At 38.3% G+C, this 72,089-nt stretch overlaps 2 long non-coding RNA genes across 3 annotated transcripts; one reads left to right on the forward strand and one right to left on the reverse strand.

Moving 5' to 3' along the window:
• Positions 1-5,366: 5,366 nt before the first annotated feature.
• LOC103349075 (uncharacterized) lies at positions 5,367-58,887 on the forward strand. Of its 2 annotated transcripts, none has more exons than XR_011378766.1 (4): positions 5,367-5,478; positions 18,073-18,123; positions 33,156-33,278; positions 58,797-58,887. It is a non-coding gene; the product is annotated as an uncharacterized lncRNA (long non-coding RNA). The 2 variants fall into 2 exon arrangements; XR_011378765.1 differs by lacking the exon at positions 5,367-5,478 and adding an exon at positions 12,236-14,014.
• LOC138843783 (uncharacterized) lies at positions 13,218-18,238 on the reverse strand. The gene is made up of 2 exons (XR_011378767.1): positions 17,954-18,238; positions 13,218-15,753 (listed from the first exon to the last, which is right to left on the reverse strand). It is a non-coding gene; the product is annotated as an uncharacterized lncRNA (long non-coding RNA).
• Positions 58,888-72,089: the final 13,202 nt, after the last annotated feature.

A 72,089-nucleotide genomic window follows, 5' to 3' on the forward strand; every position in this document is an offset into this window, starting at 1 on the left:
TGCCTTTTTATCATTATGCTTTTGTATTACTTTATAATAAGTAAATTTTCTATGTTGCTTTCTTTATATACTTCTGAATATACAAAGCCAAATCTTTTGGAGAAAAAGACATAGCCAATACTTCATAAATGTTTGTTGAGTGAATATATCAGCTAACTCACTGAGAGAACTTAATCTACTTCATTGAAGGGACTTATTAAAATAATGATCTCCAAGAAACTCCACAAAAACAAAACCAACAACCCACTTAAGAGATGGGCCAAGGACTTCAATAGACATTTTTCAAAAGAGGAAATCCAAATGGCCAACAGGCACATGAAAAAATGTTCAAGGTCACTAGCAATCAGGGAAATGCAAATCAAAAGCACAATGAGGTTTCACCTCACCCCGGTTAGAATGGCTCACATACAGAAATCTACCAACAACAGATGCTGGCGAGGATGTGGGGAAAAAGGGACACTAACCCACTGTTGGTGGGAATGCAAACTGGTCAAGCCACTATGGAAATCAGTCTGGAGATTCCTCAGAAACCTGAATATAACCCTACCGTTCGACCCAGCCATCCCACCCCTTGGAATTTACCCAAAGGAGTTTAAATTGATAAAGAAAAAAGCGGTCTGCACCCTAATGTTTATTGCAGCACAATTCACAATAGCCAAGACCTGGAACCAACCTAAATGCCCATCAATGGTAGACTGGATAAAGAAATTATGGGATATGTATTCTTTAGAATACTATACCGCAGTAAGAAACAACGAAATCCAGTCATTTGCAACAAAATGGAGGAATCTGGAACACATCATGCTGAGTGAAGTAAGCCAGTCCCAAAGGGACAAATACCATATGTTCTCCCTGATCGGTGACAACTGACTGAACACCAAAAAGGAAACCTCCTGAAGTGAAATGGACACTATGAGAAATGGTGACTTGATCAGCATAGCCCTGACTGCTAATGGACAACTTAATACATTATCCCTCATAGTATTTTTTTTTTTTTGTCTGTTCTACTTAATATGACTGGTTTAATTCTGTAATTATCACACAGTTATTCTTAAGTGTTGAAAATTAACTGAAATGTGATTCCTGTTAAACATAAGAGTGGGAATAAGAGAGGGAAGAGATGTATAATTTGGGGCATGCTCGGGCTGACTTGCCCCAATTGGTAGAGTTGGAAACATACTAGGGGATTCCAATTCAATCCCATCAAGGTGGCATGTGCCAATGCCATCTCACTATTCCAAGTGATCAATTTCAGTTCACAATTGATCATAATGAAAGGACTAAGAGTCAAAGGGAGCACATAAACAAGTCTAGTATCTGCTAACACTAACCGATAGAATAAATAAAGGGGAGAGTGATCCAACATGGGAAGTGAGATACTCAGCAGACTCATAGAATGGCGGATGTCCTAAATAGCACTCTGGCCTCAGAATCAGCCCTAAAGGCACTCGGATCTGGCTGAAAAGCCCATGAGAGTATTTCAGGCATGGAAAGCCAAGACACTCTGGCAAAAAGATCTCTGTGAGTGAGATCCCAGTGGAAAGAACAGGTCTTCAAAGAGGGAGGTGCCTTTCTCTGAAGGGAGGAGAGAACCTCCACTTTGACTATGACCTTGTCTAAACAAGATAAGAGTCGGAGAACTCAAGGGGCTTCCATAGCCTTGGAAACTCATGACTGGTGCATAGGGAGATTACTGATGCCATAAACAGGAGTGTCAATTTGTAAAGTCAACAACAGGAGTCACTGTGCACTTACTCCTCATGTAGGATCTCTGTCCTTAATGTGCTGTACACTGAGGCTTAATGCTATAACGAGTACTCAAACAGTATATTTCACTTTGTGTTTCTATGGGGGTGCAAACGATTGAAATCTTTACTTAATGTACACTAAACTGATCTTCTGTTAAAAAAAAAAAAAAAAAAGAAACTATCAATTCCCAACTTGACTCTCACTGGGATTAAACATGACAATAAGTCTGATCTGATTTCATCATCATTTAAAAAAAATCATCTATTATTTTTCACTTTATGTTTCTGTGTGGGAACAAACTGTTGAAATCCTTACTTAAGGTATACTAAGCTGATCTTCTGTATACTAAGATAATCGAAAATGAATCTTGATGTGAATGGAAGGGGAGAGGGAGTGGGAAAGGGGAGGGTGGTGGGTGGGAGGGACGGTATGGGGGGGAAAGCCATTGTAACCCATGAGACGTACTTTGGAAATTTATATTCATTAAATAAAAGATAAAAAAAAATGTTAAAATAAAACTAACTATTAGAAAAAAAAAATAAAATAATGATCTCTCAGTGCAGTTAAAATGTTTTGTGATTTACAGATGGAAGTTAGTCCTGACTCATAAGTTAAGTATAAGACTATTACTTTGTTCATGTAACAACCCTCTGTAAAAATATCAGATGTTTTCTTTGCTTGTGGCAGAGATTTTGCCTTGTCAAACTGGATATTGGAATAAACCTCTGGGGTAAGAGGGGGAATGTGTGGTCAGTGGACTTAGATTTTGAATAAGAAAGTAGGATGTTGCATTCTAGACTAGTATTCTTGATCAGATTTCTTTGCTCCAACATGCTGTCCATGAATCAATGCCTCTTAGCATTGCCTTAGGGGAAAGAGTGGAGAAAAACTTCTAACAAATATAGATATGTGCTTTGAAAGTGTTTATATTTAGAAATCATGAGTATAAACAGGATAGATTCTTATATTAGAAAAATATTTCTGGATTTACTAAAAGGATCAGTGAAAGATTTATGTAAACAATAAAGTCTCAGTGAATAAAATACCATACATTAAAAAAATTCACAAAGCTTTTTAGAAACAGAAAGAAAAGATTAGAAGACACCTGTTCTTCAGCTCCAGAAAGAAGTCAATAGTCTTCCCTTACACATATCCAGTCAACTTGACTCTATTTTCCTCACTATTTTACATGAAAATGATTCAATTCTTATTAATGATTATATTGCTGTATGACTCTCTATATCCATTACCATGTGCTTTAAATGTTACCATTTTATGAGATGTATTATGTATTTGTATGTGTATCATGTATGCACACAAAGTAACAAGCCTTTTAAAATGTCATTTTTCTGAATATTTATGAGATGTCCTGTTAGTGTTGAAAACAATTTTAGGTAATAAATGTTCTCTGGCATATGCAATAATTGTTGAGTACATCATTTACTGTGTATTACTAAATAAAACTGTTGGAGTTTTTAGTATGTTTCATTATTGTTCAATCCTAATCAAAAACTTGGAAGTTTCATGATTATTTTCTTTGTCAAAAATCTCTCTCACTAAGAACTGAAAGACATCTATACAATCATAGATAATGTCATAAGGATGTCAAACTTGACTCAGGTGGATCAACAAGCCATTATTCCTCTCATTTGTACTCATTTTTAATGATCAGCCACTGAGCTTGACAGTGTTTTTGTGACACTTTCAATCTACAGGACTGAGAGAGATGCTGTTTATCCATATCTCACTGGAGACATTAGCATTAACAAGCTGACTCCTGAACTGCCTGGTGCCAACTGTGGGTCACATTGGCGTGAAGGCAGCTGCCTCTTGGGTTGGGCAATGCCATGTTGATTTCCTAGACAACAGCTGGCCGAGAGATCTCACACTATTAACAGCAATATGAACTGATTGCCGGTTACCTGCTAACAGTCTGAGGTCTAGGAAGGGAAACATGGTGTTGTTAACAGGGTCCACACACATTACCCACAAGAAGCAGAAGGAACTACATATGGCAGGTGAACAAAAGAATTCATTAGCCTTCCCCTTGTCCATATTCAGTCAACTGACACTATTGCCCTTGCTATTTTAAATCAAGATGATCAGATGCAGAGCTAACAACACACTGATTTTAGAATGACACTGTTTCCTAAGATTTATAGATGTCTTCTGCAAAATAACTAGAGTTGATTCATCAAAACAATTACTTTGATTTCCAATCATGTGCATTTTCTGAAATTCACTAATATTAATAATATTTTGTGCATCTGTGTTAAAGAGGGAGGAAAAGGAAATTACCATATTCTTTTCAACGTAAAAGTTCTCTCTGTTCTTGGTAGGGAAATTAAGCTCCAAGAGCAAATATGACCCCGAAGAGCTGTTCTTAACAGAAAAACATATTATTGCATTACTATTTATTGAAAAATTTTAAAAAGTACTTCTGATTGGCAGAGCTTTGCATAATAAATATTAGATTTTTTTCTTCCTATGAATTTCATGATTCTTTATACTTTCAGCTTTAGACAAGGATAAAATCTGTTGAATTTGTTAATGGTTGATGGTTCAGAATATCTTCCAGGCAGATTTCTTTCTGTTTTGAGCAAAGGATAAATGAATTTGGGAAAGAATATCATTATCCTTTAAATTTGTGTCAGTACAAAGGTGGGATAAACAATTGTGAGTGGAAAACTGGTTATCTTTCTTATTTTAGGTGAAAACAGGAAAATAATCAGTTTTTTAAATGAACTAAATTAGTTACTTACTGTGATACAAACTAAAGCTAGATTGGAAATATATCTTTTGAGGAGATAATATTCTTACTTCATACTTCAGAAAACCAGTTGCATATCCAATTTTTCCTGATGCAGATGAATAAATTCTTCCTGCTATTTTCATCATTTATAAAACAAAACCATCAGAACTACTTTTTTTACTTCCACAAAAACAGTAGTTTTATCATTAAATTCAGGAAATAGATAAATATTGAAATAGCACAAATGTGTTCCATTGTATATAAATAAGCCAGTTTAAAGTAATTTAGTAGAGGAATAGCTCTATGGCTTTTAATTTTTTTTTTCCTAAACACTTTGTTTTATTGTAACATGTACTTGGCCTACATGTTTTAATGTTCTGTTTTCTTTTTACATCCCCCTCTGGGGTTTCAGTACACTAAATTCCAAAATCATTGCCTTTCAAGAATTTATTGGTATTTAAAAGCAGATCCCAACATTTTACAAATTGCAGTTGTAGTCTGCGTAAGGTAATGGTCAATAAATAAGGAAGAATAAGAACACAAAACCTAGATTGTGAGAAAAAAAAGGACAATAAGCTTACCCCATTTTTCTAAACAAACAAAAAGGCATAATTGGAAAAATTCATTTTTATGTTTCCTTCCATTAGATGGGACCACTGAGTGAAACGTTCACTGATGAATTACTCCCGTAATCTGTGTAGGAAAAACAGCTACTGGCAAATTAAAGAGTCCTGGAATCGAGCCAAGAGAACTAAATGGCTAAAAATGAAAACAGGCAAACATTTGAGAGTATTCTACAGAATACAGATCTTTCAACACCTCCCCCTTTTCACTGGTTAATTCATCGTCATGGAAACAGAATTTATCAAAATGTTCTTGTTCACTCCTAGTGACCCAGTGAGTAGACTTAGAGAGCTGGCGAAAGGTAACTCAGGCTGAAGCGGTTTTACAAACGCTGTGCTGCAGCTCACAAATTGGTAAATTCTCAATGATGCCATTGTGTCAGTTGAACAGGTTTCCACATTTCAAAGGGTTTATTTTCTCTCTCTCTCTCTTTTTTTTTAAATTTGCCAGCAGAGAAACCAGAAACCTTTGCTAGTGAGTTTCATGGATGAGTAACCCCATAGAAGTAGCTGATTTTTGGTTTTACCTCACCTTTCCTCTCAATTTGATTTATCTACCTCTTTGTCTAAAGGATGTTCAAATGCAGAATTTGGTCGCACTTCCTAGGCTCATGCATCTGCCTCAGCACCTCTCTTTGCTGTTCTGTAGCTCAAAGGTATAAAAGTCCTTCACTCCTCATTGTTGCCATCTCTCCTCCTCTCTAGCAGGAGAGGGTTTGGCAATCAAAGCCTGACAGACCTGGACAGCTTTAAGCTGACACCTTTGCCAGACCAGAATTAACCCTATGGTGGAGTTGCTTTTTGGTGTCAGGAAGTGACTTGAGGTGATTCCCTAAGGAAAAATGCCATTTCTCTATTTTTTTTAATTAAACATCCTCCATGTAGCGGCCAAATTCAGGAAAGGTTGATTTTTTACTTTATTTTATGTTTGCAATTAGTGACTTGTTGTCATGGGAACCACGCTTCAGATGTTTCTTGAAATTAAATGGCTGAATGTGATCAGGCGAAAACCCTCCCCTTGTTGAGGCTCAGTAGTCAATGTCTCTCTCTTTGGTTATTCTGATAACAGAATCACAGAAAGCATCTATAAACATGCAAAATAATAGCATGGGGGCAACATCAATTAAAACTGAATATTCAATAATTCATTCCTTAATTAAGGCTCTTCCTTCTTTTCCTGAAGCTATAACCTTTCAAGTGTTAAAACAGACATCAGAACTAAATCATTTAGTAAAAGAAATCTTTTCTAATTAGCAATTTATAATATCCTCATGAAGAAAAACAAGATTTGAAATTATCTTTTGGTTTTTAATGTTTTAATATGGGAAGCAAAATGAAAGGGCTTCATTAGGAAAGACTGATCAAGGTGAACTAACAGCAGTTTGAGTCTGTAGCATTTGGTGTGTGTGTTTCTTTTGCCTCTGAGGGAGGGAGTGCTGGGGTTTATCACGGAAACAGCATAGCCCGCTTGTGGTTCTTGGCAGCCAGCAATAATTGATCTATATTGAGACTCTAGGCAAAGTCCCTGTTTGCATTTGTGACGACTCTGTTGAAGCTGGGAAGTGAAAACCTCCAGCCATCAGAGCAGCTCATCTTTAAAAAGGAAAGAATCCAATATTCAGACACTCTGCACGCATGTGCTGACCTCCGAGTACAGATTCACTGCTCTTCAGAAATACTATTGTGCAGTATGTACATTAGGCACTCAGTCTGGGTGGAGTTTCTTTTATCCTTCGGATATGTGGAGTTCCCTCACCCAACCACTATATTAATGCCAAGTCATGGACAGGGGACCCTTAGGAAAGGAGACAAAGTCAGCCTGATCAGTTTATTTTTCTTTCTTAATTTAAGGAGAATTTTAGGATTTTTTTAATCATGAAAAATAAACGTATTTTGAATATTTTTTCAATTAAAACAGTATAAATTCACAACAAATTTCAAGTGAGATAAAAGCAAAGCTTGCATTTTCTTACATGATTATCTATCTACTTATCTATCATCTGTTTCTGTCTCTATATTCCATGTGTACTGAAGAATGGTAACATTTGTGGCTGTTGTGTGAAAATGTAAGTGAAATGATTTGGCTGGCAGTCCCTGAGGCTGACTTTTAAAAAATGAACCTCATTTTTGAACTATATTTCATTTTCTAGTTTAGATAAAAACTTTGTTTATTCATCTTTAAAGTGGAAAAGGTTTCTGACCATTTTAAGTTCCTAGGGACATGTATAAATATCACTTGAGTCTTCAGGCACACACTAAATTTTGGTAAGTGAATAAATCATAATATATGTGTATATATATCGCATTGAATGCTGACAGGCTTTTTTTTTTTTTTTTTGTAAGACAAAGGTGTTATGGAGGACAATGTTTCATGTTCCTTAAAAATCTATTTTAAGAAATAGCTTAGGTCGAATGCCTGTTTTTTTTTTTTTTTTGAGCAATGTAGCAATCATTTTATAAGGTATGTAGAACCGAGAAGATTGGTAAAATGGACATACTGTACTGCTACATGTTTTGTGTCTTCCTAAAGAGACTTCTAGGAGGAAACAGAAGATCTCATGATTGCTTACCATGAAACAGTATTAATATTGGACAAAGGTAATAGAAAATAGTGATCCATGAGGGCACAGTTTTTGATTCTGAGGCCAGAGGGAGTTAGTTAAATATGAACAGAGTTCTTACCTTCTATCTCATAACCCTTACTCAGAACCTTTTATGTGGAGGCAGAGCAAAGCACTCTATTCCTCTCTAGGAAGTGTCCAGAAAGGTCAAGGACAGCCAGGAATTATACTGACATAGGCTGTTGCCCTGGTGTGTTTCCTGTTCTATGCAAATGGAAGAAAACTGAGTTTCATGTGATCCTCTGAAAAACAGTGAAAAGGCAGAATATTTAAATTTAACTTGAAGCCAAGTGCAAAGTGAGCACTAAATAAGTTCTGTGCTTTCTTCCTATATTGATTTTACCTGCTGCAGACAATTAACAACCTAAATTGAAATCAGGTAGATGAAAAATACAATTTTTCAAACATATTGTGCTCTTGGCTGGAAAATTACACAGAGACACACACACACACATTCTAGTCTACCCTTTTCCTCTCTGCTTCTTCAGACCACATGTTTAGTAGATGCATAGTTGAAAATATTTGGGGACAGGTTACACAATGAAATAACTTGAGGGATAGTACCATCAAGGATATGCACAGCTGATGCTAGGGATGTAGGTGCTCTGGGTACTCTGGAGAGCCTGGCCCTGGTTCTGATGACTCTCGGAGGTTACCTAGTAGCTGTCATCAGCAGTGTTGTATTTCACACTGTCCTCCCACTGGTGATGGTACTTTCTTTCGGTGTATCCATCCCCACTGGTGGATACTATTGGTGGAGAATATCTAACATAATTCCAGTCAGAGTGTTTGTGAGCTGCAAATGGAGATCAAGGAGAAAAGAATATAATAATTCAAAGTTACTATTTTGGGGGGGGTACTTAATCACTTTTAACATCTACCACATGCTTGGGAATTCAAAAAAAATTCAAAACATACTTAAAGACCATCTTGCCAGTAGTCCTTTCCAAACATGAACCAGAATAGGTCATTGTAAAAATTATGAGAGGGAATACGAGAGGAAGGAGGAGGGAGGGTGGAAGCACAGGCAGGAGAGTAGCGTGGGAAGTATCACATTGTTCCTAAATTTGTATGTATGAAATACGTGAAATTTGTATATCCGAAATAAAAATTTAAAAATTAAAAATATTTTTTAAAGCTTTTATTTATTTATTTGAGAGTTAGAGTTACAGACAGTGAGAGGTAGAGACAGAGAGAAAGGTCTTCCTTCTATTGGTTCACTCCCCAAATGGCCACAATGGCTGCTTCTTCCAGGTCTCCCATGTGGGTGCATGGGCCCAAGCACTTGGGCCATCTTCCACTGCCTTCCCAGGCCACAGCAGAGAGCTGGATAGGAAGAGGAGCAGCCAGGACTAGAACCAGCGCCCATATGGGATGCTGGCGCCTCAGGCAGTGGATTAACCTAGTGTGCCATGGCACCGGCCCCAGAAAATAAAAAAAAATTATATTACATGATCTCTGCATTTTGATGGGAGATGATAGCATCAGAAATTAGAAACCAAGCCAAACAAAGTCATTGTCTAGATTGGCCATAAGTCTATCAATGATTTGATGATAGACTTTTATGTAGTGGGGACGCTAATGCTAGAGTGCTTATCATTTGCCGCAGCTGTAGATGTCAGAGTCTAAAATTTCTTCTGTGTTCCCTGTTTTTTGTCTTCTCTATTGTCTTTGGGTTTACTTACAGGCTCTTTTGTAAGTAGAGGCTGAGCTTTGTGGCTTTTTTTTTTTTTTTTTAGCTGTAATCTGTTATATTTTAGGAACCCTGATGATATGTTAATAAGATGCGCCTGAGCGAGGGGGGTCTAGGAATCATGCTATAGTTTTACAATTACATCTTATTCTTTCAGTGATCCTGTACCCCTGGGCTGTGACAAGAGTTTCTCAGCTTTGTTGTGTTGTGTTGTGTTGTGTTGTATTTACTATCCTAGATGCGACAGGAAATGTGGGAGGTGACTGGAGTTAGGTATTTTCCTTCTTCTGGGACCCTTAGGTCTGTAAAACCCAAGTTTATCAGGCTATGCTTTGGGCATTTTTCCAAAAAGTTGCTGTTCCCCTGTCCATACCAGAGCACAAGAATATTTTTCTCTAGTTTCTCAGTAAGAACCTTGTGAGGCTACTCCAGGTAACCCATGAAAATGTGGAGATACCACCAGGGCTTGACCTTCAAGAGATTTTCACTTCTTAAGCTATTTCATGCTCACTCTTCTGCAATTAGTCAACGACCCTTTAAGTGCTAGTGAGGTTTTTCCTGCAGGTGAGCTTTTGTGGAGGTCCTTCTGCAATGGTTCTCAACTCTCCATCTGCTGGTTTCTCAAGCACTGGGCATGGTGGTTCAACTTGCGATCTCAGTTTTCAAATGAATCCAGGAGAAGCTGTTGATTTACAGTTTGTTTATCTTGTGATGATGGGAGTCATGACTTCCATGTTCTTTAAATGTTGGATTAGAATCCGGAAGTGACCAAATTAACCTGAAGTAACCAAATTCCCCTGCCTTTTGAAGTATATAAAGGTCAAAAGAAAAGCAAGCGTTGCTTAAACCCAGGCTGAGGATAATTTTTGTTCTGTTTCATATATATATATATAATTTTTGTTCTGTTTCATATATATATATAATTTGAGAGGCAGAGTTAGAGAAAAATAGAAAGGTCTTCCATTTGCTGCTTCACTCCCCAAATGGCTGCAATGGCCAGAGCAGTGCTGATCCAAAGCCAGGAGCCAGGAGCTTCCTCTGGGTCTCCCATGCGGGTTCAGGAGCCCAAGCGCTGGGACATCCTCCATTGCATTCTCAGGCCATAAGCAGAAAGCTGGATCAGGAGTGGAGCTGCCGAGACTCAAATAGGGGCCTATATGGAATGCCGGGCAGGTGGAGGCTTAACATACTATGCCATAGTGCAGGCCCCTGTTTCTTTTTATTTTAAATTGGCCAAACATGATCTTTCTAACACATTTGAAATTTCTATTTTTATATGTTGAATATTTTATCATTATTCAGTATGAGTTAAGACAGTTATTTAACTTCGTTTCCTCTTACTTTCTTCATTATAAAAAGGAGGGGAGGGAGGGAGAAAAAAGGAAGAAGGAGGAAAGAAGAAGGAGACAGTTACCTAGTCAATAATCAGTTAGCACAGAAGAATACTGCCAGAAATGCATGCACGGATAATGTTTACAAATATGGAAATCTGAATGTTGTAAATCTGCATGCTTTTTAAGCTCTAGTTTAAAGCACCTGTGCAGACCTTTTTTCCTTCAAAATTATTATATTTCTTTTTATTGTGTTTGCAGGATAATTCAATACATGTGTACAATGTATAATAATCAAATCAGAATACTTAGCAATTCCATCTCAAATACTTATTATTTATTTGAATAAAGAACCTTTGAACTCTTCTAGTTCTCTGTAAAATACGTAGTGAATTATTGTAAACTGTAGCCACTCTAGTGTGCTGTAAGAATGTAGAATGCATTCTTCCTAACCTTTTTGTTACCTGGTATCTGATCTCCCTGTGTCCCCCTCCTACCCATCCTTCTAAAACATTTTGAGATGATATATTTTAGGATTATTCAATGGGATTTTCTTCCTTTCAGGTCCTCTCTCTTTTTCTTATTTTCAGAAGTGCTATTCTTTCAGGTAACTCTTCCATCTATATAATTTTATAGGAATAATATATGAACGAAAAGAATCCTTGGGAAAGTAATACTGAATTTTCAGATTTATCAATAATCTGTTGCATGAAGACAGTTTTTGAAATATAAGCTATAATATTAAGAATCATTTTAACAATTTAATTCATAGACTGTGAATGTATCTCAAAAAGTTTATGAAAAATGTGTAGTTTGAAAAATATATACATGGACTTCAATTTTTTTTTGCATCAACAGAAGGTCACATTTAGCTATGTTTTCCACAAGGTTTTGAAGTACTCATAAACAACAGAATTCCTTCACTTCTTCCACATTTTTGGTTTGTTTCATACCTTTTGCTGTCTGTACTGTATTAATACCTGTTGCTTGTTATTCATTTAATTGTCATGAATTTACCAAATTTTATCTCTCTGTGTATTAAAAATGCATTGGGTGAAGAGGATTAGCTCAACATTCAAGTTTATAAAGGGTGAAGCCTGAATTTATATGACCACTGATACTCAAAGAGAAAAAAAACTTTGTTTGAATGGCAATATTTTCACTTTTGTTTGATTTATTTAGCCACAAAATAGCCTTGAAAGATCTGTTGTTACACAACCTTGAAGACATTTTTCTGTTTATTTATTTAATATTTTAGGGGAATAAAGGATGTTTGAAAAGAATGATAATGAGGTGTGATAGGTTATTTCATAGTTTACTAACACAAATTTACCTTCTTCTAAGAGGGCCGCACGTGAGCACCTACCTTCCTCCTCTCGCGTGAGCCCCCAGTTTGTGAGACTGTCCTAAAGGTGTAGGATCTGGAGGCTGGCTGTAGAGGAGAGCGGTGCCACTTCTGCTCTCTTCTGACCGCTGTGAAGCTTTCCATGAACAATACAATGTTTTTGCTTGGTTGAGGATCTGTCTGTTGATGTGTTCGTCTCAGAGCCATCTCCCGAGGATCTGAGTACTTTGGGCAAGAATGTTTTTTCTTTCTCATTTAATGGTTGAGGAAACTAATGTACAGTGAAATGATGTGGCTAAGTCAACGCAATAAAATGGAGATCAGCCCTCACTATGCCCATGTTTGAACCCTGTTGTTTCACCATTACCTGCCTTGCTTGTGGTTCTCTTTATTTTGGAATTAATTCCTTCTTTTTCCAAACATCTGGTGCTCTCTATCCATCTCTCTTAAGGCACACAGCACTGTACAGAGTACATATTAGATATACTTGTGTATGTTTTATCTTTTCTACTCCTCTTGGGAACCTTGAACACAGAAGCTTATGCTTACTCTTGCATGGAAAATGCAACACCTGACAGTAGAGCTAGTAAGAAAAATAAGTCAGCTTTAATACAATGATTGTGTAGTTCAAGCAATTATTTACTGTATATCATAGGGGGAAGAATACCAAATTATATCCTACTAACTTCTTGGTTTTTAAAAATATTATTTATTTATTTGAAAGTCAATAGTTACAGAGAGAGAAAGAGACAGAAATATTTTCCACCTGCTGATTAAATCCATAAATGGTCACAATGGCCGAGGCTGGGCCAAATCAAAACCAGGATTCAGGAGCTTCATCTGGACTCTTACATGGACTGAAGGGACCCTAGCACTTGGGCCATCTTCTGCTGCTTTCCCAGGGAGTTTAACAGGGAGCTGGTTTGGAGGCAGAGCATCTGGGACTCGTGGTGTCCATATGGGATGCTGATGTTACAGGCAGTTGCTTAACCCAGTCATTTGACTTATGTATGTATGTATTTTTTAATTAAAAGCAAAATAAGACAATACTGAAATAATAGCAAAGGACATGGGTATGTTCATAGATCAAACTCATCTTTTCATTTTGTGAGAATGAAATTTATTGGGACAAGAAGAAATGACTATTTCAGAGTACAAACACTTCACAATATTTTCTTAAGCATTTAGAGGAGGACAGCCTAATCTCACAGTTTGTGGAGACTATCTAAATTTCAAATATGCATTTGCATAGCCTCCTATTTAGTCAACCCTTTCTAGCCACATCTGTCTCTAACAATCAGATAATCTGGCTCTCATCTGGTGATCCCATCCTGTGTCATAGTTTTTAGGTGACAAGCTGACAGATCACTGCTGTCATTCTCAGCCTTTCCTGTAATCCAGCATGTCAGCATTTGAACTCTCCTCTCTCTGATAGCCTGGTTGAGGGATTGAATGTTTAAACTATATTCTAACTGTATTTTTTGATGCTGGTAATAGAACAGATGAATTGAAAGGCAGATTGTGAATGGGAAACTGTGCTTCTCTGAAATTGTGAACCTACCTTTATACCCCAAAATCTAGTCTGAAAAATTACTTCTGCTCTCTTGGGGTAACTACAGCTCCTGACCATTTTCATTTTGCCTTTTGGATGTAATACCAGTGTGGAAGCAAAGCAGAATGACAGTGGTTCCTTACAGGATGTCTGCCCTTAGGAGTTAAGCCAAGATCTGTCCCAGATTAAAGTTACAATGCCCTTGCTAGTTGACTTTCAATTTCAGCTTTTCCATTTTAAAAATAACTCTTTTTGGTTACATTTATTTTGGTTATTATTACATCCTGTAAACTCTGCATATTTTATTTTAGCAGATAACAATGTGAATTAGATATCATAACACAGATGGTAAGTATACCATTGGTGTCATTAAAGCTTAGTGAGTACAGTATGTTTGAAATATGAAAATTGGAGGATACTTCTAATTCAGTAGAAACAGATTTTGCTTAGTGGGAAAAGTCACAGTGATATTTGCCAATATGATTTTTGTCTGCTCAGAAATCTAAGACCCTGAGTAGCATTTACAAGAGATCATTGGGGTATAAATGAAGGGAGAATGAATAGATGTAATTATGTGGAGATATACTAAACTCATATGGATTGCTATAAGAAATAAATTATTAATTTCTGACTTAAGTAAGTTTAACAGGTATAATATATAGAAAAAAGTATTTATAGATAAAGGGGAATTTCAAAAATTCGATAATGTATAATGAAACTCTACAAGTCTGATAGTACAACATCTAACAAGTTCTTTGCTTCAAAATATATCTCTAAGAGTAATTGAAAACAACTGGGAATAATAATTACTTTGTGCATGTATTTGAAATATATATATATATATATATAGCAAGAAGGGAGTTACATAGTTGTAGAGGACATGACCATATCACTCAAGGTATGCAATAACAAGGAAAAGAGCACTTAAGTATAGTCAGTCATACATGTCTCTGGATTCTGGAGAAGCAGATTTCCATATATTCAGAATGATTTCATGTCATCAAAATCTGAAAGGACAGCTATCTCAAGAGGAACAAGGTAATTGAAGGTTTATGATTTAAAACATGGATTGAAAATGCTGAATATGGCTCTGAAGCCCAGAACTAGAAGGAGTGGATGGAAGTGAGAAAAAAACAGATTTCAGCTCACTGTAAGAAGAACATTCTAACTTTCAGAACTGCCCAAAGATAAAATTGGGCTGGCGTGGGAAGTAGAGAGTTATTCATCACTTGATGTAACCAAGCATAAACTGGATGACTTCTTACTTAATATTCTAGGAAAGAATTGTACATTAGATGAGTAATTGGATTTGAGGTTTTGTGATTCTTTTCAAGATCAAAATGTGCCAATTATTGATAAAAACGCTTGCTGTGGTACAAGCTCTGTTATTTAACCCTGCAGTGGATAATAGTGCTCTCATAATAAGTATTTCTTTAAATATTTTCTCCTGCCATATTAATAATTTTAAAGCACTAAAGTAAAAACTCTAATTGCTATCTTTCTGCAAAGGACACATAATTAACTTCTACTGATTCAACTATACAGACACTTCATCTAATGACAGGACACTGAAATTGCATTTTCTACTGACCTGTCTGTAGTCACTTAAACAAAATAGAAATTTGTTATCCTGCCTCACAATTCAAAGCTGTAGATAGAAACTTCAGAGCTGTAATGGCAGCTCCAGAAAATCATGAGAGACCCAGTCTTCCAATATCTTTCTGTTATACCATTGTCAGCATCACAAAATGACTCTTGGAGCTTTTGCCATGTCTTCATTTCAAGAAGGAATAATAGGTGCCTTCACTGTGTTGTAGTGGGTAAAGCCACTGCCTGCAGCGCCAACATTCCCATAAGGGTTCCAGTTTAGATCTCAACTGCTCCACTTCCAATCCAGCTCCCTGCTGGTGTGCCTGGAAAAGCAGCAGATGATGGTCCAGGTGCTTGGGCTCTTGTGCCCATGTGGAAGTCCTGATGGAGGCTCCGGGATCCCAGCTGCAGATGACCCAGATCCAGCTGTAATGGCTGTTTGTGGAGTGAACCAGCAGGTGGAAGATCTCTCTCTGTCCTTCTCTTTCTCTGTAACTCTGACAGTCAAATAAATAAATAGGAATAATAAATCAAAGAATAAAAAGAGTTTCCTGAAGGACTCTTATCTCTCAATGTCCACCTCTATTTATAAACATGGTTAGGAAATACAGTTGTTTAGCTTGGCAGTGTTTTCTTATTAAGCATGAAGAAAGAAAAAAAGCAACTTCCAATCTTTGCTGCAGGCTACTTACTTGAATTTTCATAGTTGGGTAAGCAATGACTGATTTTCTTAGTACATATATAATTTTCAATGACATACAGCCAAGGTCTAGTGTATTTGTACATATCCATTCTGAGCAGGTTTATTATTGGATCGGCGTTTAAATTTAATTATTCTTTATTTGTTCAACAAGTATTTAGAGAAATACTGAATGCTTAGTGTGGAAAAGAAAAAGAAGAAGAACTGGTAGGACACCCAGGCTCCCTTCCATAGGCCTGAAAAAAATCAGTGTTTGCTCTTCTCAGAAAGAGAAGATGTGCAAGTAACAGCACATACTGTCCTTGTTAAGGAGCCAAGCTTTGAATTTATTAGTGACTCCATTTATCTGTTAATCCAAGTATCATGGAACAGTTACTATATACCAGGCAGTGTTTTTGGAATATAGAAATAACCACAATAGACAAAATTCCTCATCCTCATGGTATATACATATAACACCCTTCCTGAGAGTTATTCTGGGGAGCAGAAAGATAGTTGTCAAAACGGTGAGAGAAAAGATATGTCTAACCCTGGAATGATATAGGCAAAATTACAGATGACTGGAATTAGTAGAGAGGTAGGATTTAAATGGAGTAAATTTTAACATCAGAAAGGGTGATCTGAACTTAAAAGGTAGGAGGATGGGATGGCTGAAAGAACAAGAGTTAAAGAAATAGGACAACTTGGAATCTCTGTTTTTTTGACTTTACTAAGTAGTCAGTAGATCTAAAGTAGTAACTTATTATTCTGAGTATCATATATCCTGATATTTAAAGGCAAATAATAGTACCTACTTATTAGCCTTACTGTAAGGACAAGTGATAATATGCTTACTAATTTTTCATTTAATTTATCTTTGGTAAGGGCAAGGTAGCAGCACTTTTTTCCTAGACTTGAAAATCTCAGTTTGGCCTCCTAATTTGTAGATTATAAATGGTAAGTGTAGAAGGAAAGAGAGAAATAGAAACTCAATGTTAGACCAACATCACAGGAAATATTGTAGATAAGATCCACTGAGGGATGATAAAATCACTGGGTACAAGCTGGAGGAAAAACAGGGTTCATATAATTCTAAAGTGTTATCTTTAACATATATATTTATTACAAAGGACAAATAGTAACTTTACTATGGAGGGGCTTACTAGATATGACCCTCAAAAAGTTATCAAAGTTAACATCTCTTGGAATCAGATATCAATATTATGAACTCTTTAATGTGATACAGGGAGAAGAGCAAATAATTTCTGTGGTATTCTACAAACATGCATTGTTTCATTCTAGTTATGAACAGAAAAATCCAAACTGAGGAACATCCTACAAACCATTATCAGTCTTATTCAAAACAGTCAAACTTATGAAAGGCAAGGAAACACTGAGGAACTATCTCAGATTGGTATGAAGAAGAACTTAAAGTTTTTAAATAGAACATCAGACAACTAGTAAAATTCTAATAGGATCTATAAGGTAGTTAACATTGTACTGGTGCTATTACTTGATTCTGATAGTTACACGATAGTCATGTAAGGCACTATTTATTTATTTATTTATTTATTTGACAGGTAGAGTCATAGACAGTGAGAGAGAGAGAGACAGAGAGAAAGGTCTTCCCTCTGTTGGTTCACTCCCCAAATAGCCGCCACGGCCGGCACTGCGCTGATCCAAAGCCAGGAACCAGGCGCCTCCTCGCGGTCTCCCACGTGGGTGCAGGAGCCCAAACACCTGGGCCATCCTCCACTGCCCTCCCCAGCCACAGCAGAGAGCTGGAGTAAGGCACTATTTTTATTACTCTCACATAAGTCTAAAATTAATGTGAAACAAAAAAAAAACTTTGAAAAAAGTTTCCTAATGATTCTAATAGGAACCAAGATTGAGAATCTCTGACTTATAATGTAGTGAATCCTAAGCAAATGAGGCTATTACGAATCTGGCTACAAAGTCATGCAAGAACAATCCATTTTGCTGTTAGAAAAGCACTGTTCATTTTTTATTTTTCTTACCTGGGTGTGTCTTTCCAGGTGGTGAGAGTTGAACATATTCAAATATAATGTAGTCTTGAAAAATGCAAGTAGTCAAAAGATTTTTGCATAATTCAACTTTAGATTTCTGTTTTTTTCAGGTAACAAGAGAATTCTCGCCAGTTTCCTATCAAATTTTCTGCAACAGAAACGTAAGTGACCTTCACCCTTGCCTTAGAATCTGAAATCACTCAATGCTCCTTAATTTTGTGATTTTTCCCCCCAGGAATAGGAAGTGGTGCCTCTTGAAATCTAGTTTCTAATCTGGGATAAAACAATAGTATCTGGTAGTCACTGAGCATTTTCTAGGACAGAGCAATTATCTTGGTTGGATTAGTAAGGAAGGAAGGAAAAGGAATTTAGGAGGGGAAACTTCTGTTTATTTTCCAGGCCTGAATTTAGAAATTCAGATTGTTTCTCTTAAGTAGAAAGCGTTAAGTAAGGCATAAATATTTTCCTCAGCGTGTTAATATCCACAGGGAGTTTAGGAAGGAAGGGGACTACAGTTATTGTTTACCTGTTTGTACAGTCTTAATCATTAATTGAGCAGACAAGACTGTTATATTTGTGAACATAGATAATTTAGAATAATAATTTCACTCAGCTTCATAGCAGAGTTTGAAGGTCTTCTTCCCGAAAGATCAGCAATTAAAGCATGTTTGTTAAAGTGAAAGTGGGAAATTTGAAATATTGTTGTGGAAAATATTCAAAAATTTCCCCAAGGGATAATGACTTTTAATCTATAGAAACAAGGGTCTGTAAATTCAGTAATTCCAAAAGTGATACAGTTAACTCCCTGGATTGCTTAACTTCTTAGTATGCTTTTTCCTCATCTGCAAACGGGATAATAAAAGCAATTTCCTCACAGTATTGATGTAAGCAGCAGTGAAGTAATTGTTTTAAAAAGTGCCCAGCATAGTAGTTGACCTATGATTAAGTTTTTTCTTTTTTTTTTTTTTTTTTTTGATAGGCAGAGTGGACAGCAAAAGAGAAAGACAGAGAGAAAGGTCTTCCTTTTCCGTTGGTTCACCCCTCAATGGCTGCTGCGGCCGGTGCACTGCGGCCCGAGCGCTGTGGCCGGGGCAACGTGCTGATCCGAAGCCAGGAGCCAAGTGTTTCCCCTGGTCTCCCATGCGGGTGCAGGGCCCAAGCTCTTGGGCCATCCTCCACTGCACTCCTTGGCCATAGCAGAGAGCTGGCCTGGAAGAGGGGCAACTGGGACAGAATCCGGCGCTCCGACCGGGACTAGAACCCAGTTGGACTAGAACCCTATTGAGCTGCGGCGCCGGCCTGATTAAGTATTAAATACATGTTACCTGAGTTTTGTTTGTTTGTTGCAAGAACAATGAAAAGAAAAGAAAAGAAAAGATCTAAAGAAAAACATCTGCACAGAATCCCTAGATTGTGGTCAGCACCTCTATCTCCCTACTACTTACCTTGTTATTTATTTATTTATTTATTTATTTATTTATTTTGAGAGGCAGAGTTAGACAGTGAGAAAGAGACAGAGAAAAAGGTCTTCCTTTCCCTTGGTTCACTCTCCAAATGGCTGCTACGGCCGGCGCGCTGCGCTGATCTGAAGCCAGGAGCCAGGTGCTTCTCCTGGTCTCCCATGCAGGTGTAGGGCCCAAGCACTTGGGTCATCCTCCACTGCCTTCCCAGGCCACAGCAGAGAGCTGGACTGGAAGAGGAGCAACCGGGACAGAATCTGGCACCCCAATCTGGACTAGAACCCAGGGTGCCAGTGCCGCAGGCGGAGGATTAGCTTAGTGAGCTGCGGCGCTGGCCAGCTTGTTTTTTTTTTGACAAGATTTTCTCATATGACAATTGCTGCTGACTAAATCAAATCACACTTTTGCAAATGCTTTCTACTCCTGTAGTCCTCCATTCCTCCTCCATCTTGACCTGCCATAGCTCACATTTAGCTGAGTCCACAAAGCTTCTTCTCGGTTCTCCATGATCATCTGAATATTGCTGGGGAATTTTACTGGGTTGGAAAGATGGATTTCTTTTTTTAATTTTTTTCCCTTTTTATTAATTTTTTAAAAATCTTTTATTTTATTTATTTGAAAGAGTTACAGAGAGAGGTCGAGACAGAGAGAGGTCTTCCATCCACTGATTCACTCCCAGATGGCTGCAACGGCCGGAGCTGTGCTGACCCGAAGCCAGGAGCCAGGAGCTTCTTCTGGGTCTCTCACGCAGGTGCAGAGGCCCAAGGAATTGGGCCATCTTCCACTGCTTTCCCAGGCCCTAGCAGAGAGCTGGATTGGAAGAGGAGCAGCTAGGACTAGAACCGGCACCCATATGGGATGCCAGCATTTCATGCCAGTGCTTTAGCCTGCTGTGCCACAGCGCTGGCCCCTTCACTATTAATTTTAAATTTACAAAACAAAAATTTTGAGATAGTACTTCAGTGAGTTCCTACATATTCCTCACCCAATTTCCTCTATTAACATTTCATTTAAGTATATTTGTCACAATAAATGAACCACAATAGTTGACATTCTGTGTTCAGATTGAACTTCTTGTTTTAATCTTAGCTTCTATATATAAGGGAAAACTTTTATTTTTCTTTCTCTTTCTGGCTTATTACACTCATCATGATGTCTTCCAGTTGCAAACATTCTACTATAAATGATAGAATTTCATTCTTTTTTATAGCTGAATAATATTTCACATTTTCTTTATCCATTCATCTGATGATGGAGATAGTGGTTGACTCCATATTTTGGTTATTGTAAACAGTGTTGCTATAAAACATGGTTGAGCAGGTATTCAATACTGTTGTGGGCTATGTTGGGCCAAAATTAATATCCCAGTTTCTTGCCTTTTACTGAGAGAAGAATTCTACGTATAAGCACACACACGACATGCAGCATGATAAGGTTTATTCAGAAAGTGAGAATAATATACAGGCATGTGAGGGCTTCATTTAGGGTGAGTGGGCCAGGAAAAATAAAAAGAATTTCATACCCTGCTCTGCTACTCCTGGGTCCATGAGAGAAAGAGAGCCCCCTCCCCTTCTGTGGGGTTCTTATGAGCTTCAAAAAGGGGAGTGGTTACATAGTACTGCTCACAGGTTCCAGGTAAGGGGAGGTACACCTTGCTGAGGGATCATCTGACTGATGATAGGATTATATGTGGGTGGGGTAGTACATGGTAGTAGTGGTACATGTGACTTTTCCCACATCAGTACGAGTTCATATCTCTGGGGTATATGCCCAGTACTGGATCATATGGACATTCAGTTTCTAGTTTTTCAAGAAATCACAATACTGTTTTCAATAGTTGCTGTACTAGTTTACATTCCCACCAACAGTGTCCAAGTGTTCTCATTTCTCCACATCCTTGCTAGCATTTGTTGCTTTCTGCCTTTTGGATAATAGCCATTCTGACAGGGGTTATGTAATATCTTGTTAGGCTTTTGTCTTGCATTTTACTGATGGCTTGTGATACTGAGTATTTTTTTTCATATATTTGTTGACCATGTGTATTTCTTCTTTTGAGAACTGTCTTTTCAGAATATTCTTTGCTCATCTCTTAACTGGTTGTTCCTTTGATGTTGAGTATTTGAGTTGCTGATATATTCTGCTTACTAATACTTTGCATATAAGTAGTCTGCAAATATTTTCTCCTATTCTGTCAGATGTCTTTTCAATCTATTGTTTCCTTTGCTGTACAGAAGCTTCTGAATTTAAAATAATTCCATTTCTCTAGCTTTTCTTTTGTTGCCTGCTTTTTGGGAGTCTTATCCAAGAAGTTATCACCTACACCAATATCTTGAAGTGTTTCCCCTATAATTTCTTTGGGTAGTTTCATAGTTTCAGGTCTGAAATTTAGATATTTGATCCATCTTGAGTTTATTTTTGTGTATGGTGATGGTTAGGGATCCAATCTCAATATTCTACAGATATATATCAGTTTTGCCAGCACCATTTATTGAAAAGACTATCCCCTGGGTTTCAAGTTAATTATCACACACCTCAAATGGGCCTTCAGTACTACTCAGAAATGGTTTCCTCAGTAACTATGCTTCCCTACTGAGCAAGATTTTAATTTGAAGCTTTGTCTACTCTCACACCTCCCACCCTCTCATTCTTAGCTGAATACCTCACTTCATTTTTCATTCAGAAAATGGAAATACAGAATGAAAACTCCATCTGCCCATATCTAAATCTAGAAACCTAAGTTCATTTGCCCCCATCCATGTTATGTTCCACCTGTTACTATGAAGCCAATCTCTCCACTGTGCCCTGAATCCATCTGCTGACTCTAAAGGGACCAGCACCTTTTTTGATCAACATAATTTTCCTACATTCTCAGTCTTTCCTCCTCCCTTGATTTGTTCCATGAATATGTAAACAGATCCCACCACTTTCCCTAAAATATATTGTTCCATTGATCTGGCATCCCCTTTGGCTATGGCTACATTTCTCTACTCCTTTTCTGAGTTCAGCTGTGTAATAATTTAGTTTTTTTTTTCCATCTCCAGTTTTTCACTATCCATATGCTCTTTATCTCACTTTAATTTTATTTTCACCTTCATTCCATTTAGAGTTGTGAATTTGTAATTTGATAGGTTGGGTTGTCTAGGAGGTCATATCAGGAAGCCCTTAAATTCAAGTCACAGGCTCTAATTTAGATCCTTCATAAAATGATGTTTTGATTTCTAATTTAGGCTCTCCTTAAGAAATTGGGAAAGGAAGAAAGGCAGGTCATTTATTGATTGGTTGAAATCACAGTTTCTTTATGAGTTGTTTGGAAATATTGAAAAATAGACAAGGACTAGAAATTGGGACTCAATAGGAAGATACGGTTTTCTAAATCACTGTTTTTCATTTTGATTTTGACCTTAATGGGTTACAGTAGATAATGTGGCTACTATCTCGAAAGCAAGATCCCTTTGGTTAGATGAGGTCCTTGGTAAGCACAGGCTTTAGAACAGGCTGGGGAAACAGATGCTGACCTAAGTCAGGCAGGTGCAGCTTCTACTTAAATGGCATAGCCAATGGGTGGATTATATTATGTGGAAAATAATCTTTTCATCCTAATTAAGATTTGCCTCAAAACAAGCTGAGCTGTAACATATGGGATGAAAGTAATTGGAGTTGAGGAACTCAAGAAATTGACAGAGAATGTGTCAGATGGCAGACAAAAATGAAGAACAAGATCTTGAATCAAAATAACGATTTGCAATTTTGGTTGGCGTTTTCCATAGAAGAAGATCAAGAACGTTTTGTACGATTTTGAATGATTTCCATGAAAACACGATTTTTAGATAAAGAATTTTGGTGTTTAAAGAGCAAATGTCAGCTGTTTAGAAAACCTGCTTTGGTGAATACGCGAATCATTCCATTCTCTAATGGTTGTCTTGACTCAACCTCTAATCCATGTTTGGAACTCAGCCACTTCTTACCATTTTGACTGCTTCAATCACAGTCCCAGGTATCATCATCATCTTTTAACTAGGTTATTGCGATAGATTCCTTATCTTCCTCGTATTCTTGCCCCTCTAGAGTGTTCCTCTACACAGCAGCCAAAATGACCTTTTATAAATGTAAATCAAATCTTACTGCTCCTGCTTAAAATCCTACAGTGGTTCCCACAGCAATTAAGTTAAAATCCGCATTACTTACCATGACTTACAGGGACCCTAAATAATATGCCCCAACCATTCCTCATCATCTTTCTTCCTGACAATTATGTTCCAGCTAAATTCCAAATCATTGTGTTTTCAGAAACTTTGCAAGTTTCATTCCTTCCACCCTAAGACATGTCTTCTTTTTTCTCCCTCTCCCTTTAGACCTTAGTTCAAATGTCATTTTTCCAGGGGGTCATCTCCTGGCCTCATTATTTAAAGCAGTACCCAACTTCACCCTGTCATACTTTCTCCTTCTCTCTCTTCTTTACCTCTTCTTCATCTGCTTCACCTTTGTCTTATTTTAATTTTTTTTTTTTTTTTTTTTTTACTTTTTATGTTGGATAGCCATCATTTGCTCCAGTAGTCATCTAAAGTCATGAGTCTTGATTATTGAAAGTCATGAAGTGGTAAAAATACTTTCCTTTCCCAAAGTCATGCTCATGTCTTCCTCTCAACCCCATGGAAGAGGGTTGTGTGCAAGAATTTAACAAATGATGTAACCAATGATGTAAACATAGAGTTAATTTTGCTTCATCAAAGTAGTGGCATAACTGTTCCAGCAGGGTATCTCTAGAAGTAAGAAACCAAGGGTTATACACATTATACTTTGCCACCACTGTTCTTGGCTAAGGGCAATAAAAGGTTGTTATGAAATTATTCAGCTTACCTCTTTATTACACAACATCAAAAGAAAACCAAATTTCAATGGCTTTTTCTCTCTGAAGGACCAAGATATTCATTTACACCTCTCAGAATCCCAGCTTAGGGAAAATGCAAAAATGTAAACAAACAAACAAACAAGAAAATTCTTGATCTTTCTGCCAGGATACTGAGGTGGATGACCTTGAAATCTAGTTTCACCTGAAGTGTTCTTATCCAGTGATAAAACCGATTTCTTCTTTGAACAGTATTATCTTTATTGTTATTTGTATCACCTATTAGTGCATAGCACAAACCCTGCCATTGTGACAGTTTGTCTCCATGAGATCCTGGTGGAGCAACCAGTGACAGAAGTTAGATTTCTGGTAGAAGTGTCCTGGGGCCCCTTGCAATCAGTGCAAGTAGTATTCTGGTGCTCCAGGATCCATGTCTGCCCTGGCCTCATTTTGTTACCATCTAATCCACGATCTTGTTTTCCTCTTTCCATAACACTGACTCAGAAATCATCTAATTTTTTTAATGTATTTGCTTGTTATCCACTTTGTCTCACTAGAATGGAAGCTGTATGAGGACAGAAACTTTGTCTAGTTCATGGGTTTGCCCCTAATCTCTTATACCAAGCCTCAAATCCAATGAATATTTATGGTACCACTTATTAAGCTATTTGCCTCTCAGCAAGGTACTACCCTTTCTATAGACTGCTTTGTGAAGTGAGTTTGGAACCCTGAAAATGACATTCCTCTCTTACAGTTGGTTCTCTGTTAGGCTCTGCCAACTGTAGGGTGAGTAAAGAAAAACTGCAAGGCTAGGGATGGTAAAAACTTCCGCCTCCTTATTTTTCTGTTGCTCCTATCAGCATCAGTGCAGCAGCTATTTCACTGTGGTATGGATAGTTGATTTAGCAGCAACTGGTTCCAATTTTCAGATTTTTATACTGCCAGAACCAGCTTCATCATTCTCTCAGATACACCCACACCATCCTCCAGCATCCTTCTCAAAACTCTGAATCCAAGCTCTTCTGAGACTGTAAGCCAGCACTGTCTGGTAGAAGTAAAATGCAAGTCACATATGAAATTTTAAATTTTTTAGCAGTTACATTATACATGTAAAACATAAAGAAAAAAGAAATATACATTATCTGATCCAATCCTCAAAAATACTATTTTACATATAATCATTTAAAATTTCTAATGATGTATTTTATCTTCTTTTTCATACTAAGGTTTTGGAATCTGGTATACATTTTATGCTTTCAGCCACTGAAATTTGAATAATAACGTTTCAAGTTCTCCAAAGCCATGCACAAAGTCCCATACAGTGGTGCAGTGAGTTGAAGTGCTGGTTCTGTTTTTTTTTTTTTTTTTTTGACAGGCAGAGTTAGACAGTGAGAGAGAGAGAGACAGAGAGAAAGGTCTTTCTTCCATTGGTTCACCCCCAAATGGCTGCCACAGCCGTTGAGCTGCAAGCTGGCAAGGAGCCAGGTGCTTCTTCCTGGTCTCCCATGTGGGTGCGGCGCCCAAGCACTTGGGCCATCCTCTACTGCCTTCCTGGGCCACAGCAGAGAGCTGGACTGGAAGAGGAGCAACCAGGACAGGACTGGCGCCCCAACAGGGACCAGAACCTGGCGTTCCGGCACTGCAGGCAGAGGATTAGTCAAGTGAGCTGTGGCGCCAACCAAAGTGATGGTTCTAATCTCAGCTGCTCAGCTCCAGATCTGTCTTCCTGCCAATATGCTTGCAAAAGCAGTGGATGATGGTCCCAGCACTTGGGGACTTTCCAGTCATGTGGGAAACCAGATGTCATTCTTAGCTCCTGGTATTGGTCTGGCCCATCTCTGGCTCCTGCAACTACTTGGGAAATAAATCAGAGGATGGAGGATTTCTCTCTCTCTCTCTGTATCTCCCTCTCTTTCTGATATTCTTCCTTTAATAAAAAAAATCATTTTCAAAAAAACCACAAAGATATAGCTAATCGGTACCATCTTGGATAATGGAGCACTAAGATTATTATCCTCAACATCTCATCTTGTTCTCTAGTATCAAGGTGGGTAGTTACTACCTCTGTGATATCCCCATGGTTCTAGGAATACCTAATTAACGTTTCCTTGAGTTAATACTCTTTATTTTTTAAAATTTTTATTTATTTTTAATAGAAAACTTTAATAAATATAAATTTCAAAAGTACAATTTTTGGATTATAGCAGTTCTTCCCCCCATAACCACTCTCCCACCCTCAAACCATCCTATCTCCTATTCCCTCTCCCATCCCATTCTTCATTGATTCACTTTTAATTATCTTTATATATAGAAGATCAACTCTATACTGAGTAAAAATTTCAACAGTTTGCACCCAGACACACAAAGTATAAAGTACTGTTTGAAGATTAATTTTATCATTAATTCTCATAGTACAACACATTAAGTACAGACATCCTACAGTGACTCTTGTTGATTTAACAATTGACACTTTTATTTTTGATGGCAGTAATCACCTGAGGCTCTTGTCCTGAGCTGCCAATGCTATGGAAGCCTCTTGAGTCCACAAACTCTGACCTTATTTAGACAAGGCTACAATCAAAGTGGAAGTTCTCTCTTCCCTTCAGAGAAAGGTACCTCTTTCTTTGATGGCCTATTCTTTCCAATGGGATCTCACTCACAGAGATCTTTCATGTAGGTCATTTTTTTTTTTGCCACAGTGTCTTGGCTTTCTATGCTTGAGATACTCTCATAGGCTTTTTAGCCAGATCCAAATATCTTAAGGGCTGATTCTGAGGCCAGAGTGCTGTTTAGGGCAGTTTTCATTCTGAGTCTGCTGTGTATCCCACTTCCCATGTTGGATCATTGCCTCCTTTTTAATTCTATCAATTATTATTAGCAGACACTGGTCTTATTTATGTGACCCCTTTGACACTTAATCCTATCTTTATGATAATTATGAACTTAAACTGATCACTTTAACTAGTAAGGTGGCATTAGTACCGGCCAACTTAATGGGAATTGGAGTTCTATGGCAAGTTTTTAGCTCTACCCTTAGGGGTAAGTCTGAGGGAGCATGTGCCAAACTATACATCTCCCTCTCTTATTTCCATTCTTATTTTTAACAGGGATCAATTTTTAGTTGGGTTTAAACACCTAAGAATAATTTTGTGTTAATTAAAGAGTTCAACCAATGGTATTAAGTAGAAAATACTAAAAAGAATAAAATAGTGTCCACCTCACTCCAACAGGTTTCCCTCTTGGTGTTCAGTCAGTCGAAACCTGTTGGAGTGAGGTGGACACTATGGGAAACGGTGGCTTGATCAGCATAGCCCTGACTGTTAATGAACAACTTAATACATTATCCCTCTTAGTAGTTTTTTTTATCTGTTCTACTTAATATGACTGGTTTAGATCTGTAATTGATGCACAGTTATTCTTAAGTGTTGAAAATTAACTGAAATGTGATCCCTGTTGAACATGGTGGTGGGAATGGGAGAGGGAAGAGATGTATAATTTGGGACATGCTCAGGCTGACTTGCCCCAAGTGGTGGAGTTGGAAGCATACCAGGGGATTCCAATTCAATCCCATCGAGGTGGCATGTACCAATGCCATCTCACTGTTCCAGGTGATCAGTTTCAGTTCACAGTTGGTCATGGTGGAGGGACTGGGAGTCAAAGGGAGCACATAGAAAAGTCTAGTATCTGCTAACACTAACCGATGGAGTAAATAAAGGGGAGAGTGATCCAACATGGGAAGTGAGATACTCAGCAGACTCATAGAATGGCAGATGTCCTAAATAGCACTCTGGCCTCAGAATCAGCCCTAAAGGCATTCGGAGCTGGCTGAAAAGCTCATGAGAGTATTTCAGGCATGGAAAGCCAAGACACTCTGGCAAAAGATCTCTGCGAGTGAGATCCCAGTGGAAAGAACAGGTCATCAAAGAAGGAGGTACCTTTCTCTGAAGAGAGGAGAGAACCTCCACTTTGACTATGACCTTGTCTAAACAAGATAAGAGTCGGAGAACTCAGAGGGCTTCCATAGCCTTGGAAACTCATGACTGGAACATAGGGAGATTACTGATGCCATAGACAGGAGTGTCAATTGGTAAAGTCAACAACAGGAGTCACTGTGCACTTACTCCTCATGTAGGATCTCTGTCCTTAATGTGCTGTGCATTGAGATTTAATGCTATAACGAGTACTCAAACAATATATTTCACTTTGTGTTTCTGTGGGGGTGCAAACTGTTGAAATCCTTACTTAATGCATACTAAACTGATCCTCTGTAAAAAAAAAAAAAAAAAAAAAAAAAAGAAATTATCAATTCCCAACTTGACTCTCACTGGGATTAAACATGACAATAGGTCTGCTCTGATTTCATCATCATTTAAAAAAAATCATCTATTATTTTTCACTTTATGTTTCTGTGTGGGAGCAAACTGTTGAAATCCATACTTGATGTATACTAAGCTGATCTTCTGTATATTAAGATAATCAAAAATGAATCTTGATGTGAATGGAAGGGGAGAGGGAGTGGGAAAGGGGAGGGTTGTGGGTGGGAGGGACGGTATGGGGGGGAAGCCATTGTAATCCATAAGTCGTACTTTGGAAATTTATATTCATTAAGCAAAAGTTAAAAAAAAAAAAGAATAAAATAGTAAGCTATTCCTCAATAGTCAGGACAAGGAGTGATCAAGTCATTGCTTCTCATAGTATCAGTTTCACTTCTACAGGTTTCCTTTAAGGTGCTCAGCTAGTTGTCACAGATCCAGGAGAACATATGATATTTGTCTCTTTTGGACTGGCTTATTTTACTCAGCATGATGTTTTCCAGGTTCCTCCATTTTGTTGCAAATGACTGGATTTCATTTTTTTTTTTTACCTCTGTGAAGTATTCTATGGAGTACATATCCCATAATTTATTTACCCAGTCTTCTGCTGATGTGCATTTAGGTTGATTTCATGCCTTAGCTATTGTGAATTGAGATGCAATAAACATTGAGGTGCAGATAGCTCTTTTATTTGTCATTTTAATTTCCCTTGGGTAAATTCCCAGGAGTGGAATGGCTGGATCGTGTGGTAGGGCTGTTTCTCAACTATATGTTGTATTTGATACTTTTGTTCAATAATTGACTGATGACCCTAGAAAAATGAGATATTATATAAAAAATTCTCCTTGATGATATTGTATACTTACATATTTAGAATATATTCTGTAGTTTTCCTGAAGAAACAGATTGACAAAATCTACAGATCTCAGATCTGCTCACACGGTGCTGGGGAAAATTTTTCTTTTCTTTGGACAGTGAAACAGATTCCAATGAGGTCACATTCCCTGTCTCCTCCTTGTTTAACTTCACATCACCAAGAAAGATATAATTATTATCTGAGGGATTTTGACCAAGATTTTTACAAAAACATGAGATGGGTTTTGTAATTGTCTATATACAAAGCCACCTGGAGGCATATCTTTGCTCCTAACAATTTAAGTAAATTTTAAAATGTTTATCTTGTGTAGATTTCATTGTTAGCAACAACTTGTATTTGAAGTTGCAGTTATTTAGAGATAAAAATAATCTAATAAAAAAACCCTAACATTGATTTGATTATAGGTTTCTGGAAACCAATATAATTATGTTCAGTTTTTTGACTAAATTCTGCCAAATTACTTTTTTTTGTCTGCAAATAAAATATAGTCTTAGTGGTCAACATATTTTAATGTCAAGAAATCAGAATATGAGTAAATATTTGTTTTTGATGTATACCAGGATTATTAACCATATCTCCTTTAGATTTGATCAAATGATTTTTGTAGCAGAAAGGTAACAGGCTGAGCCAGCTCTGATTTCATAAAATCAGGCCACAACATTTGCACTTCAAATGAATAGGATAAAGATTTTTTTTTTCTGCTAGACCTTGTTAGAGAGCCTAGGAATTCCATTCTCTAGTGTTTATTTTCCCATTCTCTGTTTTCTTATCTTGTCTCTTACTCCATTTTCATCTTTGCTCTTCAGCCTCTTGTTCTTTCTCTCATTCTCTGGTATTCTGCTGCTTTTTTCTCTTCTCTTCAGTTTGAATCACAATTATCAGAATTCTTTTGTTGCCAAAAGTGTGTACTTCCCTTCTGGGTTTGAGGCGCTTACCCCAGCCAACACAGAAGGAGGAAAATCTAAAGTCTTTTTTTTTTTTTTTTTTGACAGCTTTTCCTATACCCTTACATTATATCTGATCTCTCCTCTTTCCCTGAGACCTGCATCAATTTACATTTCTCATTATAACTTTCTGTAATTTTCCACTCCTTTTGCCATTCTCATCTTCCCCCTCTGAGTAATATAAATTTTCAGCACTTAAATCAAGACTTTTCTCTTCAAGGCAGTATGTGAACTTTAGTTAATCCTCAGTGCACGTTCCTTTATTACCACTGCTGTGTGAGGTGGGGAGGAGACGGAGACTTTCCGAGCTCCCAGAGGGGTCAATTTGGTGTCTGAACCAGAAGTCAGATAGGCCTCATGCTCAGTTCTTTATTAAGACCGGGAGATAAAGGCTTTCTCTCTCTCATATAATAGTTTCCTGGATTTATGCAGTGCCCTTTTCTTGAGGATCTAAAAACATCCAAACACATTTTGCCCCTAGTCCCACAATGTCCAAGGAAATAAATACTTGCCAATATACCTGTTTGCTAAACAGAATCAGAATGGGTCAAATAGGATTGAGTCAGTGGAACTGAAACCAATGGACGTCTTCCTCTTCCTGCTTTCTTCCCTTTCTATTTGGATCTTCCAGGGAATCTGTGTGTATAACAGAACTATGCATGTGTATTTCCTGCAGTAGATGCTTGCTTCCTTGCCTTGTTGTGTGGTATGCAAATCAGTAGCTCTGGGAGATACAAATCTCACAGGCTGAATGGATTTTCTGTGGGCCAAAGGGCACTTGCACATTAATTGCAAAGCTACCCTGTGACACTTGTGAAGTAGGTTAGCAACTTGCCCAAAGTCACTTTTCTTATGAACACTGGGCCTGAGAGGAGTGTCTTGCTCTAAAAGCCTTCCTTTCACTCCACACTGGCCTCTGATTTCTCCCCACGAGTGAGTCATAGACCCTGACATGCTACCAAATTACTTGCAGTTGCAACTGGCTGCAGTAATTTGCATGGAAAGCAATGGTTAGGCTTAGTTGTTCTGATTCCACAGATGTGAGAATTTCCTCTGGTGTGTGAGTACTCAGGAGACTGGCTCCACCATCTTCAGTAGAAACAGTTATGGCTCTGCCTCTTTTATGTGGCTACAGTCCCAAAGCCCTGCACACATTGTGTAGAACAGCTGAGTAGCAATGAGGGTGATGAGCAATTTCTCCAGTCTCTCTTATAGTTCTGTATTAGTTTCCTGTGGCTGCTCTAACAAGTTACTATCAACTTGAGAAAGCTATGCTAATTCTGGGAGCCCGAAGCCCCAAATCAGTATCACTGGGCTGAAATCAAAGTGTGAGGAAAGACATAAGGCAATTCGTTTATTCGAGTCATAATGCTGGTGAATATTAGTCACAGGAATTTAATACACTCCTGGTGTTTGTTGCAGAGTTCTTTTGTAATAATTAGATAATTTTCTGGTTTGGCACTGTATTTGCTAGGCTATATCCAAGGGTTGTAATGTTAGGATATTGTTTTTGCCAGACCCAAACCCATCAGAATGCATTTACTGCATTTATACTTTTTGACCACCCAGGGAAGGAGCAGTGAAAGAAAAAAGTACTCTAGGGTATGTGTGGATTGGCTTGTTATGTAGGGCTTGGGGAAGATTTTTTCTTTATGAACAACTCTCTTGCCTCTTCTCCCTTCATGTTATATAGCTGATATTTTTAGTACACCTCAGCACTTATATCTTCTCAAAAGTGTGTTACTTTTATTTTTTAAAAAAGAAACTATCAGGGTGGTCTGTTTGGATTTTCACTGTTATTCCTCTCTGTTTGCTAAAGGCACAAACTCTTTTTTTTTTTTCAGTCTCATGGTTGATATAGTTAAAAAAATCCAAAAAACCAACAAAGACTGGATATTTGGAACATTTTGAAGTTGGCTTACAACCCTGTTGGTGAAGTCTCTTAATAGGGTATTATATGTACCCTATCAACTTCATGCAAATATAGAAAAGATTTTAGTCTATTGTCAGGTTTTTGGAGGCAAAAAACTTAAAGGAATAGGTTAGATTGAGGTTTGATAGAGTTCTAGGTATAAAGGGAGAGTCTTATAAATAATAGTCCTAGAAACTTCCTTTGATTTGAGCAAAACAGCAAAACTAAATTTAGAAACAAATCAGATTCACAGAGGCACTTTTGGCTGCTTTTCAACTTACTACTAACCTGCATGGAGATTAAGAAGCACAGACGTCAGCCATTGCTCGATTCTTTTCAGGTATTTTTCCTTTTCCTTTTTCCCTGGGACAGAATGTTGAACATTCCATTTTTCCTGCAACAATGCAAAGCATTCCTATTAACTGGACAGGAAGTCTCACTTCCCTGTATCACTATTCTTAGTCCACTGATACAAGTCCTGTTGCTGCTTCCTCTTTAATGCCATTCCAATTTATCTGCATCGTTCCAAACCATTACCGCACTCTTGGGTTAGGCTGTCATCACATCACATCTTACCGGAAGTATCAGAACAATCTTTTAACTGTCTCTAATTTTGTCTGTTTCCACACTAATAGCCTGTGGTCTTTGTAAAACCCAAATTGCCTGATTCCTTGCCTACAAGCTTTCAGGGCAACCCACAGTCCTCAGAATAAAATTAAAACTCCTTAACTCATTTATCTTTTCAGCCACATCTCTCATCCCTTCTTCCACCATAATATGCATTACAAAAAAACTGAAATGCTTATTAACCCTCATTGAAATGCTTTCCCTCCTTTTTCAGATACTGTTTCATCATGAGGAAATCCTCTCTGTTTTCTGATTCCTTCTGCCCATTCCTGTGCCAGCATTCCACGACCTCTACTTGCAATTCAGCAACGATCCTCACTAAAGTCCCCTGCCCTGCGTGAGATTATATTTTCTTTCTATCTGCTTCCTCAGTTTAGTGCTTATTTCACCTTGATCTGTTCTTTTTTTTTTTTTTTTTTTGACAGGCAGAGTGGACAGTGAGAGAGAGAGACAAAGACAGAGGTCTTCCTTTGCCGTTGGTTCACCCTCCAATGGCCGCCGCTGCAGCCGGCGCACCGCGCTGATCCGATGGCAGGAGCCAGGATCCAGGTGCTTTTCCTGGTCTCCCATGGGGTGCAGGGCCCAAGCCCCTGGGCCATCCTCCACTGCACTCCCTGGCCATAGCAGAGAGCTGGCCTGGAAGAGGGGCAACCGGGACAGAATCCGGCGCCCCAACCGGGACTAGAACCCGGTGTGCCGGTGCCGCAAGGTGGAGGATTAGCCTAGTGAGCCACGGCGCCGGCCAAGGGATGTGTTTTGTTAGCCACTGTGTTCACTTAACAGGGATGCAAGGAATCTTTATTAACTGAGAGAAGAACTCCAGTCGTAAGAGTTTGTCATGAAAATGAGAATAGACAAGGAAAAGACAAAATAGAAGCTGAATGGAAGTGTCAGCTATGTTTCATATTTGCTGTCACTGAGAGGAAGCTTAATTTTCTTTTTTCTGCTTTCTTCTCCAGAGAAGCAAAAGTGTTATCAGCAGCCCTTTGCAGACTAAAGCTTCTTGTTATCTTCAACTTTCTTATATGTAGTACTCTAAATTGGTCTTAGCAAGTGGTATCTGTTATCATCAAAAACCGTTTTTTCAGCTTTAACTCATGTAAATTAACTATAATGATTTTCTTTTTAAAAGTATTTCATGGTTTCTCATTTACTGCTGTAAAAAATTTTAAAGGGGCTTTTATTTTTATACTTTAACTTGCAAACTTACAAAAGACAATATTAAAACCAGTACTTCCATGTAGGACAACTCAGTGAAAATGGAACAGTGAGTGCACAGAATCTACTGTATGATGGACATACGACAAACACCATTTAGCTGCCATTAATAAGAAACTTACTTATTGAAAAAATCCAAATGCTGGCCTTACCAGAAAAATTTAACGGTGTTATTTATAACAGTTATAAAACTGAACTGTTGAAACTAACTCACTGAAAAGTTTTGACCTGCATTTACATTCACACCTAAATGAAAATGGAAGAACTGCCAATATCTGATTTCTGTCCTTTATTTTTCTTTATTCTTTTTTTAAAAAGATTTATTTATTTTACTTGAAAGTCAGAGTTACAGAGAGGCAGAGGCAAAGACAGAGGCAGAGAGAAAGAGAGAGAGAGAGAGAGAGAGAGAGAGAGAGAGAGATATGTCTTCCATTTGCTGGTCCATTCACCAAATGGCTGCAACAACCGGAGATGGGCAGGTCAGAAGCCAGGAGTCAGGACCTTCTTCCTGGTCTCCCAGGCAAGCGCAGGGGCCCAAGGACCTGGGCCATCTTCCACTGCTTTCTCAGGCTGTAGCAGAGAGCCGGATTGGAAGTGGTGCAGCCAGGACTTTAACTGGCACCCATATGGAATGCCAGCACTTCAGGTGAAGGCTTTACCTGCTACACCACAGTGCCAGCACCATCCTCTATTTTTCACCCATAATTATATGTTTAGTTTCTTTTTGACTCTGTGTGGAAAATATCTAAATGTTCATGACTGCCAATAGCAGGAAGAAGATAATTTTTTAAACTGAAATGTTTCCTATCATAGTAGATTCTTAGACAAATTCTCCAGGTATGTGGTATGTTAGCAGGATTTTTGGCATAATTATTATGGGTTGGCATCATCAGATGGGAGGACTTGCTTGCCTGCTCTAAAACATCCAGAGCTAAGCTCTAGAAGCACAGGTCTGTTTTGAAGTCTTGAGCAATTTCCTCACACCAGTTGCTGGAAGGGGAGTTTGGGAATCTGGAGTTCTATGGACTAGTGGTACCATCTGATTTCCCTGTGTGCCACAAAACTAGGACTGTAACAATGAGGTTTCTTTACCCTTCCAATAGAGCATTCTCTCTTGCTAGCAGCTCATGCAGTCCATGAATTCCGTATGTTTTACCATGAGTTGATTTGCAGGCTGTAGGTGCTGTGGTATAGATGGCTTTGCACTCACCCTGAACAGGGAGAACTAGAGGCAGTGCTGATGTTTGAGGCAGATGCTGAGAGATGGCAGTGCAGCAGTAGCTTTTAACACAAGTCAGACCTTTGTGTTTCAAAAAAAGCTACACTATAGTTTAGTATTTGCAATGCTGTATTTTGTGATTGTGAACACAGCTGTGAAACGCAGTTGTCTGGGGAGAAGGTGACAATCAAACAATGTACTGGAGTTAAACGGTTCTCGTCCAGTAGTGTGGAGAATTGCCGAGCACTTTCTAAGTGTAGTCGAATGTGCTCTTGCTTGCTCTGCATAGAGATGTGTTTTATAGAGGACTAGACCCTTTTCTGACTCTATAGACCTTAAGCCAAAGTGAAGAAAGTTAAGTATTTAATTTAAAAAAAGACGTTTCCTAAATGATTTGGTTTCATTCTGTCTCCTAATAACAAAATGCAATTTAGAGTGAATCCTCTAATTATTGAATTGGTTCTGAAAGGCTATTAATTCAAAGTAATCAGCATGGAGATAGAAACATAGATACTCAAACTTCTATCCAAACCAACTATAGATCTATTGAATAATTCTCAATTAATTCTCAATCAAAAACTTGCTATGTAAAGCACTGAGCCCCACTCCTGTCTCTCCCTTCTTTACTCTCCTCCTCTCCCTTACTTTCCTTCTGCTTTCATCCCTCCTTCAACATTTACTCAGTCTAAGTTTATATTATTTAGCCTTGCTTTCAGAGATGAATCCCAGTGAAGGATTTAATATCTATATGTAAAGAAGGAAGGCAAATAACCATTACAAAGCAGTTTGATAAATGCAATATTAGAAAAATGCTATTATGGGAAGAGCCTTCTACTCATCTGGGTCTGTTATTGTGATAAGAAGAAAGGCTTTGGATTAAGATTAAAAAAGGCTGTTCGAAGGAAGCAAGGCATATATTTTGAAATATGGGCAATATATCAGAAATATATCTAACTAGAAACTCGCAATAAAAAAGAGAGCTAAGGCAGTGTGCAAATGTGTGGAGAAACAGCAAAGACTACTCAGAATCCTGCTGGTAGTTTGGTAAACCTGAAATTAGAACTGGTATGAGAGTTAGGTGGAGATTGGTGTGGCTGTGACAGTATACAAAGTTGAAGAGATAGGCAGGGTCAGATGTGGAAATGCCTTGTACTCATCAAAATGAATTTTTGAAGACTTAGATGCATTGCTAGGCATTGGCAATACAAAAATGAATTAGAACAAAAGGACTGAAAATTTAGCAAAAGATAAAGACATGGCAACAAATAATTACAATAAACACAGTATTGATGTGTTTGGGTGTCATTCTGGAGATGCCTGGGAATGCCGGGAAGGCTTTAAGTGGGAGGAGAGTGTGATGCATTGCATTTTAGAATCCCTCAGCTTTAAAAAGAACAAAGTAGAAGGGTGTGAAGTAAGACACTAGATGTCATTTGGGAGATTCTGCTACATTGATGTAGAGAGAGAGGAGGAAAATATATAGTGGAGATAGGCAAGTGGAGACAGGGTTATGATTAATACAGAAGATATAATTGATAAGATGTAAGGATTGCTTGACTGTTGTGGGAGAAGCAAGTACTGGAATAGAAGGTGACTCCATTTTCTGACTTTGGAAATAAAGGCAGTAAATGTATTGTCCTTTTAATCCTATTGTACATTTGGCCAGTGCAGGGCAACTGAGAAAGAAGCTCTTGCCTCTCTCTTGTGAAGAGGATTATTTAATTGGCTTTATCAGAGTTTGGTACTTGCTGACCTTTGAGTAATAGGGATAATAGGGAGAAGTTGTTACTCTCAAAAAGCTAGAACCAGACACGGGAACTCCTTTTTCTTTGTGATTATGTGGAGAGGCCTTCCCTGTATCTTGCCTCTATCCATGTCCACAGAAAAGGCTTCTCTTCTTGGGGGATGTGCTTGTAATCCTTTTTCTCTCAGTTCCATAGGCATCTGGATGTGTAAAGCTGCTTCTTGATGCATTCAGGGCCTGCCATGCAGACACATCACCCTTTCCCCAAACACTTGATCTGATGCAAATAAGAGTACTCTTTGTTAGTCTCTAGCACCAAATCTCCCCTGATGTTGTTGTTCATCATTAGCCATTAATAAAGTGGTGTTTTTACCCTACTTGCCACTGATCTTTGCATGTGTACTGTAAAGGTAGAGGCATAGCTTCCAACTTTTAGTGAGTGATTGAATGTTATTCACTAAGGTAAAGGAATCCAGAGTTCTTTATCCCATATACATTAAAAAAATTGTGTGTGTTTTTTTCTTTTAATTTTTAATTTTTTAAAATTTTATTTAAGGTATACAAATTTCATGTATTTCGTATATACAGATTCAGCAACATAGTGATACTTCCCATATAATCCTGCCCATTCTCCCATACTGCCTCCTCCCTCCTCTCTTAATTTTTACAATGATCTATTTTCAGTTTACTTTATACTTATAAGATTAACCCTACACTACCTAAAGAGTTCAACAAATAGTGATAAGAAAAAAAAACACAGTTTCTCAACAGCAGAGACAATAACTATAAACAATAATTGAAGCTCAAAATGTCAATTTTACTCCTGTATATTACATTTTTGGTATGTTTTATTTATCAGGATCAGGGAAAACACATGATATTTGTCTTTTTGTGAGTGGCTTATTTCACTAAGTATAATGGTTTCCAGTTGCATCCATTTTGTTGCAAAAGACAAGATTTCGTTTTTTTTATATAGCTGAATAGTATTCTTTAGTGTATATGTACCATAAGTTCTTTATTTAGTCATCAGTTGATGGAAGTATGGGTTTATTTCATATCTTAGCTATTGTGACTTGAGCTACAATAAACATGGGGGGTACAGATAACTCTTTCATCTGCTGATTTCATTTCCCTTGGGTAAATTCCCAGGAGTGGGATGGCTGGGTCATATGGTATATCTATTTTCAGCTTTCTGAGGTATCACAATACTGTCTTCTACAATGGCTATACTAGTTTACTTTCCCACCAACAGTGGATTAGGGCACCCTTTCCCCCACATCCTCACCAGGATTTGTTTGTTGATTTCTGTATGAAAGTCATTCTTTTTTTATAGTTAGTATTTTGTTTTAAATTAATTTTTTAAGGAATGCAAATTTCATAAGTACAACTTCAGGAATATAGTTAATCTTCCCACCATATCAGCCCTCCCATCACACTCTAACCCCCTTTCCTCCTCCCTCTCCCCTTTCCAAGCTCATTCTCCATCAAGATTCATTTTCAATTAATTTAGTACACAGAAGACCAGTTCTATGCTAAATAAAGATTTCAGCAATTTGTACACACACACACACACATAAACATACCCCAAAACAACTGTTTGAGAACTGGTTTTACAGTCAAGTCTCATAATACAACTCATTGAGGACAGAAGTCCTGCATGAGGAGTTTGTGCACAGTGACTTTTGTTAACAATTAACATTCTTATCTGTGATGTCAATGACCACCAGCAGCTCTTGAAATGAGCTTCCTAGGTTATAGAAGCCTTTTGAGTTCACAAACTCCGTCAGTATTTGGACAAGGCCATAAGCAAAGTAGTTCTCTCCTCCCTTCTTTGATGGCTACTTCTTTCCACTAAGGTCTCACTCACAGTGATCCTTCTTGTAGAACATTTTTTTTTGCCACAGTGTCTTGGCTTTCCATGTGAAATGCTCTCCCAAGATTTTCAGCCAGACCAAGAAACCTTGAGGGCTGATTCAGAGGTCAGGGTGCTACTTGAAACTATTGTCATTCAATGAGTCTGCTGAGTGGGATGCTTCCCATGTTGGACATTCTCTTTTTACTTTTATCTATTATTATTACGAGACACTTGATCTCTTTAACACTTATTCCTATATATATATGTTCACTTTAACACTTAAAGTGATCAATGTAACAATTAAGGCCATTTTTACCACCAAATTCAATGGGATATGGAGTTCCACGACAAGTTTTTAAACTGTACCCTTAGAAGTAAGTCTGTAGGAATGTATGCAGAACTATACAGCTAAACAATTACAAACCTCCTCCTCCCTTTTTTATTCCCACTCTTATTTTTTACCAAAATCTATTTTCAATTGACTTTATACACATATGATTAACTCTATGTTAAGTAAAGAGTTCAACAAATAGTATGAGGAAAAAAAAGATGAAAAAAAAAAAACAAAGAAAATGAAACTATTCCTCAATAGTCAAGACAAGGGCAGCTCATGTCATCCATTCTCAAAGTCTCAATTCCACTTCTACAGATTTCATTTTAGGTGCTCTATTAATTCTCACAAATCAGGGAGAACATATGATATTTGTCACTTTGGGATTGGCTTATTTCACTAAGCATGATCTTTTACAGATTCATTCATTTTATTGCAAATGAGCGGATTTCATTTTTTTTACTGCTGTGTAGTATTCCATGGTGTATATATCCCATAATTTCATCATCCAGTCTTTGGTTGATGGGCATTTAGGTTGATTCAATGTCTAAGCTATTGTGAATTGAAATGCAATAAACATGGAGGTGCAGATAGCTCTTTTGTTTACTGGTTTCATTTCCCTTGGGTAAATTCCCAGGAGTAGGATGGCTGGGTCATATGGTAGATCTATATTCAGACCTCTGAGGATCTCCACACTATCTTCCATAGTGGCTGTACCAGTTTACATTTCCACCAACAGTGGATTAGGGTACTTTTCCCCCACATCCTCACCAGCATTTGTTGTTTGTTGATTTCTGTATGACAGCAATTCTAACTGGGGTGATATGAAATCTCATCGTGGTTTTGATTTGCATTTTCCTGATGGCTAGTGATTCTGAACACTTTCTCAAGTGTCTTTTGGCCATTTGGATTTCCTCTTTTGAAAAATGTGTTTAAGTCCTTGGCCCAACTCTTAAGTGGGTTGTTTGTTTTCTTGTTTTTGAGATTCTTGATATCTTTGTAGATTCTGCTTATTAATCCTTTATCAGTTCATAGGTTGCAAATAATTTCTCCTATTCTGTCAGTTGCCTCTTCACTTTCCTGTCTATTTTGCTGTGCAGAAATTTCTCAAGTAAGTAATCCATTCCTTAATTTTGGCTTTGATTGCCAATGTGATTGCGGTCTTTACCAAGAAGTTAAAATTGAAGTTAACAAGAACACCTCTGCCAATGTCTCACAGGGTTTCCCCAATGTTCTCAATTACTTTGATGTTTCGGGCCATAGATTTTGATCTTTAATCCACATTGAGTGGATTTTTGTGTAAGGTGTAAGGTAGGGGTCTTGCTTCATACTTCTGCATGTGGAAATCCAGTTTTCCTAGTACCATTTGTTGAACAGACTGTTTTTGCTCCAGGGATTGGTTTTATCTCCTTGGTCAAATATAAGTTGGTTTTAGATGTTTGGATTGATTTCTTGTGTTTCTATTCTGTTCCATTTGGCTATCCACATATTTTTGTACCAGTACCAGGCTGTTTTGATTATAACTGCCTTGTGGTATGTCTTTTTTTTTTTTTTCTTTTGACAGGCAGAGTTAGACAGTGAGAGAGAGACAGAGAGAAAGGTCTTCTTTCCGTTTATTCACCCCTCAAATGACCACTACAGCCAGCGTGCTGCACTGATCTGAAGCCAGGAGCCAGGTGCTTCCTCCTGGTCTCCCATATGAATGCAGGGCCCAGGGACTTGGGCTATCCTCTACTGCCTTCCTGGGCCACAGCAGAGAGCTGGACTGGAAGAGGAGCAACCGGGACAGGACTGGCGCCCCAACCAGGACTAGAACCCAGAGTGCTGGCACCACAGGCAGGGGATTAGCCTAGTGAGCTGCGGCGCCAGCTGATAACTGCCTTGTAGTATGTCTTGAAATCTGGTATTGTGATGCCTCTGGCCTTATTTTGTTGTATAAGATTGCTTTAGCTATTTGAGGTCTCCTGTGTTCCATATGAATTTCAGTATCATTTTTTCTGGATTTGAGAAGAATATCTTTGGTATTTTGATTGGTAACCCATTGAACCTGTAAACTGCTTTTGGAAGAAAGGACATTTTGATGATATTGATTCTTCCAATCCATGAACATAAGATATTTGCATTTTTTTGTATATTCTTCTATTTCTTTCTTTAATGTTCTGTAATTCTCATTGTAGAGATCTTTGACAACTTTGGTTAAATTTATTCAAAGGTATTTGATTTTTTTGTAGCTATTGTGAATGGGATCAATTTTAGAAGTATTTTCTCAGCTGTGACATTGTCTGTGTATACAAAAGCTGTTGATTTTTGTGTATTGATTTTATACCCTGCTTCTTTACCAAACTCTTCTACCAGTTCCAATGGTTTCTTAGTGGAGTCTTTGGGTCCCCTATATATAGAATCCTGTCATTTGCAAATTGGGATAGTTTGACTTCCTCCTTTTCAATTTGCATCCTTTTGATTTCTTTTTTTTTCCTAATGGCTCTGGCTAAAAGTTCCAGGACTATATTGAATAGCAGTGGTGAGAGTGGGCATCCCTGTCTGGTACTGGACCCCAGTGGGAATGCTTCCAACTTTTCCCCATTTAATATGATGCTGGCCGTGGGTTTGTCATAAATTGCCTTGATTGTATTGAGGAATGTTCCTTCTATACCCAATTTGCTCAGAGTTTTCATCATGAAAGTGTGTTGTATTTTATCAAATGCTTTGTCTACATCTATGGAGAAAATCATGTGGTTTTTCGTCTGCAGTTTTTTAATATGGTGTACCATATTGACTGATTTGCAAATGTTGAACCATCCCTGCATATCAGGGATAAATCCACTTGGTCTAGGTGGATGATCTTTCTGATGTGTTGTTGGATTTGATTGACTAGAATTCTGTTGAGGATTTTTGCATCTATGTTCATCAGGGAAATTGGTCTGTAATTCTCTCTTTTTTTTTTTTTTTTGACAGGCAGAGTGGACAGTGAGAGAGAGAGACAGAGAGAGAAAGGTCTTCCTTTTGCCGTTGGTTCACCCTCCAATGGCCGCCGCTGCAGCCGGCGCACCGCGCTGATCCTGGCAGGAGCCAGGAGCCAGGTGCTTTTCCTGGTCTCCCATGGGGTGCAGGGCCCAAGCACCTGGGCCATCCTCCACTGCACTCCCTGGCCATAGCAGAGAGCTGGCCTGGAAGAGGGGCAACCGGGACAGAATCCGGCGCCCCAACCGGGACTAGAACCCGGTGTGCCGGCGCCGCAAGGTGGAGGATTAGCCTATTGAACCACGGCGCCGGCTTGTAATTCTCTTTTTCTGTTGCATCTTTTTCAGGTTTAGGAATTAAGGTGATGCTGGCTTCATAGCAATAATTTGGGAGAATTCCCTCTCCTTCAATTTTTTTTAATAACTTGAGAAGAATTGGAGTTAGTTCTTCTTTAAATGTCTGGTAGAATTCAGCAGTGAATCCATCCGGTCCTGGGCTTTTCTTTGTTGGGATTCAATTTCTGTCTTGGTTATGGGTCTGTTTAGGTTTTCTATGTCTTCCTGGCTCAATTTAGGTAGGTTGTAAGTGTTCAGGAATCTATTGATTTCTTCTAGATTTCCTGGTTTGTTGGCATACAACTCTTTGTAGTAATTTCTGGTGTTTCTTTTTTTATATGTGGTATCTGTTGTTACATTTTCCTTTTCCTCTCTAATTTTTATTGATTTGGGTTTTCTCTCCCCTTTCTTTTTGGTTTAGTTGGTCCAATGTTGTGTTACTTTTGTTTATTTTTTCAAAAAAGCAGCTCTTCACATTGCTGATTTTTGTATTTTTTATTCTTTTTTGATTTCTCTAATTTTAATTATTTCTTTTCTGCTACTAGTTTTGGGTTTGGTTTGCTCGTTTTTACAGATCCTTGAGATGCATTGATAGCTCACTTATTTGGTGCCTTTCCAATTTCTGGATGTAGGCACTTACTGCTATAAACTTTCCATTTAACACTGCTTTTGCTGTATCCCATAAATTTTGATATGTTATGTTGTCATCTTCATTTGTTTCCAGAAATTTTTTTGATTTTTCTTTTGATTTTTCCTATGACCCACTGGTCATTCAGAGCATGTTATTCAGTCTTCAAGTGTTTGAATATGTTCTAGAGATTCCTGAGTTGCTGATTTCCAGCTTCATTCCATTGTGATCTGAGAAGATGAATGGTATGATTTCGATTTTCTTGAATTTGATGACACTTGATTTATGGCCTAGTATGTGGTCAATACTAGAAAAAGTGACATACACTGCTGAGAAGAATGTTTATTCTGCAACTGTAGGATAAAAACTTCTGTAGGGATATCTTAGGTCCATTTGGTCTGTAGTGTTGATTAAATCTTCTGTTTCTTGGCTGATTTTCTGTCTAGTTGATCTGCCCATTGATGAAAGCAGAGTGTTGAAGTCCCCCATTACTATTTTATTGGAGTCTATGCCTCCCTTTAAATCCCTTTACATTTCTTTTAAATAGCCAGGTGCTCTGTAATTAGGTACATATACATTTATAATAGTTCTGATTATGTTGTTAAGGATCTCCACTGCATTTTTTATTTGTTCTATTTAATTCTTCATTTTATTTTGATTTACATTTAAGATCTTAACTTCATGGGAGAATTTTTTTCATGTCTGTATGGATTTCAGTAGTTTGTGCATTTGCTTCTGATTACTTCTGTGTAATCTTATGATCAATTTTTTGAATTCCATTTCTTGCATTTCTTCCATCTCATCATCTTCACAATCTAGTTTTGAAGTGTTGTGTTCTTTTGCGGGTGTCATGTTGCCTTCCTTATTCTTGCTTCTCGAATTGGTACATTTGTTATTCAACATTTGTGGAGATATTCATTGGTTTCTTCTCCTCCTCCTCCTTCTTCTTCTCCACCTGCCCCTCCCCCTCTTCCTCCCCCTCCCCCATTTCCTCCCCCTCCCCCTCCTCTTCCTTCTCCTTCTCCTCCTTTTTTGCTCTGGTGGCTTTTATCTTTGTACTATGACTCTGTAGATAAGTGGAATATCTGCTTTCAGTGAATATCTAGAGGCTTGTAATAGGTGTGGCCAAGGAGCTCTGTTCAGTTCTGCAGAGTTAAGGGTGTACCTAAGGTGACAAACCAGGTTTAGCCTGGTAAATCTTCTCTCTCTCTTTATTTAATCAGAAAGGCAACTTATTCTGCTCAACTGAGCTCCTCTCCTCAAAGGAGACCACCGCCTGAGTGCTAGCCCCAATGGATATAATATTTGTCTGCTCTATCCCAAGGAGTTCGCAAAGTATCTGTGCAGTCCTCAGTGTAAGTTCAGATTCCCCAGCAATGTCTCTCACCAGGTAACCAGGAAGCCCTGAGCATGTGGAGTCTCTCACTGTGACTGCCTAAAGTCCTAGCCTCAGCGTGAGTCCTCTCACACACCCTCAGTTTTTTTCACAGTTCCGAAACAGAATCCTCACACAGTCACAAGCTCCTAGGCCCTGTTAGTTTCCTCACCAGAGTCAGGAGTCTCCACTCATCTGGTTGCAGAGCATGGACCCCAGCTGGTGCAGCTGTTATGTTTGTCCAAAATGGTGCCTGCTTTATCTGCTTGTTACAGAATTCCATTGTAGAGTGATCGGGGAGATATTAACAGTCTGTCCCATCTTTATTTTTCTTCTCTAGTTTGGCAGGTACACTATCCCTTATGGGGCTCCAAGCTGGGTTCCCTCTAGGCTCTTCCTGCAGCTTTATCACCGGTGACTTGGGCTTCTGCAGTCTGAGGTCACCTCACTTTGCAATGTTGATCCAGTATTCTGGATTCTTGAGTTGTGGGTATCCACACTCTGTATGCAGTTCCACCATGTCCCTCTAATTTTGGTAGAGTTTTCTCTGCCATTTTCTCCCTAACTCTTCCCTGAGACTATACTCTCTTCACTTTTGTAAAACTATCTTCTCCTGGGCTAGAGCAGTAAGCTCCCTCCCTACTCTGCCATCTTCATTCTAACTGGGGTCAGGTGAACCCTCACTGTGGTTTTGATTTGCATATCCCAGTTGGCTAGTGATCCTTAGCATTCGAGAGGGGGAGTGGGAAAAGAAGGGTGAATGAAAAAGTGAGGGACAGAGAGAAGCTCCTAGGCAGAGAGACAGGTAGAGAGTGTGTGTGCTCCTATCTGCAGGTTCCCTCCCAAAATGCCTGCAATGACCAGGACTGTACAGAAGTCAGAGACTGGAAACTCAATGCAATCCCCCATGTGGGTGACAGACACCCAACTATGTGAGCCAATTGCTGTTTCTCAGGGTGATAATGAGCAGAAAGCTGGTATCATGAGCAGAGCTATGTCTCAAACACAGGTATTCTGCAACAGTATGTGTGTATCTTGACTGCATCTTAAATGCCCAGGTCGAAGATCCACCTCCCCTTCCTCTTTTTTTGTACTTCTTTGCTTTTCTCAGGTGATAGAGTAGCATCTTACTTCACTGACTCCAAAGGTTGATCATCTCTATAACACTTCCTTCCCTCTCATTACCAAACTGTAGCAATTTCATTATTGAAACAACACTTGAATCCATCACTTCCTTTCTATCTCAGTACTCATGGTTCCGATTCAGGTTCACGTTATCTCTGATTCAGATGACTGCAGAAGTTTTTCAATCAATCTCTTTCTAAGTTTTCAGGCTCTTCTTTAGGGATTTTTGCATATCTGATCACATCACTCTGTGGCTCATATACTTCCAATTCATTGTTTCTCACAAGAGCCACCTTCCACAAATATGATGCCAAACCACATACGAGGTGGTGCAACAGCAATTGGCTGTATGGCAGAACACATGAGGTTGGCTCTGGCTAGAACTAGTTATTCTTATGACCTTTACAAGTCACTTTGGCTACTTTCTGTAGCCAGAATCAGATGTTCTCACAGTTCCTATCCATATGTATATTTCTATGTTCTATTTTCTAGTCTTACATTTTGCAAGTAACTGTTGACTTACATCAGGATACTTGTAGTACCATAAACACACTGTACAATTAGCCTCTCTTCCTGATTTTACTATCACATCTGTTGGTACACACTTTCTATACTATCCTTTATTGAGTTCCTCTGTTGAAATCTTACTCATCTCTCAAGACGCAGATCAAATTTGACTTTCTTCACCAGTCGTCTTATGATATCTTCAGTTGGAATTAATCATTCCTTTGAAAGCAGTCTCAGAATACTCTATTTATAAATCATTTAAAGTATTGGAATTGTCAACATATCCATTTCTTTTTCCCCAATAGACTTTAAACTCCTTAATAGGGATAGTCCATGTGTTTTCTAATTTGTACTTCTTAATCTTGGCACCTAATATGGTAATATATTAGTTAATAAATGTTTGTTTCTTGACTGAATGGGTGTGATAAACATCCTATTCATTAAGGAGTGAGGGTGGGTTTTTAAAAAGTCATCACTGAGGACTCTCGTTTATCAGACTTGACTGATGAATTTCCAAATAAATTTTGGAAGTTTTCAAAAATCAAATTCAGCCTCAAGAAAAAAATAGAGAGAGTGAACACACTCTAATTCTTATATTAAATTCCAAACAAAAATTCAAAAAGGTCCAGTGCAATGAAAGAATATTTCAATTAAGGATGGCCTCTCAGAATTAACACTAATGGACAAATATACTCCATTGTTTGTGTATTCTTTGCAGTGGTTTCATGAAATAACTATTACTATATGTATTTGTACTTTGTCGTCCTTTCTTATTTTTTTAAAAGATTTATTTTAATTATTTGAAGGACAGAGTTACAGAGAGAGGTCGAGACAGAGAGGTCTTCCATCCTCTGATTCACTCCCCAGATGGCTGCACTGCCGGAGCTTCGCCAATCCGAAGCCAGGAGCCAGAAGCTTCTTCTGGGTCTCTCACGCAGGCGCGGGGGCCCAAGGACTTGGGATGTCTTTTATTGCTCTCCCAGGCCACAGCAGAGAGCTGGATTGGAAGAGGAGCAGCCGGGACCAGAACCAGCACCCATATGGGATGCTGGTGCTTCAGGTCAGGGTTTTAACCTGCTGCGCCACAGGGTCAGCCCCTCCTTTCTTATTTTTTGAAAAAAATTCTTTGTGCTGAAATGACCTATTCTTGTGGAGATAAAAAAATTGGTTTGTCTCTATTCCCTGCATAAGCTCTTATTTTGGTGTTGAAGATACTGACCATGTGGGTAATTCCTTATCTTTAAATATTCATCAAACTGGAGTTAGCATACAAAGCTCTAATTTTGTCTTTTGCACAGAGGAAAGTGATTAATTGCTACTTATTCAAAAACTCACTTAATAGAAAGAAAAAGAAACTAACCCCAGTGTGAGACTGTGTCCTCCTTTCTCTACCAGAAATGCTCATAGGGCACTTGTCTGATTTAGGCTTTTCAGATGTAGAGATAAAAACTTCAGCTAATTGTGTCTTTAGAATGGGATAAACACTTGTGTCTTTCTCTGTATTTCAGCCAAGAGGTTCAGTATTGTCGATGATGCTTGCCTTCTGAAATTGCACTTTCACAATAAGAGTAATTTTCCATTTAGGAGCCTCCTGCAGCAGCTGAACCTGGGCAGAGCACTCCTGTCCCCCGTGCTTGATAACTTCGTGGCCTTTGTTGCACTGGGGGTGAGGAAGAGAGGAGAGAAATCTTCTTATATCTTAGCAACTAATTGATTGAGTGGGATTCATGACATTCAACAGACATCCTTATTACTTGCCCTGTCTTGTCCTAAATCCATCTCAGACTACTGTGACATGGAAATGCAGTTTCTTTCTATGGAGCCATTTAAGTAACCCTGCAGTGTCTAATAAGGTCCAGTGCTCAGCCTGTCTTCTGGGATGCTACTGCTTCAGTTTTGTGACCCAATTTGAATGAATGATATGCATTTTGGGGGGATAGGGGCTGTTGTGTGAGTGATTTACAAAAAAAGAAAAGAAAGAACTTTCAAAAGAAAATTTCATTTTAAAGTGAGAGAAATGATGCAGTCCCAAGAAGATTTTGATATGCAAATCAACCAAAATAAACCATGCTGTAAGATGTTTGACATGCACAGTGTCATTTAATGAGGCATAGTTATCCTAGTTATTTGAATGGTTTAAAAATCATTGTTAACGTCTGGAGAGATTGCCAAGTTTTAGAGCCAATCTCCTCACACACTGAGCTGCATATCAGTTAATAAACAGAATAGAGTGTGCTTCCTCATTTTCCTGCTTGGTGTTCTTCCTCCTCTTTCTCCATCAATTTGAAATTCAATTCTCAGTGGTCATTCTCTGAGGATTCGGGAACTGGTACTTTGTGCCAAAGCCCATTTTTCTTATGGTCCTATGTTTAAATATTGGGAATAGGGATATGTAAGTATTTGAGAGAAAGCTATCTTGAGACAGAATTAAATAAATGGTGAGTGGGTGAGAAAAATAAAAGGGGATTAGATTTATCCAGCAGGATGAGAGGAGATGTCACTGGAGGATTTAGTAATAAACATACACTGCATCAGCATCAGCGTCAGCAGTTAGTGACCTAGTAACTGTCCTGGCTACTTGGTTGTGGGAGTAAAAGCATGGAATGCAGAGAGAGCACAAAATTGTTCTGGGGCTTATAGAGGAGGTTGTGTGCAATCATTTATTCACATTTAAAAACATTTCCAAGTTGGTTTTTATTGTTACATTTTGGGAAATTGTCACAATAATAAAAAACTTAAAATTTATCCAAATAGCCTAATCTGTATAAGCATTTTCATTTCCTTTTCTGTATGACTATCAAAGTTTTTATCACATTACCAAGTCAATATCATCTTTCCTGGATCATATAAAATGATTTTCTAGAGGTTCTGACAAGTGGAGTTTGTTTGGAAACATCACTCTTTTGTCCTGCTGTCTGTATTTAATTGTTTTTTATTCCCCTTTGGTGGATCAGAAGATTTGGCTGCTTTTTCTCCTTGAGGATAAAGTGAAAATTTCCAAGTGCCCAGAAAAATAAATGTGTTCCTGAATAGATGGCCAGTATAATAGTGCAGCTGAAATTATTGTTTTTTTATGGTTATTAATACTGAATTATGCTGGTAAAATGGCCTAAGATCCTATGATGAGAGGAGCTTTGTAAATATGAAATCACAGTGTTAAACAACAGCTGCATCTTCAAAGGATATTGAAAATTCACTTATCTAGATTTAAATATGAGAAAGAGCATAAAATGTGTTAGCTTTTGAGATAGGGATGTGGATAAATTTTCAGGTTTGTCTATCATGGTCCATGCTGATTTATCCAGCTGGCTCTTCCTACTAAACTGATAATAAATTTTAATATATTACATTTCTTTTATGTTTCAGCCACCCCTATGACTTATGTCATTAGGTAGTATGACACATGCTATAATATGGTAGCTGCTGACCCTCATTAACAGGAAGTATCATCTTTGCTATAAGAAAATAGAACAGAAGTATCAGGCTTAACATGATGTTCTAAATTCTTTATATGCAAATCAGAAATTCTGAAACATTCCACTGGCAAGAACTTCTTCTAGCTTCTATCTTTTCCTTTTCTAAAATACTGGTTAGTATATAAATACTTATTTACCCATCATTACAACAATGACCCAGTAGGTTAAGCTACTGCTGTACCAGGAGCACAATGGGATAGGGATATTATCCTAGGGACTCTTCTTGGACCACCCCCTTCTGCCCCATACCTATGGAATCCTGTTGACCCACTTTCTTTGGTGGCCACATCCACACTGCCTTCCTCTCCATTCCCTAAGCCATTTCTTGAAATTATGGGGACAAAGAGAATAGTGATGTGTATAGGATGAAGTAGAAATCCTCAGTGATGACTGATTTATTTCAGGTTTCAAGGTATCACATAGGAAACCTACACTGGATAATTTGGAAGAAGGTTGTGAGATCTTTCCTCTCTTTTGGAAGCATATTTGGGATTTGTTACTTTAAAACAGAGCAAGTCATTTGTACATCTCTTTTGATTTTCTATATTTCCTTTAGGGGTAAGGTTGTCCAATATAGCAAATACAATAGATAAAAATATTGCATGAAACACATACTAAAAAATCATGTCATTAATCTGAACTTCAAATTTGATTGGCCCTCACGTATTTTATCTAGCAACCAACCTTATCTCAGGGACATTCTGGAGCTCACTGTCAAACCCGAGTATATACAGGTTGGGTATAAAGTGTTGCCACTATAAAAAATTTTTAGTAACCAAAAATGACCATCTAGATTAAGGATATGACTCAGAATTCATCTATATCACTGGCTATAGGCTACTTCTTGCAAAAGTGCTCTATTAAATATTTCATATAGTCTACTGAACAGAACAGACACATATATTTAGGGTTATCTTTAAAACTCTCCCTTAACCTCCTCAACCATTTCACTTTCAATACACAACCTTAGCTATCACTGCAGAGGGAGACTGGAAAGTAGGAGGAACCTCAAAACAGCCTTGGGAGTATCTGTTGCACAGAAGCCTGTTGGCAGATGTCTAAAAGGGACCAGAGCATGAGCTGACCTCCACAGGCCAACAGCAGCTGCCTTAGGAAGGGTAGCTGTGCCTTAGGAATAAGACTGACCTATTTTATTTCCCAGATTTTCATTGTTGGGAGTCAACTGGGAGCTCTAGAACTCTGTAAACTCTTGGCAAAAGCCCACTTTCCCTGATGCTCCCTGTCTCTCCTCCATTACATTAGTTGGAACCACAAGGACTAATCCTCTTGTGGCCTTACCTCTTGCTCATATTAGTTACCAAGGGAAGTCCAAGAAATGCACATCATTTCAGATTCTCTTCTCCATTTGCCTTACTTCACATCTCCTGAACACTTTAATTTTCTGGAACAAAGTGTCTATTGGAAAAAAAAAATCCTATTTCTTTGGTGGAAGTTCCTTTGACTTTTCCTTTCTAACAGAAGCCTAGACTTTCTGTGGGCATTAATTCTACTGTTGGTTCCTCAAATGTATCAGTTTTGTTCTTGCACATTTCTGATAGATACAGATAAAAGATGGGGCAGACAATTTTTTTTTTTTTGACAGGCAGAGTGGACAGTGAGAGACAGAGAGAAAGGTCTTCCTTTGCCGTTGGTTCACCCTCCAATGGCCGCCGTGGCCGGCGCGCTGCAGCTGGCGCACCGCGCTGATCCGAAGCCAGGAGCCAGGTGCTTCTCCTGGTCTCCCATGGGGTGCAGGGCCCAAGCACTTGGGCCATCCTCCACTGCACTCTCTGGCCACACAGAGAGCTGGCCTGGAAGAGGGGCAACCGGGACAGAATCCAGCGCCCCGACCGGGACTAGAACCCCGTGTGCCGGCGCCACAGGCGGAAGATTAGCCTATTGAGCCATGGCGCCGGCTAGGCAATTTCCTTTTTCCTTTCTACGATTCTCAGATAATTCATCCTGCCTTTGTCTTCTTTAAAACACTCAGTTTTTCTCTTCCGTCTTCATTCAGACCATAGGATCACCCCCTATACCGCAGTGAGCATCCATGGCCCTACTCATCTCGTTAGGCAGTGCTTCTCATTCCTTGAAGAGGTTAGTTCCCTTGCCTGCTGTTCCTCACTGCAATTCCACTTCTGCTACATGTTTAAAGATTTCAGAATCTGTGTAAATGATTATTTCAGTACTCTGCACACTCACTTTCTTGGCTTTCATTGAACTCAGCCAATGAACCACTCCTAAAGCTGTAGTCTTGATCTTTTCTTTACCTCTATTCATCTGTTATCTCAACTTCAAACATCTGATTGAACCATTACCACTCTATCCTTATCTTCCCAGCTCACTCCTTCAATTGCCTTAATTGTAGATTGGGTATTACCTTTTCTCTATCCCTAACCTCCCCTCTTAATCCCTTAGCAAGTTTGAATTCAATGGTCAAGCATTGCACTTATTTACCTGCAAATTCTCTCAACTGCTTTGTTCCCTTTCCCTTTGTTATGCACTCTAAACTAAACTACAACCTTTGTTAAACTTTCTGACTACTCTCTCAGACAGCTGAAATAAAATACATAGTCAATATGAGTGGCTTCATTTTAAACACATGATCATTCATTTCAAGGCTGGACTTTTCTGCCAGCCATTCTACCAACCTACTTATTCCTCCAATCTACTTTTTCTCTTTAAATCTCCCAATACCTCTCTCTACCTCTCAGGTGACAACCCTGCTTTGTGTGTCACTGATAAAGGCAAGCAGACAGAGTAAAACTTCCACATTATTTCATTGTCTGGGTCTTAACCTATATACCATTCAATATTTTCTTCACTGTAAGCGAACTGTTATAATATTGCTGGGTAGGCTAAATACTACATATGTAATTAGACCCCACGCTGCCTTCCTTTCTCAAGGAAAACACTTCACCCATTCTCCCCTTTCTTTTGTGACTCACCAATCTTCTCTTCTCTGTTGGATTAGTCAAATCAATTTACATTAGTGTTGTTCATTATGTTTCCAACACTTAAATTTCATGCCCCTAATTCTCTTCTAAATGTTCTCCCTTTCTCCTTGAAAAACAGCTATGTTTATGGACTCACTGCTTCCAATTATTCCTCTCTCTTCTCTGTTAAACTTACTCAAATCATCCTTTGGCATCCACTACCCCACTGAAACTAGTCTTATCAAGAAAATTTATGAATTTCTCATTGCTAAACCTAAGGATTATTTCTCAGCTCTCCACGCATTTGGCCTATCAGAAGACTTTGTTATAAGTAACCACTCTGTCCTTGAAATACTTTTTGACTTCCAAGACACCATGTTTATTTTGCTTTCCCTTTACTTTTCTGAGTACGTCACCATGTTCTTTGTCTCTGCAATCTCTGGAATATACCAAAGCTTACCAGAAACCTTTTCTTTTTTCTGTTCATACATTTCTCCCAATAAAGGGGTCTCATTTTATTTCATGGCTTGAAATACAATCTACATGCGTATGGTATCCATAGTTTTGTTTTCTGCCTAGCCCTGTCCTCTGAACTTTAATAGAAAATACATCCAAATATCCCATATATTCAAATCCCTATTTGCTTTTCCATTTGCTAATTAGTGTACATCATATACTTAACATTTTGCAAGTAGATTTGCCAATATTCTCCCACCTCCAGAATGTGCTCTTATTGCTGTTTTCTATACATCATTAATAGGAAATTCATCTACCTATTTGTTCTAGACAAAATCTTGGTGTTACTGTTGACCCTTTATATTCTTTGGCATTCTACATTTGATTTATCACAGCTTTTACCAATTATACCTTAAAAATATATCTAAAATGTATCTCATTCTGAGTAACTTGCCGGAATTGATGTAATAGATTCCTAACTGAATTTTCTGCTTTTTATCTTAACCCTTTGGCTATTTTCACCCAGATACATAGACATCTTGCAAAATTAGACTGATTTCATGTCAATTTTCTGCCTGTATAGCTCTCCATCTCTTATAAGATCCTGTATTACTGTCCCTTTGCCTTTCTGATTTCGCTTCCATTCATTACTCATACTGTCCTCATTCACTCCACTCTGAACACCCAGGCTTCTTTTCTTACTGCTTAAAACATGTAGGCATGATTCTACCTGGGGGGCCTCTGCACATGTCATTCCTTTATCTGAAATACACTTCTCTCAGACACTCAGAAAGCTAGTTCTTTTGCTTCATTCAGGTTTTTATCCAAAATCATCTTCTCATTGACACCTTACCTGACCATTTCATCTAAATTCAGCTTCTTGTCTTCATCCTATTACTTCTTTATCTTTTTGCTTAATTTATGTTTTTAGACTATCTAACATTCTATAAATTTCTGAGTTGCTTTATTTACTGTCTGTCTTCCCCACTAGAATCCAAACTCAATAAGGGCAGGGATATTAGTCTATTTTATTCTCTGGTATAAATTTTCAGACTCTTGTCCCAAATGGGGAAGGTGTTCAAATCAAAAAGAAAATGAATGAAAATATGAACACTCCTATGGAGATATTCCGGAATCTGTGGAGCACACAAAATTAGCAACATTGTAGATTTTACTTTATTTCATATAGATGCAAATATACTTTTTCAGAAAACAAAGGAAAACATCCTATAGAAATATGTTTACTAGGGATCATTGTTCAGGGTACAAGATTATTTTAAGTGAATACATGTGTTTAGTTGAATAAATAATGGGAATATAGGTTATTAGAAAGAAAAGACCATTCTAGACGTGGAACATGGAAGCAAGGTGAGAGAGGAAGGAGGAGGATTTGTGAATAAATTGTATGGGCTTACATGGCAATAGTGCAGCATGCTGCACATTGAAAAGGACGTGGAGTCAGAAGGTGCAGGTATTTGAGCAGAAATGAGACCAGATTTCTCATTTTTCTAAAGGAGATATTCATTTTCTTTTTCTTTTCTTTTTTCTTTTTTTTTTTTTTGACAGGCAGAGTGGACAGTGAGAGAGAGACAGAGAGAAAGGTCTTCCTTTGCTGTTGGTTCACCCTCCAATGGTCGCCGCGGCCGGCGTGCTGTGGCTGGCACACCGCGCTGATCCGAAGCCAGGAGCCAGGTGCTTCTCCTGGTCTCCCATGGGGTGCAGGGCCCAAGCACTTGGGCCATCCTCCACTGCACTCCTGGGCCACAGCAGAGAGCTGGCCTGGAAGAGGGGCAACCGGGACAGAATCCGGTGCCCCGACCGGGACTAGAACCCGGTGTGCCAGCGCCGCAAGGTGGAGGATTAGCCTAGTGAGCTGCGGCACCGGCCTAAAGGAGATATTCATATTTGCTGTATCTTGACTTCCTTAGTGAGTGGCTCTGATTTTCGCATGATACAGATATAGAAATGTACTCTTACTTCAGAAATGCTACCCAAATGTAAAGAATTATTTTAGGGCTTCAACACCAAAAAATGGTCCAGTAGAGACTGAGAAGCCATCAAGTGTCAAGAGAATGAAAATCATAAATTATGTAGAGGAGTATTGTTAGCTCTTAGGGAGAAGTAGAATGTGGTTAAACCAGCATTGCTAATGGATTATTGTGGTCTGTGGTTCATAAGAGGTTAAGGCAACTGATTTGAAATCTAATGGAATTTCTATGTGTAGTTTAGAGCCTGTTCACAGTAACTCCTTGGGGCTGTAATGTGATTTGAGGTGAAGGAGGGACTGGAGATGTAAAGTATGTTTCAGGAATCTGTGTGCAAAGCCAACTGCATCTGGCCATCACTTTGCTGGGCATGAATTCTAGGGAAAGGATCACCAGAGAGCTTAAGAGAAATGCTTTGGCAATGTGATAAGTGTGGGAGATGAAAGATGGTAGGGAAACACAGAGCAAAACCAAAGGTCACAGATTTTGAGGTTGAGTAGGTCGCTGGTTTTCCTAGGAGGAGTGGAAAAACTTGGTGAAGCTAAAGAAAGTGGACCGAATCTTAATGCTTGGATTAGGCCACTCCAGGGTCTTGGTACCTTTGCAGCTATGATGTTTTTCCTCATTTCCAACCTCTTGCAGCAATTTAAGTCTATCTCCTCTTTTATAGTGGTCATAAAATTATTCAGCTTCTTTTTAAAATACAGTTACTGCATTTGACTCTCTGATCTCCTGCAGCACTGAATTCCACTGTGTGCAGAAGTATTTCATTTTATTGGTTTTAAAATTTTCTTGCTGCGCCATTCATATGAGTACTTATTCTCATATTGTGCAATGGCATTTTAAGCTTGGAATTGATAACTTTGTTCCCCCTGCACTTTTCCTAATCCTAAATAGCACAATTAAGTTCCTTTCTAACTATGTTCATTGTCAGGCTGGGGAAACCAGGTTTTTATAATCTTTCATTGCATGTCAGTCCTGCCAGACACTTCACCTCCCTCACAGGCCTAATCTGGACTTTGCACTAAGCATACTGCTCCATACCCTATAATCATCACCAGGCAGCAATTGTGAGATACTTTGAAAATCGTGAGGTCATTACCTGACAAAAACTTAAATTTAAGTAATTCTTTTATCCCCAGAGATACTCATTGTTCTTTGGCAAAAATCTCGACTCTCCAGACAGCATCTGCCTCATGAGGTGCAATGTACATGTCAGTGTGTATCTGCATGCAGATCCTGGAGAGGAGTTCACCCCATCTCCATGGCCCTAACAAGGCAGACTGTGTGGGGATTGATAGAAAGATAGCGCTGGTTCCATGGAAGGGAGTGGTGTTTGCTGTCGCTGCAGGCTGGTTGTTGTGGTGGCCAGCCAAAAGCCAAATAATAAAGCTTAATAAAATAAAACAGAACACTGAGCTGTTGCTAGAGGCAAAGAAAAGTGTCAGTCCAGCTTTTTGTTATGGCTCTGCTTTCAGCATCAGTGCATGTAAAAAGCCCTGAACTGGCATTAGGATGATACTGTGTAATTTGAAGCAGGCAAACCACAGATGCTGGTTCTTATTAAACATCTGCAGGTTTTAGTAGTTCTACACACCTTTCTTTTAAAAGAAGAAAAATCCCTCAAAAGGGTTCACGGTTTTTGGTATTCACTGATTCACCACTCTTTGATGTGTCTATGTGGCTCCTATCTCAGGGACGGTTTGACAACTCTATTGTGAACCTGCCTTATGAAGGTAGGGGACTTGTATTTTTGAGGATAACAACAAAACTACTTTGAAGTCTTTTAATGCCAGCTCTTCAGGAATCTGTGTGGCACAGGCTTTCCCCATTATCGTACAACAATGTGAAGCAAAGGAGCATCAACTGGTGTTACATTTCAGATCTTCTAAGGAAGTTCTAGAACAGCAAATGAGCTCAACAAAAATAACACAAATAGCCAGTGTTAGATTCTGACGTGCAAGCTAGGGCTAAGATGAACCTCAAGAGACCATTTTTATCAGCCTGCACATACTTTCATCTTGAGTGCCAAATTGAAACAGGTGCTAATACACCCAGCAATCAAGATAATTAATATTTAAATGCAATATTAAAATCATTGGCAAAAAATCCTTAAAAACGTCAGAAATTTAAATAAAGGGAACACTGATTTTTATTTTTCCATTTGCCTCAGGCTCAAACACAGCTTGGCTTGGTATTCTGCAATGGTGCAGACCTCTGAATTTTCCCATCTGCTGGGACGTGATTGCATGAAACTACTCTCTCCTGTGTAAGGTTTATCCCTTGCATGCTTCACAAGAATAGCTAAGGTTTGGAATGCATGTTAACAAACAAATAAACAGTTTCATCCTTGCAATGTGATGTTTTCTGCCACTTCAATACTCTGCCAGTAAAAATACCATAAGCAGAAGTCAAACCTATAGGTGGCCCCATTTTGGATGGTGAACTTCCAAAACTGTAAGATGAAATAAGCTTTTTTCCTTTCTAAAATGAAACAAATGACAGACACAACAACAAAGAAATCAAATGAGACTATGACATTTGTTCCCCTGGGCATCCCATTCCTTTTGACATCATTGAAGATGATGCTCAGTGGATTCAAAGTTATGCTATTTTTTTGGTGCTTGATTTTAAAATCAGATAAATAACAGTGATGCTTTTGCATATTGTTGTATATAGTAAATACCTGTAATATCCAGTATTGTGCCAGGCTGAAGCCAACAGACAAGAACTCAATCTGAATCTCTCACATAGATGACAGGGAACCAACTACTTGAGCTAACACTGCTACCTGCCACGGAGTGTAACTGGGACTCATGGCACTCTGATAGGGGATTCAGGCATCCCAAGTTGTGTCTTAATTGATAGGCCAAATGACCACCACTGATGTATATTTTTAAACCACAAATCCTGGGCTGGTGCCGCGGCTCACTTGGCTGATCCTCTGCCTGCTGCGCCTGCACCCCGGGTTCTAGTCCTGGTTGGGGTGCCATATTCTGTCCCAGTTGCTCCTCTTCCAGTCCAGCTCTCTGCTGTGGCCCGGGAAGGCAGTGGACGATGGCCCAAGTGCTTGGGCCCTGCACCCACGTGGGAGACCAGGAGGAAGTACCTGGCTCCTGGCTTTGGATCAGCCCAGTGCGCCGGCTGTAATGGCCATTTGGGAAGTGAACCAACGGAAGGAAGACCTTTCTCTCTGTCTTTTCTCTCAATGTCTAACTCTGCCTGTCAAAACAAACAAACAAACAAAGAAACAAACAAACAAAAAAAAAACATAGATCCAAAGTGGGAAAAGAAAAAAAATCAGCATATGATTTCTATAAAATTTTATATAGAAACACACTTAAAATGGACAAATATATTGAAGTTTAGAATTAGGGACCATTCATGTTCCTGATATGAATGACCCTACATTGCTGTGCTGCCAGGCAACTCAGAGCATCACTATTGTGGTGGCCCCTTTACTCACTGCTCTTCTGATCAAGACATACAAAATTAATATGACAGTAGAGCAGGATCGCTGTAAAATAATTCATTTATTCATAGTTGAGCTCAACTGCAGAATTGGGCTTGGCTCTGAGGCCACAATTGGTCTTAGTTCTTTTCCCCATTTTTCCTTAAATTAATCCTTCTAATTACAGGTTCAAGACGGGGAACCTAGGTTACCTAGGTGTGTGACTTTTGTTATTTTATTTTTTTCACCTTAGGTAGAGAGAGCAAAGGAGGTGAACTGTGAATGTACAGAGATCTTCCTCATGTTAAATGCATCTAACAAATAAAGGTGACTAATTCAAGGTAGATTTTGTCCAGACTCAGTAACTGGAAGCGTAAAAATTCAGGTTGGTAAAAACATTTTCTGAAGAAGACAGATCCATTGATGAAAAATTAAATTCTATAAGCCTTGCTTCTTTTCCTAAACAAGTGCCATGAAGTTGTTTGAGATCACTATCCTAAAAACTAATTTCAACAATTTCAAGGGTCACAGATATCAGCACATTTCAGAACAGATTAGGTTCAGCTCTGAGAGATAAAACAAAACAAAAATTAACAGTGGTTTAGACAAGATGGAAAATATTTATTTTCATGTAAAAGTCTAGAGGTGGATCGTCCAGAGCTGATACCGTGCCATGGCTCGGATTTCTCTGTCTGATTATTCTGCCACTTTTTGTGTCTCCATTTTTAAGATCAATTTATAGTACACACTGCTTAGTTCAGCTTCTGTTATGACATCAGTGTTCCAGACAACAAGAAGAAAGAGGAAAAGAAAAATGGATAAAAGGATAGCATCAGCTACCTCTTAGTTAAGGGAGTTGGAGACAGATATATGCCTTGTTCTTATATTCCATTGGATAAACTTCGGGTCATGGTCATTCTGAACTGCAAAGGCAGCTGGGAGAATTGAAATTCTCTGAGTGGCCAGGTACCTAGCAAAAGTTTGGGAGAAGAAAGAGAGAAGATAATAACTCTTAGTTATTACTCTTGGTTATTACAACTAGCAGCCTCACATAAGAACAATGTTGGTCTCAGAACTTTGGAAAACACGTTGCAGTTACTTGCAATGTCAGCTCACAAGTCTTCATTTTGTAATGAAGACTGACTCATCTCATTTGAAGGGCTGCATTCTCAAGAGCAGCAGTCCGATTATTCAATTATTAGGTGGTTGAAATTTTAAATGCATTGATTTTTGTGTCTTGCCTTTATCTTTGTAGACATGCTTTTATTATCTGATCACTTTATTAGCACATAAACATGCTGAAATTCTTGCTGTGTTTATATCTATGATAACGTTTTATTTTTTTCTTTTTGTATCCTTTATCTCTGAATGTAAAATTAGGTGTGGCTTATTAAGTGCTGCATTGTAGTTCATTGTGACTTATCATTCCCTTCTTTCTTGAGTTTCATAATATATTAAGCTTATCAACTTTTAACCTTGCAGATTTCAGAGAAATGCACAAAAATATCACATGGATCTATATACACTCTTATGTTACACACAAAGAGTTACACTTAGTTTTTTTTTTTTTTTTAAGATTTATTTATTTATTTGAAAGGCAGACTTACAGAGAGGCAGAGCAGAGGCAGAGAGAGAAGGTCTTCAATCTGCTGGTTCACTCCCAAATGGCTGCAGCAGCTGAAGTTGAGCTGATCCAAAGTCAGGAGCCAGGAGCTTCTTCCAAGTCTCCCACAGGAGTGCAGGGACCCAAGAACTTGGGCCATCCTCTACTGCTTTCCCAGGCCATAGCAGAGAGCTGGATCAGACTAGAACCAGCGCCCATAGGGATGCCAGCCCTGCAGGTGGAGGCTTAGCTCACTCCATCACAGTGCAGGCCCCTACACTTTAAGGTTTTAAATTCTACGGAAATCAATAAACTTTATTGAAAATCTACTACTGAATATGTTTATTCTTGCTTTAATAGTAAAATTCCATTTGCTCCGACCAAAAGCATAGACTATTAAGTTTAGGGAATTTTCAACAGTTGACATTAACGAATTTAACAATTATAGTTCTGACATCCTTGAGGGATACAAATGTATGGAATCAGAGTGAGGATAAATCTGCTCTCCTTCTAAAGACAATAAAGGATGCAACACTTAGAAATACCAATATGAACTAGAGACATGTGGCTGCAAGGCTGGCCATAAGGTGAAGTCAATTTGCTGGGGGAGGAAATCTAGCCTGCTGTGTAACTCTGTATCTCCACTAATAGAATTCAATAATTCAATAATTTTGAGGATTTTTAAAGTTCTGAGACAGCATCCATTGAGATTAACCAAAATACATTATTATATCACTCAGATGAAAGTAAAATGCCTAGATAAACTAATATTTCCTGTAATTTAGAAACAGGAGTATCAATTATGTTGGAAGGTACATGATGTTTAAAAGTCTCCAGCTCTTAGTTAAAAGTAATTCTTAAATATCCAGGTGCATACAGAGACTATCAATTCACTCAGATGAACACATGGAAAACTTAGCAATATTAGAAGGAACAATATTAAGACATGGTATAAACACTATTCATTTATGAGATTCTAATGGCTCAATAGTTAATAACATTAATGGTACCCATTATTAAGGCCATCATAGCAAATTATTCTCGTTGATCCTTGGTTTAACTCTTTTTTTTTTTTTTTTTTGCTCACAATTTGCTCAGTATCTAGTCTATTCAGTTTATTCTGCATAATTAATGACAATTAGTAAAACAGTGGGAGGTGGGGCAATCAAATAGAATCAGTTAATATGGGTCAACTAAGACTGTCACAAGCAATATTCTGTGTGTTTCCCTATGGTAGACTCCTGGTTTCAAGAGTCCTATAACCTCTGCCCTTTATCACTTGAATTTTCCTGGATGAGAGTCATGGATCTCCTCCAAACCTTGGATCCAAAAACATAAGTGACAATTTTTCAAAATTTAATTTACTTTGATAAAGCTAGATTCCATGCTTTTAAAAGTTCTACCTGTAGCTATAAATTGTGACAATGTATTCACCGGTGAGATATTGGTCTTGCATAAATAAAAAGTAGTCTCCAAGTAAGATATTTTTTTTTAAATTTTAAGTTATACAGATTTCATCTAACTCTTATATACAGATAGAGGAACATAGTGATATTTACCACTCTACCTTCCATCCTGCCCACATTCCCATTCTTTCCTCCCTCTCCTATTCCCATTCTTAGTTTTTACAAGGATCTATTTTCTGTTAACTTTATACTCATAAGATTAATCCTACACTAAATAAAGAGTTCAAAAAATAGTATGAAGTAAAAAACAGTTTCTAAACAGTCCAGATAAGGTCTCTTAAAAATCAGCAAATCTCAAAATGTCAATTTCATTTCTATAGATTACCTTTTAGGTGCGCTATTAGTTACCACAGATCAGGGAAAACATATGGTACTTGTCTTTTTGGGACTGGCTTATTTCACTATGTTTTCCAGATGAATCCATGTTGCTACAAACAACAGAATTTCATTTTTTATCCCTGTGTAGTATTCCATTGTGTGTGTGTGTGTGTATATATATATATATATATAAATTGTGTGTGTATACATATAACATATATATAAAAATTATGGTGTGTATATGTGTGTGTGTGTGTGTATATATATACACACACACCATAATTTATTTTTTAAAATTTTATTTAAGTTACACAAACTTCATATATTTTACTTATACAGATTTAGGAACATAATGATACTTCCTGCCCCACCCCCTTCCCACCCAAACTCCAACCCTTCTTCCTCTTCCCTCTCCCATTTCAACTCAATTTTTACAAAGATCTATTTTCAGTTTACTTAATGATTGTAAAGTTAACCCTACACTAGATAAAAGAGTTCAACAAATAGTATAAAAGAAAAAAACACTGTTCCTCAACAGAAGAGACAAGAGCTGTAAACAATCACTGAATTTCAAAATGTCCATTTCATTCCAATACATTATATTTTAGGTACTTTATTAGTTCGGATCAGTGAAAACATGTAAGATCTGTCTTTTTGGCACTGGCTTATCTCCCTAAGTATAATGGTTTCCAATTGTGTACATCTTGTTGCAAAAGACAGGATTTCATTCCTGTTTACAGCTGAGTAATATTCCATAGTGTATATATATGTATCACAATTTCTTTATCCAGTCCTCAGTTGTAGGACATCTGGATTGATTCCATATGTTAGTCTTGTAAATTGAGCTGCAGTAAACATGAGGGTACAGATCACTTTCTCACACGTTGATTTCATTTTATTCGGGTAAATCCGAGGGATAGGATGGCTGGGTCATATGGTAGTCTATATTCAGATTTCTGAGGTATCTCCATACTGTCTTCCACAGTGGACTCACTAGTTTACATTCCCACAAACAGTGGATTAGGGTACCTTTGGACCCATATCCTCACCCACATTTGTTGTTGATTTCTGTAGGAAAGCAGTTCTAACTGGGGTGAGGTGAAACCTCATTTTGGTTTTGAATTGCATTTCCCTGATGGCTAGTGATCCTGAACATTTTTTCATGTTTCTGTTGGCCATTTGAATTTCCTCTTTTTAAAAAAAAAAACTTTTATTTAGTAAATATAATTTTCCAAAGTACAGTTTATGGATTACAATGGCTTCCCCCCCCCATAATTTCCCTCCCACCTGCACCCCTCCCATCTCCCGCTCCCTCTCCCATTCCATTCACATCAAGACTCATTTTCAATTATCTTTGTATACAGAAGATTGATTTAGTATATATTAAGTAAAGATTTCATCAGTTTGCACCCATACAGAACATAAAGTGTAAAATACTGTTTCAGTACTAGTTATAGCTTTAATTCACATTGGACAACACATTAAGAACAGAGATCGCACATGAGGAATAAGTACACAGTGACTCCTGTTGTTGACTTAACAATTTGACACTCTTGCTTATGGTGTCAGAAATCTCCCGAGGCTCTAGTCATGAGTTTCCAAGGCTATGGAAGCCTCTTGAGTTCGCTGACTTCGATCTTATTTAGACAAAGTCATAGTCAAAGTGGAAGTTCTCTCCTCCCTTCAGAGAAAGGTACCTCCTCCTTTGATGGCCTGTTCTTTCTACTGGGATCTCACTTGCAGAGATCGTTCATTTAGGTGGTTTTTTGTTGTTTTTTTGGCCAGAGTGTCTTGGCTTTCCATGCATAAAATACTCTCAGGGGCTCTTCAGCCAGATCCAAGTGCCTTAAGGGCTGATTCTGAGGCCAGAGTGCTGTTTAGGACATCTGCCATTCTATGAATCTGCTGTGTATCCCACTTCCCATGTTGGATCGTTCTCTCCATTTTTTATTCTATTAGTTAGTATTTGCAGACACTTGTCTTGTTTATGTGATCCCTTTGACTCTTAGACCTTAGTGTGATCAGTTGTGAACTGAAATTGATCATTTGGACTAGTGAGGTGGCATTGGTACATGCAACCTTGATGGGATTGTATTGGAATCCCCTGGCACCTTTCTCTTGTGAAAAATACCTGTTCAAGTAAAAGTCAGATTTTTAAAGGTAGGCCAGGTAACTTAAATAAGCTCATTGTATCTTGTGGCTCTTATTAATGTTTCCCCTGTATAATTGCTACTACATATGCCGAATTTATTCACCAACCATAAAGAATTAAATCAATATAATTGTCCAAAATAAAACATATGATGTTCTTAGCCATAGAATTCATTAACAGGGGCTGGCACTGTGGTATAGCGGGTAAAGCCTCCACCTGCAGTGCTGGCATCCCACATGGGTGCTGGTTCAAGATCCGGCTGGTCCACTTCTGATCCAGCTCTCTGCTATTGCCTGGGAAAGCAGTAGAAGATGTCCTAAGTCCTTGGGCCCCTGCACCCACGTGAAAGACCTGGAAGAAGCTCCTGGCTCCTGGCTTTGGATCGGCTCAGCTCTGGCGTTTGCAGGCATCTGGGGAGTGAACCAGGGGATGGAGGACCTCTCTCTCTCTCTTTCTCTCTTGCTTTCTGTCTGTGTGTGTGTGTGTGTGTGTCTGCCTGTCTGTAACTTTGACTTCCAAATAAGTAAATAAATCTTTAAAAAAATTCATTACCAAAGTTGATAACAAGTAAGTGAATAACATTGAAATACAGCCAACCTCACCACACACTAGGAATCAAAGAAAAACTGAGAAAGCTAAATGATCTCAAAAAATGTTGATGCTTCATTTTTTTTTACTTTGATTAGCACTAAACTTGCACTGTCAAAGGAGGCAGAAGTTATATTAATAACACATTAACACTTCCAGTAGTGTTAGTTTTGGTCCAAGTTTTGAACTTGCAGATCTCTTATTTCTCTTTGTGTTAATATTTGTAACATTTCTCTAATCACTGCTAAATGAGATTGGTTTTGAATATTGTTAAATAAGGTTAATTCTTTTATATTATTGCTTTGCTGACATTTTACTATTTGTAAAATAAATAAGAAATCTATAAAAGTGCTAGTGGATCAGCATGAATTTCTGTTTTCTTTGAGTAAGAAAACCCTATAATCTGAGATTGCTTCAAGTAGTGTTTATAAGAAGTCATTGATATAAGGGGTGTAACAACAACTTCAGTAAGAGTCTTTCTTAAGGCACCATAAATATGCAGGCTTTTCTCATTTTTCCTTGCTTGGAAATTCCAAGTGGATATTCTTCTCTGAATACTTCTCCATTTCTTAAAGGAATATATAGGGACATTTCAGTTTTTTTTTTTTTTTTGACTTTCCAAGAGTTCCCTGCTTAAAACGCATATTGTCCTGAGGGAATGTTTGGAGATCCATGACTGTGTCATATAAAGAACTGCTGTGCTATAAAAGTATGCTTCATGATAGCTCATCAGCTGGTGATGTTGAAAAACTATTCTAAAACATGAACATTGTTGTTTTGTTTGACTTAATTTGTCTTTGCTAGGAGACTAGGGACCAGACACACACGTTTAAGCTGTATCATAAGGACTCTTATACACACACATGGACATGCACACACAGACCCACATTTGCATACAAAGCTAATTGAAGATATAATCATGGTACTAAGTATAATTTGTGATCCTTTCCTACTGTCTGTTAGTGGCCGCTTTGCTATAGGCTATCATTTTTATTGCCAGTGGGAGTCAGTGATAGGCATAGAATTATTGCCTGATAATGACACCATTACTGTGTGTCACTACTGTATTTGGACTTGGGGCTATTTGTAACTTGTTTGATTCCCCGTGCAGAGCAGTAACTGAACAGGCTATTCTAAATGTGCACATTTGTTATCCAGATACCATAGATCAGGGTCAGCCGGGAAGCACCAGACAGTACGTTCAGGGCTGTTGTAAACTCATGTTGAGTTATGTCTGCACACCCAACCCAACACCATTCACTCTAGGCATTTTCAGATGGCACTAGCCTCTGTACTGGTAATTTGTGTATATATGTGATTGAAAGTTAGGTCCAGTAAGGATAGCCATATGGTTTGCTGTTCAAGTCTGATGCATTTGTACAGTAACAGATGCAAAATCGAGCACACCTGGAATTCAGAGGCAAAGCCCTGACAGAGCAATCTGTTGTGAACACCATATATGCTTGAGGATTTGTGGGGAGCAAGTCCCTGCAGAAATAACCTGCCTTGATATAACCCACATCTTAATACATAACCTACACTGGCTATTGGGCATTTATTTTTCATGGCTGGCTACATTTATGCTCTCATTAGTTTTCTGTGATGATTGAATAAATATAGTAGCACACAGTTTATTTGAGGAAATAAAAAGAATAGGAGGTGTTATTTGAAAATGTAGGTAGTACCTTAGCTATATTGTTTGCAATGTTGTAGTGAGGTTTTTATGAAGATAGAGTGCATTTGCACATGGTGGGTGGTATGTGTAGTCATTGCTTAGTTTTGTGTAGCTCAATGTAGTGGCTTCCTTTACATTAGTTTTGTGTTTTACTATCAGTGGGAACCCTTCTGCGTCAGAACTGGGCAGTGTTGCAAATGTCATGTGGATTATATATCTGGATTATTTATGCCAAGTATTACTGTTTACAGCTGGGCTTAATGGGCTGTTGGGCTGAGGCACAATCCAGTTCTAATGCATTTAGCAGTTAAAAATTCCTCTTGTATCTCTGTTGCATGGTATGACTGAATGGCGGATAGTCAGAAGGATAGCATAGGCAAATACAGACATAGATATTTTATGATCTAAGATTTATAGAAAAACCGCCTTTGGTTTGGGTGATCTGAGCTGCCATCTGAAGATACATCTTGGAGAAAATTTCAGGATTTTTTTACATGAGAAGTAATAGAACAAATTAAAAAGAGCAAATATATCTACAGTGATCAAAAGATGTGATCCAGTATCCAGCTAGTGCCTTGAGTCACAGGAATACTGCTGTGCAGATTAAGATGAAATTCAAGGATTGACATTTTACATTAGAATTATAGTAAAGGAAGGAATCATTGTTCTTCAACTAGCATTATATTATAGTAACAGTTATAAAGGGTGGAAAAAGTGAGCCAAGTGTTTTTTAAAGGTAAAATTCAATGATGGGATTTATTTTAATGAGCAGATACAATTTAAGAAACTTCTTCAAAATGGAGGGATGTTGAGGAAGTAGCATGGGTCAGAAAGATGTATCTGAAGGTCATAAAGACCTTGATAACTGAGAGACCAGCTGAACACTGTAAGGATTGGAATTACTTAAGCCCAAGAGGGAGAGCAGTCAATAACAAGAAATACTCTGACTGAATGGAGTTCAAATTGTCCATCAAAGCCACATTCAGCTTTGTTTGTCAATAGGATTTTACCTTATGATAATTAATTAGGAACAAAGTGTTCACATTTTTTAGGAAAAAGTGGGCACCTAATATTTTCCCTTTGGAGAAAGTTGGGGGGAACTTGGGAGAATTTTACCTCACAAATAAGTTATTAGAAAGACTATTACGTTCACATAAATATATACATGAGGTTGTGTGCACAAGAGGACTTTCAGGCATCACTGATCCATTGCTCCTCCTACTCACCCCTTTCTTGTCAGTCCTCTGAAGCCCTCTTACCTATCTTTTCCTGGAAGAAAAGCCAAGAAATCAGGGATCTTGTCTTGTGAAAAGACAGAAGCTCACACTCCTGGGATCCTGGGAAACATTCAGAGAAATCTGGTGGTTGTTGCTTGGGTTTCTCCTCTATCCTTTTGCCGTTACAGCCATCAAATTCCTCATAGCTCCATGTCAACTTAGTCCAAGCTCTTTCTTTTCATTGGATTATGCATTTGCAATACAGTTACTCAAATACATACTTTGTCATTTAAAATCAGTATTTCAAAATAGAGTAATGGGGGTTATTTTGATACAGTTTCATTTGTCAGGTACTTAAGTAGTATGTTCCAACCTGTTCTAAATATTTCACAATATTAATATATTTTCATAAATAGTATTAGATGGAAAATTCCTGGTAGATGGTGGTGATTTTGGCTTGCATCATCCAGATTATTTTTCAAAATTGCGATTTATGTTTGGAGAAGATGAGAGCAATGTTTCAAAATGTCAACATGGGGAAGTCAAATCAAGATCCGCATTCACTCAGGTGCTTACATGTACTCCATGTTTCTCAAAGGAGACCTGGGCAAGCTTTCAGGTCACAACATTTGGGTGTGTCTATTTGGTTATGTTTGTTTTTTTTAGAGTGACAGAGAGCAAGCAAGGTGGTGATAGGGGGAGATCTTCCTTATATGGTTTGCTCCCAAAATGACTATAACAACTAAGCCTAGGCCAGGCTGAAGCTAGAAGCTAGGAATTCCATTTGAGTCTCCAACATTTGTGGAGGGGCTCAAATATGTGCTTTCCTTAGCACAGATGGGATTCGAATTGGTGGTACAATATGGGGGGCTGGCAGCATATCAGTGGCTTAACCCACTGCACCATGGGGATGCTGGACACTGCCTATTTTTTTTTTTTTTTTAATGAGGAAAAAGACACATATTCTCAATAGGCTCCCAAAGGTATCTGCAACTAATGAGGTTCATGGTGGTTGAAACTTCTTAGCCTCCATCATCATTTCTTCCTTTTAAAAGTTTTATGCAAACAAACTAAAGAAGGAAATTAAAAATATTTACTGTGACAAATGTACACAGAATGCAAATTGATAATATTGGTTTAGAAAGATTCCAATTAAATTTCCTCACTTTTTTTTTTTTTTTTTGACAGGCAGAGTGGACAGTGTGAGAGAGAAAGTGGCAAAGAGACAGGTCTTCCTTTTGCCATTGGTTCACCCTCCAATGGCCGCCATAGCTGGTGTGCTGTGGCCAGCGCACTGCGCTGATCCGAAGCCAGGAGCCAGGTACTTCTCCTGGTCTCCCATGTGGGTGCAGGGCCCAGGGTCTTGGGCCATCCTCCATTGCACTCCTGGGCCACAGCAGAGAGCTGGACTGGAAGAGGGGCAACCGGGACAAAATCCGGCGCCCCGACCGGGACTAGAACCCCATGTGTTGGCGCTGCAGGCGGAGATTAGCCTAGTGAGCCGCGGTGCCGGCCTAAATTTCCTCTCTTAAAAGTGCATCTCCAGTGCAATAATGACAGAGAAATAATTCTAAACAACTAAATATTAAGCCTACATCCCAAATCCTTGATGCCTATCTTGAGACAACAGTGTGTGCTGGGATCTAATATAGACCTTCTTCGATCTAGAGCAAAAATCTTCAGATTTCCTCAAAAAGTGTCACAGTTCTGAGGGTAGGCATTTATTGCTGTGGTTAAGCTGCTGCTGAGACACCTACACCCCAAATCAGAGTGCCTGAGTTCGAGTCTGGGTTTCACTCCCAATTCCAGTTTCCTATTTATATATACTTTTGGGAGATACCAGATGGTGGCTCCAATAATTGGATTCCTGCCCCCTGTATGGGAGACCTGGACTGAGTCCTGGACTCCTAGCTTTAGCTGACCCAAACCTGGCTATAGTTGCCCATGTGAGGATGAACAAGTGGACTGGAGATTCTCTCTCTCTCTCTCTCTCCCTCTCTCTCTCTTCTCTCTCTCTCTTATGGAATTTATGTGTGTGGAAAGATGAAAAATAAAATGCTGCCCAATAGCATTTCCAATTGTGACAACTGCTCTGAAGAAACTGAAATGCTAATACCTTGAATATCTGAGGGTCTGTGGGCATGGAAGTCTCTCTGAGAGGGTGACTTCGGAGCTGAGACCTAATGGACAAGAAAATGCCAGCTGGCAACTATTTGTGTCAGAGTGTGCCAGGAAGAGAGAGAAATAAGTAAAAGGAATCTAAAGCTGGGGTTATCTTGGCAGAGCTAAGGAATAACATGAGGGTGATTATGGCTGGCCTGAGCCGGTGGGAGATGTGGTAGGGAAATGTAAATGTTATAAACCACAGTGAAGTAACTGAATATAGTTTCAAAAATCAAGAAGGGGGAAGAATTATAATTGGAGTACTTTCTTCATCTTTTATAACAAGACAATCAGTATGTACTTCTAAAGTTAACACATGTTGTTAAATTGTACAATGATGCCAACCTTTCAAGCATTTAGAATTAATTTCTTAATATTTAAAATGTTAATATCTCCTGTGGTAAGGAAACTTTTGAAGAAATTTAGCATTTCTTTTGCATTTTATTTTTGTCTCCTGTGGCAAGTAAAAAACAGTATTTGTTTGTTAGAAGTTATAATAGTATGGTTTTAGTTTTATAAAATTGTCTCTGTTTCCTCCCTTCCTCCATCCGTCACTCCCTCCCTTCCTTCCCTCCTTCCTTCCTTCCTCTCTCTTATGTAGATAAGATATGGATAAGGTGTCTGGAATGATGTTCACCAAATGACAGTTAATTTTTAGTTTTCTACTTGAGCCATCCCCACAGCCTCCCAGGGTGTGCGGTTAGCAGGAAGCTGGAATCAGGAGCCAGGAATTGAACCCAGGTCCTCTGATGTGGAATGCAGGTGTGCTAGCCACTAGGCCAGATGCCTGCCCTAGTTAATTTTTAGTTTTCTAATAGGTATGAACTGACATATAGTTGAATTATTCATACAAATTTTTTTTTGCTATTTTTTGCTATTGTAATTTTTGTACTTAATTTGTCATTAGAAATTAATTGAATGATTCTCTTTCTTTTTTTTCCCATCTCATTTCTAGCATGCTATTAAAATTATTCATCAGATTTCTGTTTTAAATGTTTACTTGTTTCTTTCATTTATTCAAATGTCAGAGGGAGAGAGAGAGAAAGAGAGAGGTCTCATATGCTAGTTCATTCCCAAATGTCCACAGTGACCCCATGCTAGGGGACCAAAGCTGGAATCTGGGAACTGAACAGTTTTAATGTATGTGGCTAGCAGGGACTCGACTACTGGAGGCTTCACCTAAGGCCTTATAAGGTGGAATTACCAGGCAACTCAAATTAGGAGTGAAGCTGGGATTCAAATCCAAGCACTCTGATACAGGATGTATGTGTCCCAAAAGGCATTTAACTGCTAGACCAAGCGTCTCCTCCTATTCCTAAGATGTTTGATCAATCTTTTAGAAATTTCAGCTTTCTTATTTTTTCCAAATATACTACACTAAGGACAGCTTTCTGAAGATATTTCCTAGCTTTCTCTTTATTCTTTCTTCCTGCCCATCACATTAAATAGAATCTTAATTCTTAATTATTTTTGCATTGATCTTTGATAACTTACTACAGGTGAGACTTTTAAAGTAACATGATAAATTTTAGTAGCTGATGGCTATTGATATGACAGTTTTAAAAATTACTCTTGCTTTAATCAATTTTTCTTGGGATTTGGGAGTTTAGAAACTTCATCTATTTTTGATGGATTCTGTTTAATAAATACACTCAAAACAGTTCTATATGCACATCTTTTTTATTTTTTAAAGATTTATTTATTTGTTTGAAAGGCAGAATTACAGGGAGACAGAAGCAGAGAGAGAGAGAGAGAGAGAGAGAGAGGTCTTTCATCCGCTGGTTCACTCTCCAGATGGCCGCAATGGTTGGAACTGCGCAGATCCGGAGCCATGAACCAGGAGCTTCTTCCCACAAGGGTGCAAGGGCCTAAGGATTTAGGCCATCTTCTTCTGCTTTCCCAGGCCATAGCAGAGTGCTGGATAGGAAGTGGAGCAGCCGGGACTAGAACTGGCGCCCATATGGAATGGCGGCGCAGCAGGGGGCAACTTTACCTGCTATGCCACAGCACTGGCCCACTATGCATACGTTTAACCTTTAAGTAAACACATATCTCAGGATCAGCAATCTTATAACTATAGTTTTAAAAAATATTAATCTACACTATCTATTTTATTTTGTGTCTAAGTTACTGGATCCAAGATTTCTCCTTGAACACAGATAAGATGTATACATACTGTAATAGATTAGATCATTATCCATATTCTTTATTTTCAGATTATAGGTTATACATCTGTGCATTTTATTCTGTAAGTTTACTGTACTTCTGAGACATGTAAGTGAAATGTATTTTCTTGCTGAGTTGATATTGGACCTGGTCATGTGACATGCTTTGGCCAATAAAATATGAACTAAGCAGAAGCTT

This window comes from Oryctolagus cuniculus, chromosome 9 (genome assembly GCF_964237555.1).
Source record: "Oryctolagus cuniculus chromosome 9, mOryCun1.1, whole genome shotgun sequence".
NCBI classification, from domain to species: Eukaryota; Metazoa; Chordata; class Mammalia; order Lagomorpha; family Leporidae; genus Oryctolagus; species Oryctolagus cuniculus.